Source organism: Macadamia integrifolia, chromosome 13, assembly GCF_013358625.1.
Source record: "Macadamia integrifolia cultivar HAES 741 chromosome 13, SCU_Mint_v3, whole genome shotgun sequence".
Taxonomy (NCBI): domain Eukaryota; kingdom Viridiplantae; phylum Streptophyta; class Magnoliopsida; order Proteales; family Proteaceae; genus Macadamia; species Macadamia integrifolia.
Window position 1 is genome coordinate 17,813,318 of NC_056569.1, and position 72,089 is coordinate 17,885,406.

General features: G+C 40.5%; 1 non-coding gene across 1 annotated transcript; it reads left to right on the plus strand.

Moving 5' to 3' along the window:
• The first annotated feature begins 21,815 nt into the window (after positions 1-21,815).
• On the plus strand, positions 21,816-21,922 carry LOC122060282. The gene has a single exon (XR_006134310.1). It is a non-coding gene; the product is annotated as a small nucleolar RNA R71 (small nucleolar RNA).
• Positions 21,923-72,089: the final 50,167 nt, after the last annotated feature.

Sequence of the window (72,089 nt, forward strand, 5' to 3'; positions counted from 1 at the left end):
TGGAGTATTCCTTGTACCTCTGGGACAATTGCAAACGGGCTGGTTCTGCATCTCGGTTCAGTTCTGATCCATTATTCTTTTTCTGACCCGAAAAAGAATAATCATTTGTACGGGTGACCAAACGAATGTGTACTTTTAATTGAACACGTCCATCTTGCTCAGAATTTCGTCCTCTTCGTAACCATGGAAAGAAATAGGACCTCTTTACGTGTACAATTGAAGATATGGCTCCCGATAGTCCTTAAGGCCTTGAAAATATAAAACCTGCAAAAAGAGAGTAAAACCCAAGGTAGCTCCATTCTAAATATGTAAAATGTATGTTTTACTACCCTAGATTTCACACATAAATGTGCTCATCACTAGGATATAATCACCTGGTAGTAGACAACCTCAAAGATATGAAGGAAGTGATTCTGGATTTAGGACAGTTAACTGATTACCCTAACGCATCCAAAGGGATTGCGACAAATACTTGAGGTGTGAAATTGTGCATGAACCAAAAGTGGTTTATTTTAGGATTCTTGAATTCCCAACCCCTTCTGTATACATTGACTAAATTAACAAACATTAATTCATCCAAGGTCAGCCTGCTAAACGGTAGGGGTGGATAGGGTTTGATGCCCTTGGTCCACCCAATGCCATAAGCCATAAGTTTATACAACTAGCCTGTTGAGAATATTCCCATAAGACATTCCATGTAATAAAGTCATGCTTTCCATGCTCTTTTCCCACTAGGTGTCCTTCCTCCTGATTTTCTCGGGACTTCTCGGGAATTGACCTGACTCTGACGGGATTTCCCTTGAGTCACGTATCTAGACTTTTTCCTTAAGCAGGAGCGACACCTTTTATCCAAAACTCACTTTAGGAAAGTAATTATTTACGATGGGAATATAGTGTAGGAACATTCCATTTTAAGACCGTAAACAAGTTCTACAATTAGCTTGTGGCGCTCCTAGCTTCCTCATCTATTTTCTGCATGATACGAGCATGCAGTGGATGCAATAAGACCAGTTAGGCTTCCTTAACAGGATCAATATACGCAAGGTATGTGATCCTTTTGATATACCCATAGGTACGAGATCAAGGGGGTGACTCCTTGCCCATTACTCATAACTACACACGAGGTTAAGCAGTTGGCCACGATGCTGTGGTGCCGTGAGTGATTGTGTGCAAAATTGTAATGTAGGGTAACCATCATTCGATCTCGGAATGCCATAAAGTGCTCAGAACTCCCTGTGGGTGCTGGCACAAATACAGACATCCTCACCGTTTGATAACTCATTCAATCTCAGAATACTATAAAGTGTACGGACCTCCCTAAGGGTGCTGGCACAAATGCAACACCTCATTATTTGGCGATACCTTCCACTCTTGTATAGGAAGTGGGTATCATTTTCTCTTAGAGTACTCTCCATGACATGCACTGACCTCCCCGAGGGTGCGGGCATGACAGGGAGCCCCTTACCAAATGATTTCACTTCAAGCACAATGTATGATGCGGTTAGCGAATACAATTACAAACATGGGGTTAGCCAAACACGTTTTCAAACAAATGTGGTGGAAAATGTTCTTGCATTTAAAGGTAGCATCTAGTATTGGAAGCTTGACATTTATCCCCAGTGGAGTCGCCACTGTGAGGGTAGTGGCCGGAGGAGAATGGACTATGCATTCTCGTCCTCTCTCCTCTCTCTCTCTCTTCATCTTCATGTGAGGGGGAGGGGTTCGAGTCATGTGTGCTTCTCTTACGGGCCCTGCACCACCATATCGCCACTTGGAAATACGTGGAGGCCTATTTGGTAAGAGTGTAAATTCGTCATTTGAGACAGGGTTTTGATGATGGTCCAATTCAGGGATCGGGATTATACAAATGGGGTTTGGAGTCGCCACCTAGAGTTATGGACCTAGGACCCATGGGTGGGCCTAATTCCTGAGAAGAGGGCCTGAAATTTGGTCTAGTCTAGAGATTTAAGGTAAATGTCAGGCTACAGAGTTAGGAAGGTGTTAAGCACCTAATCTTCCCAGTTCAACCGGTCTTCTTGTTAGATGCTTGAGAATGAACATTTTCCACAATTATTACTATTTCACATGTATGGATAACTCATCACACATATATACATTAATTGAATTCAAACTATTATATATACTAAAACAAGGCTTATTAGATATCTACATTATGCTTAAATAAGGAGATAGATTATACCTGAATTTGACCCCTGTTTCGGGTCAAGAGGGGTGGGCCCCTGATTCTCAGACTATCTTTCATGTTCTCTCGGCTCAGGGGAAGATGGTCTTGACCTCCAACTTCCTTTCTTTAGATATGTGATTGTGATGGTATCCGGACAGAGTTCCAGCTAGGAACGGTCACTTTCGGATTTGGATTCGGACAGAGCTTCGGCTAGGGAAGGCTATTTTCGGGCTTGGGATGAGGTGGCACTCCGACCAAGCTTCTGCTGGGAATAGGCTAATGGAGGGCTAGGCTGAGGTGGCACTTCGGCAGAGCTTCCTCTGGGAATGGCTATTTCCAGAAATATTCTAGGGACACTCGGACAGGCGTTCGGCTAGGAAAGGCTATTTCTAAAAAGAAACGGGTTGACCTAAAAATAGATTGAAGAACTCCAAAGTCCCGAAGAACACTTCCAAACAGAGTTTTAGATCTTAACAAAGATCTCTTCGTAGACCCAAAAAACCTCAAAAGGGGGGGTTTGTATCTCAAAAATGCTCAAGAATGCTCAAGAACACTCAAGAACACTCAAGAACACTCAAGGGAGGTGGCTCAAGAACATAATATTTTTTGCTAAAAACTGGATCTAACTAAAAATTTGGATTGAAGATCTTCAAGATCCCAAAGAACACTACGAAGATCCGAATGAGTTTTTGGATCTTGACAAAGATCGCTTTGAAGATCAGAAGAAAACCAACAGGGGGGAGGGGAGGAAAATGTCACTCTGAAAGGGGATTCTGGTGTGTTGGTGTCTTTTTTTTTCTAAGGGAGGGGGTCTTTATAGTTTTTGTCGGCCCAATAGGAGAGGGGAAATCCTTTATCCAGTGGACGGAAGGGGGTTCTTCCTAGAGTGAAGAGATAGGATTTTTGTCCAGTGGGTTAAAGGGGTTTTCAAAAAAAATATGAGGAGGGAGACAAGTTCCAGCTAAAAAAATGGATTTTCAAAAAGGTAGGAGGAGAGAGAAATTCCAGCTTAAAAAAAAAGGGTTTTCAAAAAAAGCGGGAGGAGAGAGAAATTCCACCTAAAAAAAAGGGTTTTTGGAAAAGCAGGAGGAGAGAGAGAAGTTCCAATTGAAAAAAGGGGGTTTTCTAAAAGCGAGAGCAGAGAGAAATTCCAGCTGAAAAAAGGGATTTTAAAAAAGCGGGAGGAGAGAGAGAAGTTCTAACTAAAAAGGGGTTTTTCAAAAAATCCGGAGGAGAGAGAAATTCCAACTAAAAAAAGGGATTTTTAGAAAAGTAGGAGGAGAGAGAAATTCCAACAAAAAAAAGGGTTTTCAAAAAGCGTGAGGAGAGAGAAATTTTAGCTAAAAAAAGAGGGTTTTTGGAAAAGCGGGAGGAGAGAAGTTTTAGCTGAAAAAAGGGGCTTTTAGAAAAGTGGGCGGAGAGAGAAATTCTAGTTGAAAAAAGGGCAATTTCTAAAAAAAGGGGGGAAAGAGAAGCTTTTGCTGGAAAAAGGTGATTTTTAGAAAAACGAGAGGAAAGAGAAACTTTTTCCAGAAAAAGGTTATTTTTGGAAAAATGGGAGGAGAGAGAAGCTTTAGTCAGAAAAAGGCAGGTGACATCACGAGTGCGCAATGGATGACACATGGGTAATAGCCGAGGTGGTGCGGGCTTGAGCAGTGGGTGTGTACAGGCACGAGTGTGCGGGCAATGTGCAGGCACGGGTGTGCGGGCCACCTGCACATGGTGCAAGCAAGGTGTGCACGGCCACGTAGGCAAGGTGTGCATGGCATGCAACAGGGGCATCCACAGCGTGCGGCGGGGGCATGCACACTGTGTGGTGGGGGCACACACGCATGTGGTGGGGGTGAGCACACTGTGCGGCTGGGGCGCACATGAGTGTGGTAGGGTTGTGCAGGGGTGTGTAGGGTTGTGTGCATGGCTGTGGGGCTGTGTGAATTACTGTGTATGGCTGTGTGCATGGATGTGGGGCTATACGCATGGTTGTGGGGCTGTGTGCAATGAGCAAGTGTCGGGCTGGCCTGTTGGCCAGAGCGCGTAACGTGCATGAGAATATGGGTTTTCTGGTGATGATTACGAGAGATCTGTCGGTCCGATTTTGGTGTATCATATATCATTGGAATCATATTTTCAAGCACTATTCATCTATACGGTCATCTCGATCAGATTCCTTCATATATGAAAAGTAAAAATTGGACCCCTTCTCTCCCACGTGGGGATTTCCAGAGTTTTGGGTAGGGGAATGTTTCCATCAGCACCTCTGTCATTTGGAAGTTTAAAGTCGCATCCAAGATCCAAATTTCATCATAGCCAGAGGAGGGTGACAAAATTAGGTGTCTACAGCTGGGACCACCCCTCTTCTCTTGGAACCCAAGCTTCTAAAAGCCAAATTCCCCAGCTTGCCCAACAACCGCCCCTGGGGATGCAAGCCCTTGTGTTGTGACCATCCGCGCATCCCCAACACCCCCTCCTTAGACTGCATCCCCTCTAACATATCCCCCAACATTCTCTATGGTATCCTCCCCCAAAACGTTCTCCTTCTCCTGCTTGTCCAAAACGTCCAACAAAAGGCTCGATCAATCAATACTATGCAAAGGAAACTAGGAAGACAAACAATGTTAAAAGACAAGGGCAATATTCTAGGAATAATAAAAAATGGAGCAGAGATGCTAACAAAGTTCACCATGACTCAGGCCATACATTTCAAAAACCTTGTCGTCTAAAGTCTTAGAACTAACCACCACATGGACAGAAACCTTGAGCAACCTATGGGTTTCAACATCTTCATCCCCCATTTCAAGAGCCACATTACCCCTATGGATATTCACTACCGACCAGGAGGTTAGGAATCTGAATGATCTGAGTCCTTAGCAAAGAGCAACCTATCTTTCCACATATCAATCGAAGTAGGCATGTGATCTAGGACCAGATCTTTCCTATCCCTACGTTTGAAGTGAAACCAACTAGGAAAGCTACGGTTGGTGATTAAGACAGACATCCACCAACACACCCAGAGTGGGAGTCCTATCTAACAGGCCACACCTAATAATGAAGGCAAAGACAACCTTTTAGGCATTAGGCACGAGCTATGCAAGGAAAACCCTATAATGCTGAAGCACCTATAACAAGAAGTCATGAATGGGGACCCAAAAGGCTACTCTTGAGGGCATGTTCATAAAAGCAAGCCTCATACACGAAATCTAGGATGTGATAAATCTCCCTAAACCTCTCTAACTCTCTTGCCGTTACTCGTGAGGAATTTTGACCAACAAGCAGCCCAAATGTCAGATCTGACTTGGCAAAATACCCTAGGGTAATCTTGCCCCTGCCCTTCGGACAAGGTGATCTCTTAACGTCCTTTTACCATGATATGGAATAGTGTCAGAAGTTTAAGAAGTCCAATGACTAACCATGGTTGGATTAGCTGTTACAACTCTGGTTACTTAACTAGAGGGTAACCACGGGTTAACCGTTAGGATCTTGGAGTGCTCATAATGAAATCGACCACCTCAACCTAGGTAAGGACAGAATCCACCATGCTTTGGCAATTCCAGTTCATTTGGGAAAGGGACCCTCAGAACAATGAGGAGAAGGGCCGATCACAATATAAGAAAACCCCAAGCAAGAGAAGAAGGTAAGCAACTTTGAATCCTCAGAGCTCCGTAGAAGTTTTCCTTTCTCACCCTATATCTTAACTAGAGCTTCAGAGCCTTTTTTGAGATTGGCTCCGGAAGTAGTTCTTCATCTATAATTTGCAGGTATCAGGAAGGCTTAAATTTGTAGCAACAGAGAGATATGACTTAGGCATCGGAGAGTCCCTCACCGGTATAGCTCGGTGCTCACTCTCTTCTATTTGCTCTTCTGGGCAGGATGTACAAGAAGCTTAGGGTGATTTTTTTCCGTCACAAGGTGCAACTACAATGGTAAAGACTTCAGGTTTGATGACCATAGTCACTTTATATTTTATAAAGGGTCTATCTTTCTTGTGCTTCAATTATTGTGGGTGGTTTGTTCACCACTTTCATACCCCATGAGGCTACTGCTGCATACATGCGTATTTTTTTTTATTTGTTACAACCGATGTGCATTAGTTTTTTTTTTTTTTTTTAGGACATTACACTCCCCTGCCCTAGTCTATGCCATAATAGCACTTTCCCTTACATACTTTCATAAATATCAATCCCCTCCCCTCTAGTTTGAAGATTCTTTAAATCGTCCCATTCTGTTAGAGAACCATATTAAGTCATGACATCAGCCCAACAATATTATCTATATTCCCCAAATTACCCTTATTTGGTGTAAAATAATTGTTGTGGCTAGGTCACTGAGAGCCCTTCAGAGAAGAAACTCTCGAACCCTATAAGGGAGATCAAGATGCAAAAGCTCATGCTCAACATCTCCATTAGAGAAAGTTAATATCATCTCACCAGAGCCTCTAAGGTGTTGGAACATCTGAGTTGCCAAACCCCTGTGTTCTCTAATGCTAGGACATCGTGCGATTTTTTGGGATCAGAAGTAACAAAAATATTGCCTACTACGTTATCATCAGGGGTGACAAAGTGATGCAAATTCTGGAAAGCGGATTGAAGGTTTTTGAATCAATTATGGCCAACCCGAATTTGAATGGGCCCTCGCCTTTGCTTATCCTCTTCAATTTCCTTTGTTTTAGTTGGACCAGTTTAGTTCTTCATTCCGTCTGTTCCTCTGATTTTTCTAGTGTTCATGGGTTTTCATGGCTATTTTTGTTTGGGGAAGGAATGAATTGGCAAGGTCTATATATAAGGAAAAGAAGTGCAAGCCAGACCATAGCATCGGGCTTTGTTCTTAGAGCCGATCTCACCCAGTTTTACTGATTAACAAATTCTTCAATTTTGAAGAAACCCAGATTTAATATGGAACAAAACAAACATTGTTTGTGAAATTCATGTAATCAAAACCAGTGCAACTTTGTGATTGGGAGTGACATTAAACTAATCAAAGCCCTTGTGCCTTCCTTCTTCATATACTTACAGTAAGTGGCACCAGGTGTTGCTGTGCGTGCAACTTCAAACATGGCGAGTTGAGTGCCCTATGCCATCAAAATTTAAAACCCATTCTGCCCCAACTTCTACTATTTCAATTCCAATGTCCTCTGCCTTTGTGAGCTGCAGTAATTATCATTTTAGTTTTGAGAAGACGATCAACAGTGATCCAGATCGATCGATCGGTAGAAGGTAAAATGTTTGAACCAGTCTCTGGTTTTAGGGCTCGATGAGCAACATAAAGAGTATGACATTGCCTTTAATATTCCCTCATAATTCTTCCTATACTATTTCAAAATTCTCCAAATTTCTTGGGCTTCTCAATAATCAAATATCGAAATTGAAGGACAAGGATTGGTTTGGTGGAAGCTGATCTGGTGCATGGGTTTTGTTGCGCCACTGTACACCCTTAATTGGAGAGGAGGGAGAGAAGGAGGAGGAAGGTGATGAAGGGAGAGATGGGAAGAAGGTGGAGGTGGAGGACAAAATGTCACCCTAAGAGTCTGAGTCATCGTCCTCTGGCATAGGATAATTCAGATTCAAATACCAACAAAGGGAAACAACAAAGGGGAGTAGCGCCTCCCCACAGTGAAACCCCTATATTAACCCAAAAACTAAGAAAATAGGTAGAAGAGGGATGGAAAACCTGAATCGAAGAAGGATGAGGAGACCTACTTGTGTAACACCCTAAATTTGGAACCCCTTAGTTCTTGAGATTGAATTCAGTTGAGAAGGGTAAGATGTGAAACTTGAATTTAAGGTTCTATGTAAACAACAATATAGTTATGTACAACTATGTAGATAAGGAAACAGGCAAGGCAGAAGGTTAGGTAATAGGTGTGAGTGGTCTACAGGTGTGGGTAAGAGTCCCACATATGATGGACTACCGTGGAAAGAAGATAGAACAACAGGGAAGCCAACAGAGGATAACCGGTGGGATGGCCTCTAGTCAATAGGCCAGCCGGTTGCAATGGCAGAATGCCCAAAAAACTGCATTTTTCCCTATGGGTGCCACTGTTTTGCAGGGTTATTCTACCCATTCCTACCATAATTAGGGGCATGTCCAAGGGTTCTAATGCACTTAGTCTCATATCAAATCTTAAATCCTATAATGAATTATTTGAGTTTAAGTATTTAAGAAAATTAAATTTTTATAAAAATGCTTTTACCAAAGGTTTCTTTGGCGAAAGGTCGGCCAACCTTCCTCTTCTTTTGTTGTGGTGAGCCGAAGGAAGATAGAGAAGAGAGACAAGGAAAAAGGGAAGAGAAGGAAGGAAGAAGAAAAGAAGGAAAAGGGAAGAAGGGTTGTTGCCAGGAGGCTGCGGCCCTTCCCCGAAGCTGCTAGTGGTGCTACTACTACTGCTGCCTTGCACCTTCCAAGTGCTGCTAAGGTGCTACCACAGCTGGTAGATGGATCTGAAGCTACACAGCTACTAGTAGAGATGCTTGCACACCTCAGGAACTTCAGGAAGGTAAAATACCCTAACCCAACTCAGTGAATTGAACTAGGGTAAGAATTGGTTAGGGGTAGGGTCAGTCCAAAAATGAAACTAAGTGTGGGAAATTGCTTGTGAAAACTCATTATAGCCTTCCACAGCAAAAGCCCCAAATTATGGATCCCAATTGGAACCCATTTACTACAAGGTTGTCCCAGAAATCCTAAATTATAGGGCTTTTCTAATTGAGTGAAATTAAACATAATTGGAGGGGGGCTTGACTACCACATGATCCCAATTTTACCCAGGGACAGGCAGAAAATTTAGCTGATGGGTAAACAGAGACCCAATTGACCCAATAAGACATCCCAAACACCCAAATTGAATAGGGAAAATTAATTCACAAGTTGTAGAAAATTAAAATGAAATGGGTACGATGCAATTCATGTGCTAGAACTGCCTAGCACAACTGTGCCAAAAGAACCAATGTCATGCCCCATTCCCATAGAATCGGACCGGTGACCGGGTTACCTTCGGGTAACCTAAGACTCACCAGCATCATCTGATGCATTAAACCACAACACAGCATGCAATGTACGACATGGAAATATAATTAAACAATTTAGCGGAAGACTCATCATATATATACTTGTAAATTCCCCACTACTTTTGATACCCAAATTGTTATACATATTATATATACATATGGGCCCGCAAGTATGATAATTATACAAGAAATAAAAATTTAAATATCTACAGCACAAAAAGGGGGATACATCAAAAGAATCAAAAAGAAAATTTATGTTGGGAATTCGCTACTGTTGTCCCGCAATGCAGCCTTCCCATGGGCACCTAGCACCGTGCCCAAATCCCTCCGAAACTCACCAATCTCCCACTAGAAATTAGTCAATGGGCCCCTAGCTTTTGCTCTTCTACAGGGAAACTTGCAAAATCATCTAAAAAGGTGTGTACACGAGGGGTGAGCTCACAAGGTCAGTAAATGGAAAGAAGTACTCAAACAAGCGATTTCAATTCAAATGATCCTATATGCATGAAGTTCATATTTTAGGCTTATTCACCAAGGCAACAATGCTAAGTCATAGGTTATGTGCTACTCACAACCACAGTACGTGTATGCCCCAGGTACGAGACGAGTTCTCCATCCCATGATACACCCATAGGGTTGTTGGAGAGGGCCGGCCGTGAGTACTTGAATAAATAAATCGTGGCCAAACCACAGTAGAAAAGTAAATCGTGGTCGAACCACAGCAGAAAATAAATGCGGTACACTTGGCTCTCTGAATATATCACCAAGGTTACCGACTGTCCTGATAGGCGTACTTCTAACCACCACGGCGGTCTGTGACCGGTGCTTGTGACCGGTGCTTCCCCCTAGTGATAACCCAACACCTAAACCACAAATTGAGAAGGGTCGTAGCACAAAGGAATGTCAATCCTAAACCACATGCTCCTACATAAGATAATACGACTACATAGTGCTTTCGTGTCCCATTCCACGGTGCACCAATGTATTCATTTCCAAGCTGACTACAACATCTAATCTAGTAATTCATCACCTATCCAACTCATCATCATCATCAGTCAACAATTGAATAATCCATGCTCATAATTCAAAGCAAGAAACAATTGGAAATTTAAAGATACAACATAACAATTCAAAAATGCATCCAGCAGTAGACAAAACATATGCATGAAAATGGTATTCATAAATGGTAAGATGATGTATCAAATGATGATGATGCAATAAACACTCCAAAATAAAATCAATGCCCTCTCCCCATTTACCTATTCACGTATGAGAATATGCACACATGGTATGAGTAAGATCTGATGTGCAAAGACGAGAGTCTCGAAACCTAACATAGAAAGGAAGCTTAGAATACGTCCATTCTGGGACCATAAAACAATGATAGACTTGGTCATGATGCATTTAATAACGCAAAGGAGGCTATTGATGAATTCAAGCACGAACGGAGCTCATTGGACCATATGTGGGTCATAAAGGTGGGTAGGAGGACCCACCTGTGCAAGTTGCCCAGGCAGACAGCACTCAGACCCACCTGTGCAAGTTACCTTGGCCACCAGCACATGCCAGTCTTACCCTCCAGTAGGACCCCAGGGTTCACCCAAGACTGGTGGTTGCTACCGACAAGTAAAGGTACCCACCGGTCATACCCATCAGTAGGACCCCGGAGCCCAGCCAAGGCCGATGGGTCTAGGTACCAGCCAGTAGGCTCTGAAGCCCAGCTAAGACTGGGGGGTCACATTGGTGGGTTTGGTTATCCGTCAGTGCTACCCACCAGTGCCCAGTGGGTTCTTCTATCCTACTTCTCTTCTTCTTCCCCACCTGTTGGGAATCCAAGGGGGTTTTTTCCATCACATTTCCCACACATTTAAGGCTTCATTTACATGAACACATCATAGATCTAGGTTTAAATTAAGATTTGGGAACAAAATCATACCTTTAGCTCAAGAAACCTCAAAAACTTAGGATACTTTCCCCAACTCAAAATGTCACCAAAATGCTTTCAAATCTTGTAATCTCCTCCTTTAAAACCTTCAAGAAATCACATAGAGTCCCTATTAACTCTTTGATTTGACAACATAAGAGGGTTTCATCATATTCAAGGGATATGTCACTTACCTACCTCAAATCATAGATCTCAAGGTGCCAATCACTTCTCCGGCGTGGAAATGGTGAGGTATGGCTTTGGCAACAAAGGGGAAGCACTTCCCCCACTCTTCCTTCCCTTCTCTTCCTTCTTTTCTCCCTCTTCTTTACTCATCTCCACCAACCCTTGCTGAAATAATAAAAGGGGAGAGGAGTAAATGCTATTTATGGTATAGGTTATAAATATCTACTAAGGTGCATTTGGTTTTGTCATTCTCTGGCCTGAAACGCATTAAACCGCGATACCACGAAGTAGCCAGCAATACCAAACACACATGACTTCACTATGACAGGGACCCCGAAACACGCATGCTCACCCAAGTTAGACTTGCTGGGGCCCACGTTTTCCTATAGGTGGGTCACATGCACTAGTGACCACCCACCTGTTAGCCAGAACATGGCCAACCTTGCTAGACTTCAATGGGAAATGGGTTCTTGATGCGTATTTCACTTCTGCCACTAGTCGCGAACCGAATTCTCATCATGTAATATGACAACATACCTTTCCTACTCATACATTGCCTTATGGTACTTGCAAAGGCATGGCTTAGGCATGCAAACCACATTAGGCACTGGTTTGAATTTGTCCGACCACCCTACATTCGAAGTCACCCTTGCTGTCATATACCATAGAGCACCCACATCAACCCTTACCGGTTCGGACCCTACATAACCAAACCGAACCAACCGGTTAGTAAATCGGGTTTAGGGAGTAGTGCTCTACATTTACCCCCCCTTTTTAAAAATTTCATCCTCAAAATTGAAGTTACCTGGTAGCTCGAATAGATTAGGGTATTTAGCCTAGATTTCACCTTCCTTCTCCCAGGATGCCTCCTCATATGAGTGGTTAGCCGATCACACCTTTACAAAAGCAATGGAGTGATTGCGAAGGGTTTTCATCTTCCGATCCAGGTTTTTAGTAGGCTGGTCTTCATAAGTCATATTGGTCTCTAAGTATTTTGGTTCCACGGCTAGCACATGCAATGGATCATGGATGTACTGCTTCAACATTGAAACATGGAATACATTGTGAACATTTCTGAAGGCAAAAGGGCCAGCATGTATGCTATAGAGCCAACCCATTTCAAAATCTCAAACGGGCCAACATATCTCGGACTTAACTTGTCCTTCCTAGAAAACCTACATAAACCCTTAGTAGGAGAGATTTTAAGAAACACCTTCTCCCCCGTTTAAAACTCAATGTCTTTTCTATGGTTGTCTATATATCTTTTGATGTGATTGGGCCGCCTTAATCTTCTCTTGAATGACATCAATCTTATCACACATCATTTGTATCATCTCGGTCCAAGCATTCAGTGTTCGCCTAGATCATCCCAATATAAGGGTGTCCTGCATCTCCTGCCATACAATGCCTTATATGGAGTCACTCCAATTGTGGCCTGATAGCTATTATTATATGAAAACTCCATAAGAGGTATGTTTTCCTCCCAACTACCATTCATTTCCATTGCATAGGCCCTAAACATATCTTCTTGTATTTGTATGGTTCGTTTGGATTGCTCGTCATTCTGTGGATGGAAGGCGGTACTTAGGTTCACCTGTGTTCCCATGGCATACTGGAGGCTCTTCCAGAATTTAGATGTGAACCTTGGGTCTATATCTAATACAATCCTCATCGGCACCCCAAGCAAGCGAACTACATTATCCATGTAAAGTTGTGCCAATTTGTCTATGGAATAGGTAGTCTTGACTGGAATGAAATGAGCAGTCCTGGTAAGCCTGTCAACTATCACCCAGATTGTATCCATCCACTTGGGTGTACGAGGTAGTCCAGTGACAAAATCCATAATAATCATATCCCACTTCCACTCCAGTACTGGGAGGGGATAAAGAGTGCCATATGGCCGATACCGCTCCGCCTTGACCTTTTGACACGTAAGACGCCGCACCACATATAGGACCACAGTAACCTTCATCCCTGGCCACCAGCAACTTTGTTTAAGATCCTTGTACATCTTGGTGCTTCCGGGGTGAAGTGTGTACTCTGAGTTGTGTGCTTCCTTTACTATCTTGTCTTATACCTTCAAGTCATTGGGCACACACAACCTGCCCTAAAACAATAGTGTTCCATCATTGGCTATTTTGAAATCAAGATCATCCACCATTTGCTCTTGAATCTTAATTTTGATCTTCTGTAACTCAGAATCAAAGGGTTGTTTCATGATCACCTCTTGCCCAATAGATGTTTGTACCTGTAGGGCCGCCAAGGATAGAGTTAGCTGCTTAATACTATCCGGTTGATGATCGAGCTCCAAGGTCTCTCCCTCATATAAAAGGACTTCATCCATCAATGTTGCTTCTTTCTTAAGTTATAGATTGGTGGCCAAGTGCACAAGTGATACTGTCTGAGATTTACGACACAGTGCATCTGCCACCACCACATTAGCTTTGTCCAAATGGTACTGGATGTCATAGTCATATTTATAGTCATAATCTTTCATAAGTTCCAGCCATCTCCTCTGCCTCATGTTCATATCTCTTTGGGTGAAGAAGTACTTGAGACTTTTATGATCGTTGAATATCTCGCACTTCTCTCCATACAAAATCCTCAATTTCGGGGCATTTGGCCCCAAAATCCCATACCAATGGTTAATACCGGTGGGTGGGCAAGATTCAGGACCCGCTGGTCACAGACGCAGTTCCATTATGAGGGCTTTCTTGCCCTCGTTTCACTCACTCTTCATTCCTTCCATTTCCTTCTCTTCTCAAATTCGTTCAAGGCAATAAGGAAAAGCTTGAGAAACTCCTACCAAGCACTCTACACATCTCCATTTCAGATTAAAGCATCCACATCAACCTCAAATCTTCAAGTAAGTGTTCTCCTCTTCATTCTCTCTTTTGAACTATGAAATTTCGTTTGCTCTTGCTCTATCTCCTTTAAAATTTTATTTTTTTTCTTTTAATTATTCCCAAGTAGAACAAATGTAGGATGAGAGTATGTTATTTGTCCATAATTCTCTTCCTTAATCATCACATTTTTCAATTTCATTAGTTGTTTAACCCTATTCTCCCAATTTTTCTATTTTAGGGTTTTCCTGTTCGTTCTCTCTTTCCTTGCCCAATGTATGGCCTAAATAGGTTTATTTAATCACATTTGGTTGTCTTATAGTGATGAGAATGACCCATTGCATGCACACTTCACCCATCACTCCTTGGAAAGAAATTTCACTATTCCTAGGTTAGGGTTCATGAGGAAATTGGGGGTTTTTCATTGTTTTAACTTCAATAGGACTAAGATATGTAGAATTGTATGCATTTGAACCTTCTTTTACATACTACTTTCTAATTCCCCTCAATTCTATGGATGTTTATGTGTTATGGTTTTCCCTATGAAATTTCCCCTTTTTCTTCTCTTGGAAATCTATCTAATACCTTTGGCTGATACTAGCTTGAGCATTTACATGAATCTATATTTTAAGTAAAATGCTTTCAATTCCTTGGCCTTTATTTGTATAATGTGCACCAAAAGAATCATGACACCTTGATGTTTACTTAGTCACTACATTGCACTTGTCAATTCTTTTCTCTATCAACATATCATTTATATATATGAGCACGTTATGGCAATGGCATTAGCACCTTAGTGGTTTTCTCTCCTTGCTAATCATTCAATACACATTGCTCCATGTTTGAGATTTAAAATGTAACCGCAAGAATACGGATCAGTGTAGCTACGGGTCGAACACAGGGAGAGCAGCCACTTTATTTTTGGCTTCTTTTAATAATGCAAAAATTAACCAATTAATGGTTGTGATCCAATTATAACTACCGTCCTAAACATATGTATCTAAAATAACATCCTAATCATTCGTCATCTACGAATTTAAATATGCAAGCCATGCAATTAAAATTAAATAAATAAATAAATGAAAATAAACAACCCACGCAATTAAAAAGCAATGAAGGAAAAAAAATGTTGAAATAAAAATAAGTAAATGAAAGGGAATAAAGCTAGAAAGAGGCTCACAAATAGGTTTCTCTACGCTAGGTAGTTGTTGTTACTAAAAATGAATCTTCAATCACTTAAGGGTGTGGTCCATCGATCCTTGTTGGCATTTAGAATATTTCTTGTACCCCTGGGACAACTACAGACAGGATGATTTTGCATCTTGGTTGAGTTCTGATCCATTATTATTTTTCTGGCCCGAAAAGAATAATCACTTGTACGGTTGACCAAAGGAATGTGTACTTTTAATTGAACACATCCATCTTGCTCAGAATTTCATCCTCTTCACAAACATAAAAAGAAACAGGACCTCTTTATGTGTAAAATTGGAGATATAGCACCTAATAATCCTTAAGGCCTTGAAAATATAAAATCAGAGAAAAGAGAGTAAAACCCAAGGTACCTCTATTCTAAATATGTAAAATGCATGTTTTACTACCCTAGATTTCACACATAAATGTACTCCTCAGAATTCCCCCACACTTAGACTTTGCTAGTCCTCGAGCAAAACAAACAGAAAGAGAATAAAAACAAAAAACCTAACTCACTTTCGTAGGAATCACAGTTGCACTTAGCATGTGCAACAAGTCTTTAAACCCCTAGGTCACCCCTAGTGGGCGAGTTATGTCACGCGGGTGTTTGCAGTGAATATATACCTAAAATTCAGAATAAATAAATCCCAACCTTGGCTAAAGGTAAGGGCCATACCGATCCCGAGCAAAGATAATTTCTCTTACAAGGGACCCCCACACTTGAACTTTTATTACCCCATATCAATTCCAGGCACTAGCATATTTCTTAATTTGGAACTCACCTCGTCTCTTCCAAAACATCCTTATCTTAAGGCAAAACCATTTGTGAAGAAATAGGGAAGCAATGACTAAGGCATTGGAGTGTTTTTTATCAAACATGTTCCCAAGCATTAATGACAATTACACATTTTTTTCGTCTTTTTTCGCTTAATAAACTCTATTCTACTCCACTACTTTTGGCCTGAATGACATGGTGGAGCAAACACCAGACACCCAAGTTACTATGTAGCTTTACTTTTTGTAGATGCCCACAAAGACAGTGATGCTAGAGTTCTTTCAGAAGTTTCCTCCCTAGGAATTTCGATCAACACACCATGCTTCCTGAGGTGCAATGCTCTATCTAGTTCCAAGGGAATCAACTCTTACTCTTCTTTATACCACATTTCACACTTTATTTAAAATTGTGCATTTGTCAACTCATGCTAAATTAAAAAGAAGGTCTCAACTCCAAATCAAAAGTACAAGGAACCTATAGATTTACATATGGTCCAACACCATAAAACAGGGATCTCTTATTTTTCGAAAGAAAGTCCCATCTCAAGACATAGGCTTGTTTCTTTCTTCTCAATAGGGTTTTTATACGTTTAAAATGGGGACCTTAATCAAAACTTTTATTTTCATACATCAAGCAACCGAATGGTATGATCATTAGCCAAAAGCCAAAGTAGAACTTCATCCTTAGTAAGCTCAAAAGCAAAAAGAAAAATAAACAAAACAAAGTGGAAAAAGCAAAAACTGGTTTTCCTCCCCCACACTTCAGTCATGCAATGTCCTCAATGCATGGAAAGAATTAAAAGCGAAGACAATAGAAGCGGGTCATACTTTATTAAAAGTTAGTCGTCAGTGTAAAGAGGTTCATGGAGATCCATGACCTCTTCCCTACCAATAGTAGGAAACTTCCCTACCAATAGTAGGAAACTCGAGGAACGATTTCAAACGCTGACCATCAACCTTCGAAATTACCCCTATTTCTGGATTCAAAATCTCCACAGCCCCATGGGGATATATATTATGGACGATAAACTGGCCATCCCATCGGGACTAAGCTTACCAGGGAAAAGATGCAATCGAGAGTTGTACAATAAGACCTTATCACCAATTGTAAACAATTTGCGCAAAATGTGCTTATCATGGAAAGCTTTGGTCTTTTCCTTGTAAATCCTAGAACTTTCTTAGGCATCATTCCTAAGTTCCTCCAACTCAGATGGTTGGAGCCTACGATGAATTCCCGCATCAGATAAATTAAAGTTGAGCTTTTTAATGGCCCATAAGGCCTTATACCCCAACTCAACTAGTAATTGACAGGCTTTCCCATACACCAAAGGGTAGGAAGACTAACCAAGGTCGGTCTTGAATGCAACCTGATGGGTCCATAAGGCATCAATGAGCCTAAGGGACCAATCCTTACAGTTGGGATTAATAGTTTTTCCTAAGATTTGTTTAATCTGCCTATTAGACAACTCCACTTGGCCACTAGTTTGGGGGTGATAAGGGATAGATAATTTATGGGTGATCCCATACTTTTTTATTAAGGCCTCAAAAGGCCGATTACAAAAATGAGTACCCCTATCACTAATTATTGTACATGGTACACCAAAGCGGAAAAAAATGTTTTCTTTGAGAAACTGGGCCACCACTTTGTGGTCATTAGATTTGCAAGGTATGGCCTCTATCCATTTAGAAATATAATCAATGGCCAAAAATATGTACAAATTTCTAAAGGAATTAGGGAATGGTCCCATGAAATCGATGCCCCATACATCAAAGATCTCAGCTACCAAAATAGGGTTGAGGGGCATCACGTTCCTCTTATTGATACAACCAAAAGACTGATAGGTGGGATAAGCCTTACAAAAATTAAAAGCATCTCTAAAAAGAGTGGGCCAATAAAATCCATATTAGAGAACCTTTACGGCAATCTTCTTAGATCCAAAGTGTCCACCACATGCATGATCATGGCAAAAAGAGAGAAAGGAATACTGCTCATGATCAAGAACACATCGTCAAATAATTTGATCCAGACATATCTTAAACAAATAAGGATCATCCCAGAAAAAAATACTTACCTATACTTATCTTGGGTGGACCAGTGATTCGGAGTCACACCTGAAACTAAGAAGTTGACAATGTCAGCTAACCATGGTTCACTGGACAATGCAAATAACTATTCGTCTGGAAAGTTCTCGTTGACTGGAAAATCGACAGTCAAGGGATTGGGAAGCTGGGATAAATGGTCTGCAACTAGGTTTTCAACTCCTTTCTTATCCCTAATTTCCAAATCAAACTCTTGCAAATGTAAAACCCACCTAATGAGACAGGCTTTGGCATCCATCTTATGAACTAGGTATCTAAGAGTAGAATGATCAGTATACACTACCACATGTGAACCAACTAAGTAAGATCGAAACTTTTCTAATGAAAATACAACAGGTAAAAATTCTTTCTCAGTGGTTGTATAATTGAGTTGTGCATCATTTAAGGTTCTACTAGCATAATAAATGATAGTGGGTAACTTATTAATCCTTTGACCCAAAACAGCTCCTATGGCAAAATCTGAAGCATCACACATCAGTTCAAAAGGTTCAGTCCAAACAAGTGGTTGACCAATGGGTGCATTGGTCAACTCCTTCTTAAGTTGCTTGAAGAATTCTAGGCACTCTTTAGAAAACTCAAAAGTTTGATCTTTGGCAAGTAATGAAGTGAGAGGTCGGGCTAACTGACTAAAGTTCTTAATAAACCTTCTATAGAAGCCTGCATGCCCTAGAAAAGACTAGACGTCCTTAACAGATTAAGGAGGTGGTAAATTATCAATTAAATCCACTTTGGCTCTATCTAACTTAATTCCCTCCTTGGATATTACATGTCCTAAAACAATACCAGATTTATCCATAAAAAGGCATTTCTCCCAATTCAAAACTAAATTCTTAGATATGCACCTTTTTATTACTTGGGAAAGATGATGAAGACATTCAAAATAGGAATTGCCATGAATTGAAAAGTCATCCATAAATACTTCTAAGAATTTTTCGACCATATCCAAAAAGATGCACATCATGTATCATTGGAACGTAGCAAGGGTATTACAAAGCCCAAAGGGCATACGCTTGTAAGCAAATGTTCCATATAGGCATGTAAAAGTGGTCTTATATTGGTCCTCTAAAGCAATTGGGATATTGTTATAGCCAGAATATCCATCAAGAAAATAATAATATTCATGTCCCGCTAACCTCTCTAACATCTGGTCAATGAATGGCAATGGGAAGTGGTCCTTCTAGGTTGCCACATTAAGTTTTCTATAGTCTATGCACACTCTCCACCCTGATTGGACACAAGTTAGAATTAGTTCGTTATTGGCATTGGGAACTACAGTAACACCAGACTTCTTTGGCACTATATGAACTGGGCTTACCCATTGGCTGTTAGAAATAGGATAAATTATTTCATGATCCAAGTACTTTAAGATCTCCTTCTTAATAGCTTCCATCATCACTGGGTTAGATTTTCTTTGAGGTTCCATGGATGGTTTGGAATCCTCTATAAGATGTATATGATGTTGCACAATAGAAGGGCTTATACCCTTGATATCAGCCATGGTCCAACCTAGGGCTTCCTTATTGTCTTTTAATACTTTAAGTAACTCCTCTTCCGGGCTAGAAGTCAAATTTGAAGAAATTATTACAGAAGAATTTGGTCAGGCCCTAGGAAAGCATACCTCAAATTAGATGGCAACTCCTTAAGATCTAGCTTAGGGGGCTCAACTATGGAAGGTTTAGGAATGGAATTGGAAAGGGGTCCTAAGGGCTCCACAAGTGTGTGATGGCTTAGGACTTCAGAAAATAAAGTTTCACTATCATCATCCAACTTATCCATACACTCTTAGAATTCTGAATCAAAAGTAATATCAAAATTAGTAATTAAATCATCAGGAAAATCTAAAAAATCCTCAAGCATATTGATCTCTTCTTCCATATGTGGTTGTTTTCCTATCTTAAACATGTTAAACACAACAGTTTGGTTTCCAAAAGATAACCTTAGGAAACCATTCCGGCAATTGATTAATGCATTACTAGTAGCCAAGAATGGTCTTCCTAGAATTATTGGGATCTCATCCTTGGTTGAGAAGGGCTTGGTATCTAACACAATGAAATCAACAGGGAAAATAAATTCCCCCATCTTTAGTAAGACATCCTCAACCATCCCTTCAAAAATCTTAATAGACCTATCTGCCAACTGAAGAGTAGTTACAGTGGCTTTCAATTCTCCCAACCCTAGTTGCTTGTACCTATGGTAAGGTAAAAGATTCACACTTGCGCTAAGGTCAAGTAAGGCATGCTCAATGTAGGTATTGCCTATGACACAAGCTATGTTAGGGCTTCCTAGATCCTTATACTTGGTTGTTGTAGGCTGAGTAATTATGGAACTAATGTTACCTGCCAAGAATGCCTTTTTAGGCACAATAGTGATACGTTTGTGAGTACACAAATCTTTCAAGACCTTTGCATAGGTGGGGATCTGGGATATAGCATCCAAAAGAAAGATGCTCACTTCTACCTTTTTAAAGACTTGTAAAATTTTATCCATAGAAGTAGTCTTCTTTTTGTTTACCAACCGATTAGGAAATGGAACTTGAGGAACATAAGGACTGTTAGGGATTTGCCCTTTTTTAGAAGAATCATTAGGTTCATTAGACGAACCTAGAACAAGAGGCACACTTGTATCCTCAACAGAAGGAGAGTTAACAGGAGTAATGGATGAGGAAGATTTAGGAACACTCTGTTGGTACTCTCTACCACTCCTAAGGGCAAAAACAACATTACATTGGTTAGAGGGCCCTTGTTGGGTCTGAACTTGTACTATATTCAGTGGTGCATTAGTTGGTGCTTGTGAGCTAACAGGCTGATGATGCCTAGGGTTAGGCTCTGGTTGACTGGGTAAAGTTTCCTTCTCCCTCTCACGTAAAATTGAGACAACTTTGGAGAGTTCTCTTGTAAGATTTTGATGGCTTGTCATAAGGAGGGCCATATTCTTTTTCAAATCACTTACCCTACTTGCCTCTCCAGTGTTGGTAAATCCAGGGGGTTGCTGATAAGATGATAGGAGATAGGCCCTAGGAAAACTAGCTTGAGATCCTACATTTGGCCTAGGAAAAGTATTTTAAGAAAAAGAGTGTTGTGCAAAAGGAGGCCTTTGGGGTCCAGGTTGACCTTGATTATGGAAATTGGAAGGCCCTACTTGGTTACTCTAGTTCAGGAGAACTTTCGGTGATTTCTCCATCCTGGATTGTAAGTGTTACTATATAGATTATTCTGATATAAGGCATTCACACTTTCATGGGAAGTGCTCCCAGAGGTGTTGGGGCATTCTTCTATGACTTTTCTAGGGGACTAGCACCAAGCACAAATCTTAACCAAATTGACTGATGATGGCTCTCTAGGAACAATAGCCTTAATCCTCTTGATTAGGCTATCCAAATGGGCTTCCTTGGCTACTATCCCATCCACAAAATATCCTTTCCCTTCTATGGTTCTTTCACTCTCTTGGGTTGATTCCCACTGACAGGTTTTGTCAGCTAAGTCAAGTAAGAATTCTCATGTCTTTCCTTCATCTGTAAAGGATGTGAATCTCTCAGGGCACATAGACTTTATCATTTGTTTAGTTGAGTAATCAATACCCTCATAATTATTTGACATAAATACCATAAGTCTATGCCATGGTGTGGGCTTTCTTGGAGTAGATCCTTGAATTTCTCCATAAGTTTGGAAAATGACTCCCTAGGCTTTTGCCTAAACTGAAGGATATCACTTCTAAGCTTATTGGTCTTGTGAGTTGGGAAAAACTTCTTAATGAAGACAATTGTGAACTGTTCCCATGAGGTTATGGAATTTGTGGGTAACCCATACAACCACTTCTTAGCTTGGTCTTTTAATGCAAACGTGATGAACTTAAGCTTAATAGCATCATCAGAAAGTTGTTGGATCTTAATTAGAACACATATCTCTTCAAATTCTCTTAAAAATATGTATGCATCCTCAGAGGTTAGCCCCATGAAAGTGGGGCAACATAGTGATGTACTGAGATTTGAGCTAAAAATTATTGCCTTGGGCTTGTGGTAGAACTGTGCAGGAAGGTTGGGCTTCTCTAGCAGGGTAGAACCTATCTTTCAGAGATTTAGGTGGAGGGTTTTGTTGTTGGTCTCCCATATTGAAGGGTTTTAAAAAGAGCAAACATATAATGTCACTACTTGTTGGATCTCTTCTTTCTAGCCGATTCTTAGTATTATGTACCCACCTGACACTCTTGTAATAGAAAACTACCCACAACTAGAGTAAGACAAGCACAAAAGAATGGAAAGAAAAATTATTTTTTATTATTATTTTTTTTTTTTGGTTTTTTGGGAGTATATCGACAGGGATCCAGGGTTGTTCAGGTCAACTCCTGAGGTACGGCTACAGGGCGAAACCTATTTTTATCATACTGTGAGGCTTGGAGACCTCGACTGATACAACTATTATTGTAAGTTGCTCTTCTCAAGAATTCAATAAAAGAAAATGAAAAACAAAACAAAGCACTCCAATTTGCCAAAAGAAAGTAAAAAATAACATGAAACTGTCTCCCCAGCAACGGCGTCAAAAACATTTTTGAGATTTAAAATATAACCGCAAGCGCACGGATCAGTGTAGCTACGAGTTGAACACAAGGAGAGCAGCCACTTTATTTTTGGCTTCTTTTAATAATGCGAAAGTGAACCAATTAATGGTTGTAATCTAATTCTAACTACCGGCCTAAACATATGTATCTAAAATAACGTCCTAGCCATTCGTCATCTAAGAATTTAATTACGTAAGCCATGCAATTAAAATTAAATAAATAATAACTAAAAATAAACAACCCATACAATTAAAAAGCAATGAAGGAAAAAAATACTGAAATAAAAATACAGTAAAAGAAAGGAGATAAAGCTAGAGAGAGGCTCACAAGTAGGTTTCTTTACTTAGCCTGAGGGATGCATCATAATTTGAGCTTCTCTACTTGACCAGAGAGTCACTCATACAAGGGTTACTCTACTTGGCTTTAGGGAAAGGGAGACAATTAAAATAAAAACAATAAAATGATGGTTTTATGGCTAGGAGGGGTAAATCCAACACATACACTAGCCATAAACCTTGGGGGAAAGGGAAACCAATAATGTAACGACTGAAATTAAAATCCTAAATTAAGAAAGAAACGGTAGTCAGAAGAGGGAATGAGAGGGTGGAGAGAAGACTATTGAAGATGTCTACCTACCTGAATCAATTCTTGAACTTGAAAGCTTTGGTGATTTGAGATACTGTCAACCCTAAAACAAGATTTGGAATGAACCAAATCTGAAATTTCTAGGCCTAGAGAAAACAAATCTTGAAAAAAAAACTGAACTTGGAAAAAGAGATGCTCCACGGCTTGTGATCTTGTCACCTAGATCTAAACCTAGAACTATAACATAAAAATTACAACTCAATTGCATAAATCATAAACATAAAAGGCTAAATAAAAATAAAAGAGTGCTTGCATTAATTGAAATAAAAAGCTATTACAAAAATGATTAAAGCAAAAACAAAGAAGAACTAAAACTAAAGAGAGTGAGAGAGAGAGCAACTAAAAAAAAATCCTAGAAGAAGAATGAAGTGTCTTCCCCTTGTGTTGATTCTATTATATAGAGAATGGGAGAGGGAATCTAATGATTTTAGCTTCTAAAAAAAAATGATTTTTTTTTTTTTATCTTGTTGATGCGGTGGAGGACAGAGGAGAGAGGAGAGAGAAGAGAGAAAGAGAGAAAACGTGTGGAGAGAGAATCTCCCATAATTTTTCTTACCTTTTTTTTTATATTTTTTCTCCCTTTTCTATTTTTCTCTCTCTTCTTATGCAAGAAACCCCCTTTGGCCAATTTTTCTTGCTTGGATTTGGACAATATTCTATTTTAATGGAAAATTCCATCCATGCCCTTACCTTTTCCTTTTCTTTTTCTTTCCTATTTTTCTCATAAACTTGCGCACAACCCTCTTAGCCGACCTCCTTGCTTTAAGTGATGAGTAGGAGAGAGAAAATCTCCAAAAAAGGGTAGCCAAGAGGTTCGAACTTGAGACCTCCTAATAAGAAAGGGATTTTGCACACCACAACTCACCAACTACGCTACGTAGTTGTTGTTACCAAAAATGAATCTTCAATCACTTAAGGATGTGGTCCATTGATCCTTTTTGGTATTTAGAATATTCCTTTTACCCCTGGGACAACTGCAGATGGGCTGATTTTGTATCTCGGTTAAGTTCTGATCCATTATTCTTTTTCTGACTCGAAAAGAATAATCACTTATACGGTTGACCAAACGAATGTGTTCTTTTAATTGAACATGTCCATCTTGCTCAGAATTTCATCCTCTTCATAACCATGGAAAGAAGCAAGACCTCTTTATGTGTAAAATTGGAGATAGAACACTCAATATTCCTTAAGGCCTTGAAAATATAAAATCTGCAAAAAGAGAGTAAAACCCAAGTTACCTCCATTCTAAATATGTAAAATGCGTGTTTTACTACCCTAGATTTCACACATAAATGTGCTCATCACTGCCTACAATGTACTTAATATGAGTGTCATGTTGGATTGTTGCCATTCACACTACTTTTCCTTCTCTTATGGTCCTATTTGCATCGATTCTTCCTTTATCCCTTGCTTAATTTAATTCCTCTTGAAATATTTGTTGGGTACTTATGTCTTTCATGTGGACTTTGTAGAATGTTATCTCACAAGGGTAAGGAAGCTACTGCCCCCTCACAAAGTAAAAATGCTCCAAGTCAAAAGAGGAAGCGTACAGCTTTGAGCTCTTTGGCCACGAGGGCTCGTCCGAGGAGGAATGCATCGGTAGACCCAGAAGACTATGACAAGCATATTTTTCGGAGTCCAAAGGCAGCGGTGTCTTGGTCCACATTCTTCTCAAAGCCCTTACTTATGGAGAAATTTGTGGTAGTGGAGGACTTCTCTAGGGTGCAACTGTTAGAGAAGTTTACAGCCTTGGGTTGGCACTCTATGCGTTCTATCAACTCACCTTGCTACCCCGAGCTTGTCTGGATGTTCTACTGCAACCTTAGGGTCTCCTATGACATCAGAGTATACTCCCTCACTAGTGGAGTGATGAGATAAGACATTCGACTTCCCATTGAGCTATTAGCGGAGATTTTGGGCATCTCCATGGAGGGTAACTGGTATTACTGTCCTCCTAGGGGTAAGGCTTTGGGTCCCTTCATGGACATGGGGTTACAGAGCCACATATACCAGAACATCTGTGGTAGCACAGTACACCCTAGTCCGAGACTGCATATATTCTAGATGTACGGGTTTTCAGCCGCCTGGTCCAATTTAACTTGATCCCTAAATCTGGTCATAGGAACCAGGTAAACATTATGGGGCCATTCATGGCTTATTGCATCTATATAGCCCCTGACGATGCTTCCCGCCTATGTCTTCCCTTCATCATGATGAAGACCATGGAGTATCACAACACACAGCCTTCTGATGGTAACTTCCCTTATGCCCGGTCTCTCACAAAAGTATTTCAGTATTTCCATGTGGATCTAAGGGGTGAGGAGGGAAAGTTCCCCTTGGATAAGTTTACCCAAAGGAACTTACATAAGATGGATCTGCATGGTGTAATGGAAGTCAATGAGGAGGAAGGGGCTCTAGAGGAAGATGATGAGGAAGACGAGGAATATGTTCCAAAAGGGGATGAGGAAGAAGCAATGGAGGCTGAGGATCCCACTACTGTAGCACCACCACCTCCAGGTGGAGCTTTTGATTTCTAGGGTATGATGGACCAATTAGAGGTACTCTAGGTAGGATAAGAGTGGATCTTGAAGAACCAAGAGGAGGGCTCCATACATGAGGAGACACTGCAAAAGACCTAAGAACATATGGAGACGAATCTTATATATCCGAGACCCTAGACTCAATCTCCACGAAGGTAGCGGTGAACCTTAGGCAGCTACAAAAGGAGGTGGAACCGGTGAACCATCACTTCAATTATTATAATCGTCACCTCCACATCAACTCTAGGTCCCGGGAGGGTGAAGTCATAGATTTAGATGATGATTGATAGTACAGTGAGTCAAGATGATTGTATGTGAACTTGTTTGGGAACATTTCTTTTCTTTTGTTGTTGTTCTTCTTCTTTTCTTTACCTTTCATACTCTTCTTTTCAATTCATGCAACATGATGCAGATTTTAATTTTTATATCATTACAACTTTTATGTAGAAATATTTTATAGTTACCCAACCACAAATCCTATTATAGACACTACAAGGTTCGAACTTGCAAGTTGTGAGTGTATAGAGCATCGCGCCTCTGATACCACTGTTGTCACACTCCGTTGCTATAGTACCAGACTGGTGACCAGGTTACCTCCGGGTAACCCAAGACTCACTAGTATGATCTGATGCAGTAACCCACAATACAACATGCAATATACGACATCGAAATATAATTAAATAATTCATAAAAGACTCATCATATATATACCTGTAAATTCCCCACATACCTTTGATACCCAAATTATTATACATAGTATATATACATATGGGCCCACATGTATGATAATTGTACAAAAAAATAACAATTTAAATATTTAGAGCACAAAAAGGGGAATACATCAAAAGAATAAAAAAGAAAAGTTATATTTGGAATTCGCTATTGTTGCCCTACAATGCAGCCTTCGCATGGGCACATGGCACCGTGCCCAAATCCCTCCAAAACCCACCAATCTCCCACTAGAGATTCGTTAATGGGCCTCGACTCTTGTTCTTCTACAGGGAAACCTGCATAATCATCTAAAAATGTGTGTACACGAGGGGTAAGCTCTGTAGCTCAGTAAATGGAAAGAAAGACTCAAACAAGTAATTTCAATTCAAATGATCATATATGCATGAAGTTCATTTTAGACCTATTCACCTAGGAAAAAATGCAAAGTCATCGGTTACGTGCTACACAAAACCACAGTATGTGTATGCCCCTGAATACGAGACCCTTTCTCCATAGATCTTCTAACGTGATTGGGTAGCCTTAAATCTTCGCTCCAATGACGTCAACCTTATCACACGTCATCTATATCATCTTCAGTCCAAGCATTCGGCGTTCACCCACATCATGCCAATATAAGGGTGTCCTGCATCTCCTGCCATACAATGCCTCATATGGAGCCACTCCAATTGTGGCCTGATAGCTATTATTATATGTAAACTCTATAAGGGGTATGTTTTCCTCCCAATTACCATTCATTTCCATCGCATAGGCCCCGAGCATATCTTCTAGTATTTGTATGATTTGTTCGGATTGCCCGTTAATCTGTGGATGGAAGGTGGTACTTAGGTTCACCTATGTTCCCATGGCATACTAGAGGCTCTTTTAGAATTTAGATGTGAACGTTGGGTCTCTATCTGATACAATACTCACCGGCACCCCATGTGATACCCTACTTTTAAAACCTGGTTTACTTACATGGTTGACCCGGTTTAACCATGAAGGACCCGAACCAGAGAGGGTTAAGGTGGGTTCCCTATGGACCATGATGGCAAGGGTGACTTTGAACACAGGTTGGCCAAACAAGTCTAAGTCAGTGCCAAAGGAGACGGGTGTACCCAAGCCGTGTACATGCACGTATCATAAGGCCATGTACGGGTAATGCTGGTATGTAGCCATATCCTAAAGTATATATGTATTATATATCTTGTTCCGAGAGTAAGATACATGCCGAGAGTCGAATTCCATCGAAATCTCAATTGTTTGGCTGAGTTTTAACCAACAGGTGGGCGGTCACAGGCGGCCGAACCTGCCCACCAGTGTGACCCACCCATGTGGTTACTAGATGTTCTCTAGTATAAATAGTACTTATTGTGTTTTTCCTTTTTCTCATTTAATGCATTAGAGAGTGGGTGAGAAAAGTAAAGAAGAGAGAAAAGAAAGGAAGAAAAAGAGAACGAAGAAGAAGAAAGGAAAAGAAAAGGAGGAAGAAATGATCTTAAGGGACGCCGATGCTCGGTCTTCTCATTCCGGCACTAGAAAAGTGATCCCCAACACGAGACCTATGATTTGAGGTGAGTGAAGGCTATACTTCTTAAACTTTCGCAAAACCCCAAGTGAAACCCTTGATTTGGGTAGAGTTCCTTGAGATCTTGTTAATCCCACTTAAGATGATGAATCTAAGGTTTAATAGATGGTCTATGTATTGATTTTGAAGGTTTAAAGAAGTGTTTACAAGATTTGAGAAGCATTGGTGATTTCTTGAGTTAAGAGATGATTTTGGGGTTTTGGAAGAGTTCTTGAGCAAAGAAGGTAAGATTGTTTTTCAATCCTTAAATCTAACTTAGATTTAGGTTAGAATCATCTTATAAGACCTTAGATATGTGGAAAATGTGATTGGAACAGTCCCATTTGATTTTTCCAAGGTTGAGGAGCATTTCAAAGGAGGAAACTAATTTTTGCCCCCACAGGTGGGCAAAGACCGACGGGCGAAGCCGCCCGCCTGTAGGAGCCCACCTGTTGGGGCAAAACCTAAATTCCAAAAAGCGGGTGAAGATCTACGGGCAAACTCGCTCGCCTAAGGGGGCCCTTCGATTGAACCAGTGGGCTATCTGGCCCGCCTGTTGGACCGGCGGGCGAAGACAGGTGGGCTGTCTGGCCCACCTGTTGGCCCACCAGTTGGATTTTTGAGCCCGAATGGGCCCAAAATGGGCGGGAAACCTTCTTTTATGATTTTAAACATGATTTAAACATCAAACCTCATTAGTTTTGACCCCAAGGTGGTGAAATTCTAACCTCATTCGCTTATGATAGGTTTCACTAGAATTTACATTTCTCACGCCGGATCTCACCCGTACCGACCATTGAGCCCATCGAAGAAGTTGATCATTTGGAAGAGTGCGTTGCCAGAACTCAAGCATGCGAGGGAAACTTGACATGTCCAGTTTAATGAGAAATCTATGTCCAATGAGATGAAACTGGAACTTTTCAATTCCACGTCTGACTGCAAGAATTTCCTTAAACGTAGAATGATAGTGAGCTTCAGAAGGTTTGAACGAGCCACTCTTATAGCCAACAAATGCATTCCCAACAAGTAAGTGGGGAGAGGACATTTGACTTTATTTTAACCTTTTTTTTGCATCATTAAATTGTATCTAGACTAACCATGTCATCATACAAATTATGTGTTGATTAGTCATCCTCGTATGCCATTCGCACGCATTGCTTGTTCATTCTAAACAAATGATTTATGATATGTGTGTTGTGCTTTACATTCTCAATGCTAAATAATTGATGTGCTTATGTGATGAATGGTTGGATTACTGTCCATGATGCATTATTAGACTGGACGCCATAGTCGATTTGGAAATGAGTACATTGGTGGCCCGTGGTATGGGACGCGGTGGCACTATGCAATCATACTTTGTCATATAGGAGCATGCGGTTTAGGATTATCATTCCCTGTGCTACGACCCTTCCCAATAGGGGTTGAGGTGTTGGGTTATCACTTGGGGGGAAGCAGTGGTCACAGTTGTCAGGTCACTGTGGCGGTTAGACATACGTCCGGAGGGTTATTAGGACAGTCGGCAACCTCAGTGGTATATTCAAGAAGGCCAATCGTACTGCTTTTAAATTATCGGGGTCAGCACCTTTACATTTCTGTCATTTACTTTTATGTTGAGAGTCGGTAGTCGGCATGCTTTACTTTTCTGAGTACTCACGGTGGGCCTTCTCCCATAACCCTATGGGCGTATCGTGGGATGGAGTTTGCGACTCGTACCTAGAGCATACGCGCACTATGGCTGTGAGTAGCACATAACCTAAGACTTAGTAATGTTGTTTAGGTGGATAAAATGAATTGCATAGCATATAGTGCATATGGATGTGAATGTTTGTGTGGTCTTTCTTTTCAATTTCTGAGCTAGTGAGCTCATCCCACGTGCACACCTCTTTTAGATGATTTTGCAGGTCACCCGAAGATCAAGAGTCGGGCCCCACAGTCGAGTTTTCTATTGAGGATTGGTGGGTCCCTAAGGAATATGAGCACGGTGCTGATTGCATGTGCGAGGGCTGTACTGCGGGACCGTAGTAATGATACCGTATAGGATTTTGCTTTTTGATTTTTGTTGATGACCTCCCCTTTTGTGTACTTGATACATAAATTGTTATTCTTTTTGTGTAAATATTATGCCTGCGGGTCCACATGTACTTAGCCATATACTACAATTTGGGTATCAAGTATATTGGAGATAGTTACAGGTAATTTAAGTCTTCCGCTGAACTTTTGAACACTTATCTTAGATGTGGGTATGCTATGGTGGAGTACTGTATCAAATGATCCTGGCAGGTTTGGGTTACCCGGAGTTAACTCGATCACCGATCCGGTTCTGTGTGAACGGGGTGTGACACCCCCATGTAAGCAAACTATATTATCTATGTAAAGTTGTTCCATTTGTCCATAGAATAGGTAGTTTTGATTGGAATGAAATGAGCAATCTTGGTAAGCCAGTCACCTATCAGCCAAATTGCATCCATCCCCATAGGTGTACAAGGTAGTCCAGTGACAAAATCCATAGTAATCATATCCCACTTCCACTCTAGTACTAGGAGAGGCTGAAGAGTGCCATATGGCCGATGCCGCTCCACCTTGATCTTCTAACATGTGAGACACTGCACCACATATAGGGCCACAGTAACCTTCATCCCTGGCTACTAGTAACTTTGTTTAAGATCCTTATACATCTTGGTGCTTCTGGGGTGAAGTGTGTATTCTGAATTGTGTGCTTTCTTTACTATCTTATCCTATACCTCCAAGTCATTGGGCACACACAGCCTGCCCTGAAACAATGGTGTTCCTTCACTTGCTATTGTGAAATCAGGATCATCCACCATTTGCTCTTGAATCTTAATTCTAATCTTCTGCAACTCAGGATCCAAGGGTTGTTTCCTTATCAACTCCTATCGAATAGATGTTTGTACCTGTAGGGCTGCCAAGGATAGAGTTAGCTGCTTAATACTATCTGGCTGATGATCGAGTTCCATGGTCGCTCCGTCATATAAAAGGACTTCATCCATCAATGTTGCTTCCTGCTTAAGTTATAGGCTGGTGGCCAACTGCGCAAGTGATACTGTCTGAGCTTTACGACTCAGTGCATATGCCAGCTCGTTAGCTTTACCCAGATGGTACTTGATGTCATAGTCATAATCTTTCATAAGTTCCAGCCACCTCCTCTGCCTCATGTTCAGATCCCTTTGGGTAAAGAAGTACTTGAGACTTTTGTGATCGCTGAATATCTCGCACTTCTCCCTATAAAAAATCCTCAATTTCGGGGCATTCTAGCCCCAAAATACCGTACTGGTTGGTGTGCTAGATTCAAGAGCCACCAATCGTGACCCACCGGTCATGGCCGCAGTTCTATTATGAGGGCTTTCTTGCCCTCACTTCACTCACTCTGCACTCTTTCCATTTCCTACTCTTCTTAAATTCTTTCAAGGCAACAAGGAAAAGGTTGAGAAGCTCCTACCAAGCATTCTACACATTTCCATTTTGGATTAAAGCATCCGCCATCAACCTCAAATCTTAAAGTAAGTGTTCTCCTCTTCATTCTCTATTTTGAACTATGAAATTTTGTTTGCTCTTGCTCTATCTCCTTTAAAATTTGTTTTTTTTTTTTTTTTTTTTTTATTCTTCCTAACTAGAACGAATGTAGCATGAGAGCATGTCATTTGTCCATGATTCTCTTCCTCAATCATCACATTTATCAATTTCATGAGTTGCTTAACCCTAATCTCCCCAATTTTGCTGTTTTAGGATTTTCCTGTTCTCTCTCTCTTTCCTTGCCCAATGTATGACCTAAATAGGTTTATTTACTTACATTTGATTGTCTAATAGTGATGAGAATGACACATTGCATGTATGCTTCACAAATCACTCCTTGGAAAGAAATTTTACTATTCCTAGGTTAAGGTTTATGAGGAAATCGGGGGTTTTTTATTGTTTTAACTTCAATAGGACTAAGATATGTAGAATTGTATGCATTTGAACCTTCTTTTACATACTACTTTCAAATTCCCCTCAATGCTATGGATGTTCATGTGTTATGCTCTTCCCTATGAAATTTCCCCTTTTTCTTCTCTTGGAAATCTCTCTAATACCTTGGGTTGGTATTAGCTTGAGCATTTACATGAATCTATGTTTTAAGTAAAATGCTCTCATATCCTCAGCCTTTATTTGTATAATGTGCATCAAAATTATCGTGACACCTTGATGTTCACTTGGTCATTACATTGCACTTGTCAATTCTTTTCTCTGTCAGCATATCGTTTATATATATGGGCACGTTATGGCAATGGCTTTAGCACCTTAGTGGTTTTCTCTCCTTGCTCATCATTCAATACACATTGCTCCCTATAATGTACTTAATATGAGTGTCACATTGGATTGTTTCCATTCACACTACTTTTCTTTCTCTTATGGTCCTATTAGCATCGATTCTTCCTTTATCCCTTGCTTAATTTAATTCCTCTTGAAATCTTTGTTGGGTTCGTATGCCTTTCATGTGGACTTTGCAGAATTTCATCTTGTAAGGGTAAGGAAGCTATTGCCCCCTCCTGGAGCAAAAATGCTTCGAGTCAAAAGAGGAAGCGTACAGATTCGAGCTCTTCTTCCATGAGGGCTCGTCCAAGGAGGAATGCACCGGTAGACCCAGAAGACTATGATAAGCATATTTTCCGGAGTCTAGAGGCAGTGGTGTCTTGGTCCACATTCTCCTCAAAGCCCTTACTTATGGAGAAATTTGTGGTAGTGGAGGACTTCTCTAGGGTGCGACTGTTAGAGAAGTTTACAAACTTGGGTTGGCAATCTATGCTTTCTATCGACGCACCTTGCTACCCCAAGCTTGTCTGGATGTTCTATTGCAACCTCAGGGTCACCTATAACATCAGAGTATAAGCCCTCACCAGTCGAGTGAAGGGATGAGACATTCAACTTCCCATCGAGCTATTAACGGAGATTCTGGGCATCTCTATGGAGGATAACTGGTATTACTGTCCTCCTAGGGGCAAGGCTTTGGGTCCCTTTATAGACCAGGGATTACAGAGACACATCTACCAGACCATCTATGGTAGTGCAGTACACCCTGAGTCAAAGACTGCGTATATTCTAGATGTACGGGTTTTTAGCCGCCTTGTCCAGTTTAACTTGCTTACTAGAGCCAATCACAGGAACCAGGTAAACTTCATGGGTGCATACATGGCTTACTACATCGACATAGCCCTTAAGCATGCTTGCCACCTGTGTCTTCCCTTCATCATGATGAAGACCAAGGAGTATCACACCGCACATCCTTCTGATGGTAACTTCCCTTATGTTCGGTCTCTCACAAAAGTATTTCAGTATTTCTATGTGGATCTAAGAGGTGAGGAGGGAAAGTTCCCCTTGGATAAGTTTACCTAAGGGAACTTACAAGAGATGGATTTGCATTGTGTAATGGAAGTCAATGAGGAGATAGGGCCTCTAGAGGAAGATGATGAGGAAGAAGAGGAATATGTTCCCGAAGGGATGAGGAAGAAGCAATGGAGGCTGAGGATCCCACTACTGTAGCACCACCACCTCCAAGTGGAGCTTTTGATTTCTAGGGTATGATGGACCGATTAGAGGTACTCTAGGTAGGACAAGAGCGGATCTTGAAGAACCAAGAGGAGGGCCCCATACGTGAGGAGACACTCCGGAAGACCTAAAAACATATGGAGACGAATCTTACATACCTATCCAAGACCCTGGACTCAGTCTCCGCGGAGGTAGCGGTGAACCTTAGGCAGCTTCAAAAGGAGGTGGAACTGGTGAACCGTCGCTTCGATTGTTACAATCATTGCCTCCACATCAACTCTAGGTCCTGGGAGGGTGAAGTTCTAGATTTGGATGATGATTGATAGTACAATGAGTCAAGATGATTGTATGTGAACTTATTTGGGAACATTTCTTTTCTTTTGTTCTTCTTCTTCTTCTTTTCCTTACCTTTTGTACTCTTCTTTTCCGTTCATGCAACATGATGCATATTTTAATTTTCATATCATTACAAATTTTATATGAAAATCTTTTATATTTACCCAACCGCAAATCCTATTATAGACACCAAAAGGTTCGAACTTACAAGCTGTGAGCGTATAGAGCATCGCACCTTTGATACCACCGTTGTCACACTCCATTCTCATAGAACCAGACCGGTGACCGGGTTACCTCCAGGTAACCCAAGACTCACCAGGATGATCTGATGCAGTAAATCATAATACAACATGTAGTATACGACATGGAAATATAATTAAATAATTCAGCGGAAGACTCGTCATACATATACCTGTAAATTCCCCATTTACTCTTGATACCTAAATTATTATACATAGTATATATACATATGGGCCCCCAGGTATGATAATTACATAATAAAATAATAATTTAAATGTCTGGAGCACAGAGAGGGGAATACATCAAAAGAATAAAAAAGGTAAGTTATGTTTTGAATGCGTTATTGTTGCCCCGCAACACAGCCTTGGCACGGGCATGCAGCACCATGCCCAAATCCCTCCGAAACCCACCAATCTCCCACTGGAGATTTGTTATTGGCCCTCGGATCTTGCTTTTCTACAATGAAACTGCAAAACCATCTAAAAAGGTGTGTACATGAGGGGTGAGCTCACTAGCTCAGTAAATGGAAAGAAAGACTCAAACAAGCAATTTTGATTCAAATGATCTTATATGTATGAAGTTCATTTTAGGCCTATTCACCTAGGCAACAATGTTAAGTCATAGGTTACATGCTACTCAAAACCACAGTACGTGTATGCTCTGAGTACAAGACGCATTCTCCATCCCGTGATACACCCATGTAGGAGTGGGCCGGTGATGAGCACAATAATGTGTGAAATCTTAGGGATATAAATGTATATTTTTCCCCACTTTGGATAGTACTACTTTTATTTTTCTTTTTTTTTTTTTTAGTTTCCAAGTCTACAAGAGAAAGTGCTTAAAGTGAATCAAGAACCAGTCCAAAGGTGGGATCCACTCAATAGTACCACATCCTCTCTCCTACAAAATCTTGAAGATTATTCTCTCTCCTTGCCACCTCACAAGATCTTAAAGATGCTATGTAGAGATTCCTTTCTGATTTAATCAAGATTGCAAGATATTGGTGAATATTGCAAGGAAGGAATAGAATTTGTTAATTTTGGAAACAGATTCTCTCCTTCCTCACACAATATCTCAGAGAATGAGGATTTTTACCAAGATTTAATTTTCTTTTATTTTCTTTCTTTTCTTAAAGAAGACTTGTAGAAGGAAGGAGGCAAGACAAAAACCCTATAAAAGCCCCTTCCTCCCCCCTCTTAATTATTATTCTCCTTAGTTTACTTTCTAGTTTATGCTTAGCTTTTTTTCTTTCTCTCCCTCTCTCACTCTCTTAGTTTTAGTTCTTCTTTATTTTTGCTTTAATCACTTTTGTAATAGTTTTTTATGTCAGTTAATGCAAGCACTCTTTTATTCTTATTCAGCCTTTTAAGTTTATGATATATACAATTGAGTTGTAATTTTTAAAGTTATAGTTGTAGGCGTAGATCTAGTTGATAAGATCACAAGCCGTGGAGCATCTTTTTTTTTTCAAGTTCAGTTTTTTTTGTTTCAAGATTTGTTTTCTCTAGTACTAGAAATTTCAGATTTGGTTTATTCCAGATCTGGTTTTAAGTACTGGTAGTATCTCAAATCACCAAAGCTTTCAAGTTCAAGGGTTAAAGTTCAAGTAAGTAGGCTCCCTCAATAGTCTTCTCTCCCCCCCTCTCATTCCCTCTTCTAACTTCCCTTTCTTTCTTAATTTAGGATTTTAATTTCAGTTGTTACATTATTGTTATCCCTTTTCCCCAAGGTTCATGGCTAGTGTATGTGTTGGCTTTGCCCCTCCTAGCCATAGAACCATCAATTTATTGCTTTTATTTTAATTGTCTCCCTTTCCCTAAAGCCAAGTAGAGTAACCCTTGTAAAAGTGACTCTCTAGTCAAGTAGGGAAGCTCATATTATGATGCATCCCTCGAGCTAAGTAGAGAAACCTACTTGTGAGTCTCTCTCTAGCTTTCTCCCATTTCTTTTACTTTATTTTTATAGCAGCATTTTTTTTTCTTTATTTATTTATTTTTTTAATTACGTGGGTTGTTTATTTTCACTTATTTATTTATTTAATTTTAATTGCATGGCTTGCGTCTTTAAATTCTTAGATGACGAATGGTTAGGATGTTATTTTAGATACATATGTTTAGGGCGGTAGTTAGAATTAGATCACAACCATTAATAGGTTCACTTTCGTATTATTAAAAGAAAAAAAAAATAAAGTAGCTGCTCTCCCTGAGTTTGACCCGTACCTACACTGATCCATATGCTTGCGGTTACATTTTAAATCTCAAACAAGTTTTTGGCGCCGTTGCTGGGGAGACAGTTCCATCTTATTTTTCGCTTTCTTTTGGTAAATCAGAGTGCTTTATTTGCTTTGCTTTGTTTATTTATTTATTTTTTCTTTTATTGAATTCCTGAGAAGATCAACTTGCAATAATAGTTGTATCAGTGGTGGTCGTCATGCCTCACAATATGATAAAGACAGGTTTCTCCCTATAACAATACCTCGGGAATTGACCTGAGCAACCCCGAATCCCTGCCAGTAAATTTCCAAAAAGCCAAAAAAAAAAAATCAAAAAAAATCAAAACAAAATAAAAAAAATCAAAAAAAAAATAAAAAATCAAATAAGAAAATAAAAAGGAGTTTTTCTTTCCATTCTTTTATGATTGTCTTACTCTAGCTGCAGGTAGTTTTCTGTGGCATGAGTGTGCGGTCCCGTGATTCTACCAATCGTTCAGTATGAGTACATATTTTTAGAATGGTAGAACAACCAAAGCCTACTTTAAAGGATAGATTCTACCCAGCCAGGGTAGCCCAACCATCTTGCATTAGATTACCAACTACCATAGGGAACAATTATGAGCTTAAAACTCAATTCATCACTATGTTACCCCACTTCCATGGGCTATCTTCCGAAGATGCTTATTTGTTCCTGAGAGAATTTGAGGAGGTTTGTGTCCTCATTAAGATACAATAGCTCAGTGATGATGCTGTTAAACTTAGATGCATTACCTTTGCGCTCAAGGATGGAGCAAAAAGATGGTTATATGGGCTGCCAACTAATTCCATTACCACATGGGATCAGTTTACGGTAGTGTTCTTAAGAAATTTTTTTCCCTTGTATAAAACAAACAAACTTAAGAGCGAGATCATGTAGTTCCGACAAAAACCTCAAGAGTTATTTTCTAGACTCATGGAAAGGTTCTAAGACCTTCTCCAAGAGTGTCCCCATCATGGGATTGACAAATGGTATCTTTGCCAAATAATTTATGAAGGGATAGACTACCATACCAAGTAGATGTTAGAGTCTATGTGTCCTACAGGCTTCACAGCTTATGCAGACAAAAATGAAGCTTGGAACTTTTTGGTTGACCTAGCTGAAAAGACAAGAGAATGGGAGTTTACTAAGGAAAGTGAGAGAACTATAGGAGGTAAAGAGTACTATGTCAATGGGATAGTAGCCAAAGAGGCCCATTTAGATAGCCTCATTAAAAGAATAGAATCCCTTGTCCCTGAAGCACATGCCTCAGTCCACCAAGTCCAAAATCAGGTCTCTATTTGCAATTGATGTCACTCCCCTGAACATGTAATGGAAGAATGCCCCAACAGTTCTGGGGATAGTTAAAGTGTTAATGCTCTTTACCCGAACAACCCGTTTAGCAACACTTACAATCATGGGTGGAGAAATCACCCTAATTTTTCATGGAGCCAAGGGAATCAAGGAGATCCATCCAACTTTCACAACCATGGGTAGCCTAGTCTCCAGAGGCCCAATTTTGCACACTACCTAATTCTTTCCCTCGGCCGAATCTAGGTCTTCAGTAAAATTTTGCTACGCCCCCTCTCCAAGCACCTTATCAACAACCCCTGGGGTTTACATCCACTGGAGAGGCGATAAGAATTAGTGAGGTAGAGAAAAACATGTCCCTTCTCATGACAAGCCACAATAATGTGGAGAGGCAACTCACCCAACTTGTCATAATCATGCATGAGAAGGAGAAAGAAAAATTACCTAATCAGCCAGAGACGAATCCTAGACATCAAGTGCTGACTCCACAAGGGCTACCTGCTCCTCAGCTCAATGTTGTACAGAGTCAACAACACCAAGGGCCCTCCAACCAGTATATGCCCTACGGAATGGCCGAGAGTATCTACGGAATGGTACCACGTATTCTTCACCATCTGACCTTTCCGTTGACACTCCGACTATCGAGGTTACTACTGTGCCTCCCATTCCAGGTTCGTCAGATGGACCTGAAGAGATTAAGGATGATTTGGTGGAAGCCATAAAAAATGATTCTATTAATTAGAGAACTTCTGACAGTGTTTATGTTCCTCCTGTCCCCTATCCTAACCGCTTGATGAATAAGAAGAAGATAGCTTCAATGGAAAAAATCTTAGAAGTCTTCAAGAAGGTAAAGGTAAACATCCCTCTTTTGGATATCATAACTCAAATCCCAGCCTATGCCAAAGTTCTCAAAGACTTATGAACTCACAAGCGTACCACAAGTGTGCCCAAAAATGCGTTTTTGGCAGTTAATATCAGTTCAATGATCACACAACCTATAGCAACCAAGTATAAGGATCCCGGGTGTCCCACCATCTGTTGTGTCATTAGCAACACTCGTATTGATCATGCCTTACTTTACCTTGGTGCAAGTGTGAACCTTCTACCTTGCAATGTGGTTTGCCTTAGGATTGGTCGTGCTTTAGAAGATACAAGGGTCATCCCTATTTGAGATTTGTGATTGTTTCTAAATCTAGATGGAGTATTAAAGTTCAAGTGTGGGGATTCCTCGGTTGATGTGCTCTAATTGAAAGAGGGCATGTGTTTTGTAGTTATTGGAAACTTTAAATGGTAATTTTTCAAGTTAATTTGAATTTTGGGTGTATATTCACTGCAAACACCCACGAGACACAATTCGTCCACTAGGGGTGACCTAGGGGTTTAAAGGCCTGTTAAATATGCTAAGTGCAACTGTGATTTCTACGAAAGTGAGTTAGGATTTTTATTGTTTTTTCTTTTTGTTTTGCTAGAGGACTAGCAAAGTCTAAGTGTGGGGGAATTTGATGAGCACAATAATGTGTGAAATCTTAGGGATATAAGTGTACATTTTTCCCCACTTTGGATAGTACTACTTTTATTTTTCTTATTTTTTTTTTAGTTTCTAAGTCTACAAGAAAAAGTGCTTAAAGTGAATCAAGAACCAGTCCAAAGGTGGGACCCACTCAATGGTACCACATCCTCTCTCCTACAAAATCCTGAAGATTATTCTCTCTCCTTGCCACCTCACAAGATCTTGAAGATGCTATACAGAGATTCCTTTCTTATTTAATCAAGATTGCAAGATATTGGTGAATATTGCAAGGAAGGAATAGAATTTTTTAATTTTGGAAACAGATTCTCTCCTTCCTCACACAATATCTCGGAGGATGAGGATTTTTACCAACATTTAATTTTATTTTATTTCCTTTCTTTTTTAAAAAAAGACTTGTAGAAGGAAGTAGGCAAGACAAAAACCCTATAAAAGCCCCTTCCTCCCCCCTCCTAATTATTATTCTCCTTAGTTTACTTTCTAGTTTATGCTTAGCTTTTTTCCTTTCTCTTCCTCTCTCACTCTCTTTAGTTTTAGTTCTTCTTTATTTTTTCTTTAATCACTTTTGTAATAGTTTTTTATGTCAATTAATGCAAGCACTCTTTTATTCTTATTTAGCCTTTTATATTTATGATCTATGCAATTGAGTTGTAAATTTTAAAGTTATAGTTCTAGGCTTAGATCTAGGCGACAAGATCACAAGCCGTGGAGCATCTTTTTTTTTTCAAGTTCAGTTTTTTTTGTTTCAAGATTTATTTTCTCTAGTACTAGAAATTTCAGATTTGGTTTATTCCAAATCTGGTTTTTAGCACTGGTAGTATCTCAAATCACCCAAGCTTTCAAGTTCAAAGGTTGAAGTTCAAGTAAGAAGGCTCTCTCAATAGTCTTCTCTCCCCCTCTCATTCCCTCTTCTGACTTCCCTTTCTTTCTTAATTTAGGATTTTAATTTCAGTCGTTACATTATTGTTATCCCTTTCCCCCAAGGTTCATGGCTAGTGTATTTGTTGGCTTTGCCCCTCCTAGCCATAGAACCATCAATTTATTTTTTTTATTTTAATTGTCTCCCTTTCCCTAAAGCCAAGTAAAGTAACCCTTGTAAGAGTGACTCTCTGGTCAAGTAGGGAAGTTTATATTATGATGCATCCCTCGGGCTAAGTAGAAAGACCTACTTGTGAGTCTCTCTCTAGCTTTCTCCCATTTCTTTTACTTTATTTTTATTTCAGTATTTTTTTCTTTACTTTTTTATTTTTTTTAATTGCGTTGGTTGTTTATTTTCACTTATTTATTTATTTAATTTTAATTACGTGGCTTGCATCTTTAAATTCTTAGATGACGAATGGTTAGGACGTTATTTTAGATACATATGTTTAGGACGGTAGTTAGAATTAGATCACAGCCATTAATAGGTTCACTTTTGCATTATTAAAAGAAAAAGAAATAAAGTTGCTACTCTCCCTAAGTTCGACCAGCAGCTACACTGATCTGTAAGGTTGCGGTTACATTTTAAATCTCAAACAAGTTTTTGGCGCCATTGCCGGGGAGATAGTTCCATATTATTTTTCGCTTTCTTTTGGTGAATCGGAGTGCTTTATTTGCTTTGTTTTGTTTAATTTTTTTTTTTTTTTGTTGAATTTCTGAGAAGATCAACTTGCAATAATAGTTGTATCAGTGGTGGTCGTCATGCCTCACAGTATGATAAAAATAGGTTTCGCCCTATAGCAGTACCTCGGGAATTGACCTGAGCAACCCCGGATTCCCGCCGGTAAGCTCCCAAAAAGCCAAGAAAAAATCAAAAAAAAAATCAAAAATCAAATAAGAAAAAAAAAGGAGTTTTTCTTTCCATTCTTTTGTGCTTGTCTTACTCTAGCTGCGGGTAGTTTTCTGTTCCATGAGTGTGTGGTCCTGTGATTCTTCCAATCGTTTAGTAAGAGTACCTATTTTTAGAATGGCAGAACAACCTAAGCCTACTTTAAAGGATAGATTCTACCCAGCCAGGGCAACCCGACCTTCTTGCATTAGATTACCAGCTACCACAGGGAACAATTATGAGCTTAAAACTCAATTCATCACTATGTTACACCACTTCCATGGGCTATCTTCCGAAGATGCTTATTTGTTCCTGAGAGAATTTGAGGAGGTTTGTGTTCTTATTAAGATACAATAGCTCAGTGATGATGCTGTTAAACTTAGATGCATTACCTTTACGCTCAAGGATGGAGCAAAAAGATGGTTATATGGGCTGCCAACTAATTCCATTACCACATGGGATCAGTTTACGGTAGTGTTCTTAAGAAATTTTTTTCCCTTGTATAAAACAAACAAACTTAAGAGCGAGATCATGCAGTTCCGACAAAAACCTCAAGACTTATTTTCTAGACTCATGGAAACGTTCAAAGACCTTCTCCAAGAGTGTCCCCATCATGGGATTGACAAATGGCATCTTTACCAAATAATTTATGAAGGGATAGACTACCATACTAAGCAGTTGTTAGAGTCTATGTGTCCTACAGGCTTCACAACTTATGCGGACGAAAACGAAGCTTGGAACTTTTTGGTTGACCTAACTGAAAAGACAAGAGAATGGGAGTTTATTAAGGAGAGTGAGAGAACTACAGGAGGTAAAGGGTACTATGTCGATGGGATAGTAGCCAAGGAGGCCCATTTAGATAGTCTTATTAAAAGAATAGAAGCCCTTGTCCCTAAAGCACATGCCCCAGTCCACCAAGTCCAAAATCAGGTCTCTATGTGCAATTGGTGTCACTCCCCTGGACATGTAATGGAAGAATGCCCCAACAGTTTTGGGGGTAATGAAAGTATTAATGCTCTTTACCCGAACAACCCATTTAGCAACACTTACAATCCAGGGTGGAGAAATCACCCTAATTTTTCATGGAGCCAAGGGAATCAAGGAGGTCCATCCAACTTTCACAACCAAGGGTAGCCTAGTCCCCAGAAGCCAAATTTTGCACCACTACCTAATTCTTTCCCTCGGCCTAATCTAGGTCTTCAGTCAAATTTTGCTAGGCCCCCTCTCCAAGCACCTTATCAACAACCCCTGGGGTTTATATCCACTAGAGAGGCGAAAAGAATTAGTGAGCTAGAGAAAAGCATGGCCCTTCTCATGACAAGCCACAATAATGTGGAGAGGCAACTCACCCAACTTGTCATAATCATGTATAGGAAGGAGAAAGGAAAATTACCTAGTCAGCCAGAGCCAAATCCTAGACATCAAGTGCTGACTCCACAAGGGCTACCTGCTCCTCATCTCAATGTTATACAGAGTCAACAACACCAAGGACCCTCCAACCAGTGTAATGCGGTATATGCCATACGGAATGGCTGAGAGTATCTATGGAATGGTACCACTCATTCTTCACCATCTGACCTTTCTATTGACACTCCAACTATCGAGGTTACTACTGTGCCTCCCATTCCAGGTTCGTCAGATGGACCTGAAGAGATTAAGGATGATTTGTTAGAAGCCATAAAAAATGATTCTATTAATTAGAGAACCTCTGACAGTGTTTATGTTCCTCCAATCCCCTATCCTAATCGCTTGATGAATAAGAAGAAGACAGCTTCAATGGAAAAAATTTTAGAAGTCTTCAAGAAGGTAGAGGTAAACACCCCTCTTTTGGATGTCATAACTCAAATCCCAGCCTATGCCAAAGTTCTCAAAGACTTATACACTCACAAGCGTACCACAAGTGTGCCCAAAAAGGTGTTTTTGGCAGCTAGTATCAGTTCAATGACCACAGAACCTATAACAGCCAAGTATAAGGATCCTGGGTGTCCCACCATCTCTTGTGTCATTGGAAACACTCGTATTGATCATGCCTTACTTGACCTTGGTGCAAGTGTGAACCTTCTACCTTATCATGTTTATCAACAACTTAGATTAGGAGATTTGAAAGCTACAGGGACAACTCTCCAGTTGGCCGACTATTCTATCAAGATTCCGAAAGGGATGGTCGAAGATGTCCTACTTAAGGTAGGAGAATTTATTTTTCTAGTCAATTTTATTGTTTTGGACACCAAACCCTTCACCACTACGGATAAGATCCCTATTATTCTTGGAAGACCATTTTTGGCTACCGGCAATGCATTAATCAATTGCCGGAATGGTCTACTAAGGATATCTTTTGGCAACCACACTATGGAGTTCAACATGTATAGGTTGGGCAAGCAACCCATAATTTCTTCTAATGATATTGCTAAAGAGGTCAATCTGCTTGAAAATTTTTCTGATGATATTGTTAAAACTTTTGACATTGAATTTGATTCAAAATTCCAAGAGTGTATTGTAGAATTAGAGGATGATACTGAAAATTTCTTCTCTGATGTTTGGAGCCTTCATACACCCATGGAGCCCATTGGTCCTCTATCAAATTCTCTTCCTAAACCCTCAATTGTTGAGCCCCCTAAGCTTGATTTGAAAGAGTTGCCCTCTAACTTAAGGTATGCCTTCTTAGGAGAAGGTCAAACTCTACCAGTTATTATCGCTCCATATTTAACTTCAAGTCAAGAGGAAGAGTTGATCAAAGTTTTAAAAGAAAACAATGAAGCCTTAGGTTGGACCATGGCAGACATTATAGGAATTAACCCTTCAATCGTTCAACATCATATTCACCTCATAGAGGATTCAAAACCTTCTAGGGAACCACAAAGAAGGGATAATCCTATGATACAAGAAGCTATCAAGAAAGAGATCCTAAAGTGCTTGGATCATGGTATCATCTACCCTATTTTTGATAGCGAATGGGTAAGTCCAGTGCACGTGGTGTCAAAGAAGTCAGGGGTCACAGTAGTCCAAAATACTGAAAATGAGTTGATCCCTACCCGTGTCCAAACAAGATGGCGTGTGTGCATTGACTACAGGAAGTTAAACGCAGAAACTTGGAAAGACCACTTTCCTTTACCTTTCATTGATCAAATGTTAGAGTGGTTAGCCAGACATGAGTATTATCCTTTTCTTGATGGTTATTCCGGATATAACCAGATTCCCATTGCCTTAGATGACCAACACAAGACCACCTTTACATGCACCTATGGAACCTTTGCTTATCAGTGTATGCCTTTTGGGCTTTGTAATGCCCCTGCCACATTCCAAAGATGCATGATGAGCATTTTCTCCGATATGGTGAAACATTTTTTAGAAGTATTTATGGATGATTTTTCTATTCATGGCTCCTCATTTTCTAATTGTTTGCTTTATATTTCTTTAGTACTCAAATGATGCAAAGCGACTAATTTAGTCCTCAATTGGAAGAAATGTCATTTTATGGTCACACAGGGCATAGTGTTGGGTCATGTCATTTCCAAAGAAGGGATCAAGGTCGATAGAGCTAAGGTGGACTTAATTTCTAATTTACCACCTCTCATGTCAGTTAAGGACGTTCGTTCCTTTTTAGGTCATGCAGGGTTCTATCGTCGGTTCATCAAGAACTTCAGTCACATGGTTAGACCTCTCACCAATCTTTTGGCTAAAGAGCAACCTTTCAAATTTTCTAGTGAATGCCTCATGTGCTTTGTGCAATTAAAGAAGGTGTTGACTACAACCCCCATTATTCAAGCTTTCTTATGGACTGAGCCCTTTGAATTAATGTGTGATGCATCTAATTTTGCTATAGAGGTAGTCTTAGGGCAGAGAGTTAATAAACTTCCTCGTATTATTTATTATGCCAGTAGAACTCTCAATGATGCACAGCTGAACTACACCACAACTGAAAAAGAATTTTTAGTTGTTGTATTTGCATTAGAAAAGTTTCGTGCATATCTGATAGGTTCTCATGTAATTATTTACACTGACCATGCTGCTATCAGATACCTTATTCAGAAAAAGGATGCCAAAGCACGTCTTATCAGATGGATTTTGCTTTTGCAGGAATTTGATTTAGAAATTAAGGATAAGAAAGGCAGTGAAAATTTGGTTGCAAACCATTTATTTCGGTTACCCAATTCTTTGATTGTGAATACTCCAATTAACGAGTATTTTCCTGATGAGTAACTCTTTGCAGCATCTAGTGAACCTTGGTTTGCAGATATTGTAAATTTTTTGGTTACAAACAAGACTCCGGATCATTGGTCTTCCCAAGAGAAGTACCTTTTTCACTCGCAGGTTAAGTATTTCTTTTGGGATGATCCTTGTACCGTTTTCACTGGTTAAGTATTTCTGTTGGGATGATCCTTACCTTTTTAAATCATGCCCTGATCAAATTATCCGGAGATGTATCCCTGACCATGAGCACCATTCTATTCTTTCCTTTTGCCATGATCAGGCTTGTGGCGGCCATTTTGGGCCTACTAAGACTGCAGCCAATGAATTGCAATGTGGATTTTATTAGTCCAGTCTCTTCAAAGATGCCTTTGCTTATTGTAAGGCTTATCCTTCTTGTCAGTCTTTAAGAAAAATTTATAGAAGGAATATGATGCCTCTCAACCCAATCCTCGTGGTTGAGGTTTTTGATGTTTGGAGAATAGATTTTATGGGCCCTTTCCCTAAGTCATATGGAGATGAATATATTTTGTTGGTTGTAGACTATGTGTCCAAATGGATTGAGGCTCGTGCTTGTAAGACCTATCACCATAAGGTGGTCATTCAATTCTTAAGGGAAAACATATTTTTCCGATTTGGTACCCCTAGAGCTATCATTAGTGATGAGGGAAAGCACTTTTGTAATAAGCCTTTTGAGGCCTTAGTGAAGAAGTATGGGATTACCCACAAGTTGGCTATCCCATACCACACCCAAACCAATGGGCAAGTAAAAGTGTCTAATAGACAGATCAAGCAAATTCTAGAGAAGACAGTTAACCCAAATCGAAAGGATTGGTCTAACCGTCTATTGGATGCTTTGTGGGCATATAGGACTGTTTACAAGACCATACTTGGTCAATCCCTATACCGTTTGGTATACAAGAAAGCCTGCCACCTTCCTTTTGAGTTAGAACATTGTGCCTTTTGGGCGATTAAGAAATTTAATTTTAATTTGTCTACTGCAGGTGCTCATAAAGATCTCCAACTATCTGAGTTGGAGGAATTACGAAATGATGCCTATGATAGTGAAAAATTTCTCATGGAAAAGACTAAAGCTTTTTATGATAGGCACCTTGTTAGGAAATTTTTTATGCTTAGTGATAAAGTTTTGTTGTACAATTCTAGATTACATATCTTTCCAGAAAAATTTCATTCTCGGTGGGAAGGTCCTTGCCTTGTGCAAACAGTATTCCCCCATGGTGCTGTAGAGGTTATGAATCCATCCACTCGGGAAATTTTTAAAGTTAATGGGCATCGTTTGAAGCCATTTCTTGAGTTGCCTTCAATGCATGATGCAGAGGTCATGATTCTCCATAAGCCTCTTTATGATGATATTTGATTCTATTTGATAATTTCCTCTCCTTTGTCCTTCGTGTTCTATTGTCTTATCATTTTTTTTTCTTTTCTCTGCATTGAAGACATTGCACAATTTAAGTATGGGGGAGGGTTTGACTGTTTAGAACTTGAGGTTACTTTTAAGAGTTTTTCGGTGCTTTATACACACCCTACAAAAAAAAAAAAAATTGAGATCTAGGACCCATCTTGGTGCTATAATCCCTATTGGGAGGATGGTAATGAATATATGTCTTGAAGTGAGACTTCACTTAAATGATTTAGAGATACTTGTCTTAAGGTGTAGGACCATTTGTTAGTTGGTGTCCTTGTTCTTAGGTTAGGAGTTGACACCATATTCTTGGCATGGTATAAAAATATATGATATGGATATGCAAAGAAAGTGAAAATTAGTCAAAAAGTAGAAAATAAGTATAGAATTTCTAGGAGCTAGACAGAATACTGCACCTCATGAAGTGGGGTGTTTTGATCGAACCTCTTAGGAAGGAACTCTTCCGAAAAGAACTTAGCATCACTGTCTTTGTTAGCATATACATAAAGCGAAGCTACTTAGTAATTTGGGTTTCTAGTGTTTGCTCCACCATATTATTCAGGCCAAATGTAGTGGAGTAGAATAAGTTCTCTAATTAAAAAAAAAAAAAAAAAAAGATACTATTATACTTTGTTGTTTATGATTGATTAACGCTCCAAAACCCTAGTTCATGGTCCCTACCTTGCAATGTGGTTTGCCTTAGAATTGGTCATGCTTTAGAAGATACAAGGGTCATCCCTATTTGAGATGTGTAATAGTTCCTACATCTTGATAGAGTATTAAAGTTCAAGTGTGGGGGTTCCTCGGTTGATGTTCTCTAATTGAAAGAGGGTGTGTGTTTTGTAGTTATTGAAAACTTTAAATGGTAATTTTTCAAGTTAATTTGAATTTTGGGTGTATATTCACTGCAAACACCCACGAGACACAACTCGTCTAATAGGGGTGACCTAGGGGTTTAAAGGCTTGTTGGACATGCTAAGTGCAACCGTGATTCCTACGAAAGTGAGTTAGGATTTTTATTTTTTTTTCTTTTTGTTTTGCTCGAGGACTAGCAAAGTCTAAGTGTGGGGGAATTTGATGAGCACAATAATGTGTGAAATCTTAGGGATATAAGTGTATATTTTGCCCCACTTTGGATAGTACTATTTTTGTTTTTCTTGTTTTTTTTTAGTTTCCAAGTCTACAAGAGAAATTGCTTAAAGTGAATCAAGAACCAGTCTAAAGGTGGGACCCACTCAATGGTACCACATCCTCTCTCCTACAAAATCCTGAAGATTATTCTCTCTTATTGTCACCTCACAAGATCTTGAAGTTGTTATGCAGAGATTCCTTTCTGATTTAATCAAGATTGCAAGATATTGGTGAATATTGCAAGGAATGAATAGAATTTTTTAATTTTGGAAACAGATTCTCTCTTTCCTCACACAATATCTCAGAGAATGAGGATTTTTACTAAGATTTAATTTTCTTTTATTTTCTTTCTTTTCTTTTCTTAAAGAAGGCTTGTAGGAGGAAAGAGGCAAGACAAAAACCCTATAAAAGCCCCTTCCTCCCCCCTACAAATTATTATTCTCCTTAGTTTACTTTCTAGTTTATGCTTAGCTTTTTTTCTTTCTCTCCCTCTCTCACTCTCTTTAGTTTTAGTTCTTCTTTATTTTTTCTTTAATGACTTTTGTAATAGTTTTTTATGTCAATTAATGCAAGCACTCTTTTATTCTTATTCAGCATTTTATGTTTATGATCTATGCAATTGAGTTGTAATTTTTTAAGTTATAGTTCTAGGCTTAGATCTAGGTGATAAGATCACAAGCCGTGGAGCATCCTTTTTTTTTTCAAGTTCAGTTTTTTTTGTTTCAAGATTTGTTTTCTCTAGTACTAGAAATTTCAGATTTGGTTTGTTCTAGATCTTGTTTTTAGTACTGGTAGTATCTCAAATCACCCAAGCTTTCAAGTTCAAGGGTTGAAGTTCAAGTAAGTAGGTTTCCTCAATAGTCTTCCCTCCCCCCTCTCATTCCCTCTTATAACTTCTCTTTCTTTCTTAATTTAGGATTTTAATTTTAGTCGTTACATTATTGCTATCCCTTTCCCCTATGGTTAATGGCTAGTGTATGTGTTGGCTTTGCCCCTCCTAGCCATAGAACCATCAATTTATTGCTTTTATTTTAGTTGTCTCCCTTTCCCTAAAGCCAAGTAGAGTAACCCTTGTAAGAGTGATTTTTTGGTCAAGTAGGGAAGCTCATATTATAATGCATCCCTCGGGCTAAGTAGAGAAACCTACTTGTGAATCTCTCTCTAGCTTTCTCCCATTTCTTACTTTATTTTTTTTCAGCATTTTTTTCTTTATTTTTTTATTTTTTTTTTAATTGCATGGGTTGTTTATTTTCACTTATTTATTTATTTAATTTTAATTGCGTGGCTTGCGTCTTTAAATTCTTAGATGACGAATGATTAGGACGTTATTTTAGATATATATGTTTAGGACGGTAGTTAGAATTAGATCACAACCTTTAATAGGTTCACTTTCGCATTATTAAAAGAAAAAGAAATAAAGTGGCTGCTCTCCCTGAGTTCGACCCGTAGCTACACTAATCCGTACGCTTACGGTTACATTTTAAATCTCAAACAGCCGGCATTGAGTACTCAGAAAAGTTAATCGTGGCAAAATCACAACAGAAAATAAATGCAGTATGCTCGACCCTCTGAATGTATCACCAAGGTTTCCGATCAGCCAGGCATACTTCTAATCACCACGGCGGTCCGTGATCGGCGCTTCCCCTAGTGATAACCCAATACCTAAACCCCTGTTGGGAAGGGTCGTAGTACTAGGGAATGTCAATTCTAAACCACATGCTCCTATATGAGATAGTATAACTACATAGTGCTTCTGTGTCTCATTCCACGGTGCACCAATGTATTCATTTCTAAGCTGACTACGGCATCTAATTTAACAATTCATCACCTATTCAACTCATCCTCATCAGCCAACAATTGAATAATACATGCTCATAATTCAAAGCAAGAAACAAGTATTTGAAAATTTAAAGATACAACATAACAGTTCATAAATGCATCCGGCAGTAGAAAAAACATATGCATGAAAATGGCATTCATAAATGGCAAGGTGACGCAATAAACATTCCAAAACAAAATCATCACCCTCTCCCTACTTACCCATCCATGAAGTGGAGATTCTGAAATAAATTTCTCAATCACCACGGATTTTGTGATAAGTTCGCTTGACAGGAGGCACCTCCTTCTTCGGTTCACTATTGAGGAAGACTTCATTAAGGTATGGCTGAAAGAATTCCGTTTTATTAAAGGTTTCCATTTTTTAAGTGTAGTTGAAATTTTGTTGTCAGCCAAGAACTTACAGTTGTGCCTGTGTGGATTTCATTACTATCTCTCCCTGTTAACTTTTTTAATAAAGATTTCTTAAAATCTATTGTTAAACCGGTTGGGAAGTATTTGATTGCTGATATTAATACTTTACGATGTACAAGGACTGATGTTGCAAGAGTTTGTGTGGAGTTTGATTTAACCTCTACCCCTTCGGAACGTGTCTCGATCGGATCATCTCCTCGTGATGTTTTTTTTCAGAAGTTGATCATAGACAAGTGACCTGCTTATTGTTCTAACTGTAGGAAGGTTGGTCATGGTGATGAAACCTGCAAGAAGGCAAGAATTCTTGTTAAGGAAACTACTGATATCATGACGGATTCTATGGGTGCTCAAAATCAACCAGTAGTAGGTATTAGTGGCAATCAGTTATGGAAACCTACAGGAAGAATCTTTAATGGTTCAAACAGTGAGAACTTGGCTGGTATTGCTACTAATAATGGCAAGGATGAAACTAATGGGAATATGGTTATTAACATGGAAAGTCCAACTGCTATTGTTGATGGCACGGATTCGAGGAATGTAGTGAGTTCCCTAGATGAACATCAATCTTATATGTTAAATCGGGAGGGGGTTGAAAACTCTCATGAAGGTGTGGGCCCTGATGGAAATTATGAAGTTTCCAACGTGATTGAATCAAGCCCAAGTGTGGGTGAATTGATTTCTTGTGCAATCCAAAAGCAAAATTCTAATAAAGACAAAACGGTATCGGTTGACTATGCTACTTATACAAACAAGGATCATGGTGTTAATGTTACAAGAAGGAATCGATCCTGGGGAGAAGAATATGATGGTCCACAACGTGATTCTGAAAATCTTGCTTTAGTGGCTGCTATGCTTAAGGATTATGAACCAGAGCTTCAACAGAAATTCTTAAAAATTATGAGAAGGGCTACAAAGGAAAATTTATTCCCTTTGGGTAAGTAGGATGATAAAATTTTGAATATGTTGGCCACAAAATCTAAAGAAAATTTTGATGACCATGTGGAGAACGAAGTCCAGATGATGGAATTGGCTCTGCAACCTCTGTCTCTTGCTAATTTAGATAGTGATGCCAACAATTCAAGGAGAATGGTTACTAGGTCTAAGACCTCGGGTTGGTTACTAGGTCTATGACCTCAGGTTCATTCCATTAATTTGTCTATCTATGCATTATATAATTTGGAACATTCATGGAGTTGGAAATTCTAAGTCCATTCGCAGACTCAAGAACATGATAAAAATGTATAAGCTATCCATGGTTATTTTGTTGGAACCTATGCTTAATGAGAAAGACACTGCAAGTATTTCTAAAAAAATTAGCATGCCTGGATTTTCCTGCTCTACTCAAAATTCAAAATTTTGGATTTTTGGTCAACTGCAGTCGAGGTCACAGTTATCCATGCAACTAGTTAGTTGGTTCACACTCTAGTTGCAGACCTTGAGAATCAAAAAAATTTCCTTGCCACATTTGTGTATGCTAAGTTCACTGCGTCTAAGAGAAGGAAATTATGGTTTGATGTTGTGAATTTCTCACAATCAGTTAAGATTCCTTGGTTAGCGGGTGATGATTTTAATGTTGTTTTGTGTAGTGATGAAAGGGCTAGGTGTCGTACCAATAATCAACAGTCCATGAATGACTTTCAAGATGCTATTCATGCCATAGGCTTAATTGATCTTGGATACATAGGCAGCAGGTTCACCTAGTGCAATAATAAGGAACCTCCAAACACTTGCTGGGGAAGATTAGATAGACTTCTTGGGAATCAGCAATGGGTGAATTTGTTCTCAAACTCTACAATTACTCATTTGAATAGGACTTGTTCTGATCATGCTCCTCTTTTATTATTGTTTTCTGATAACAATATAGAGGGTCCCAAACCTTTTAAGTTAGAGGGAATGTGGGTCAGACATAGTAATTTCTTGGATGTTGTAAGGGTTGAGTGGGATTGACAGGTCCCAGCTACTGGTTTGTATAAGATGGCTTTGAAGTTGAAAAATCTTAAAGGTTGTCTTAAACTTTGGAATAAGGAGATTTTTTTGAGATGTGCATCAAAATGTAAAGGTGGCAAAGGTCAATATTAAGGTGGTTGAAGCTAATTTCGATATGGATGGCTCTACTGCTAATAAGGTAGCTTTGCAAAATGCTCGGGATTGATTACGTGAGGTTTTGATCCAAGAGGAAATTTTTTGGCCCCAAAATCTAGAATTAAATGGTTGCAAGAGGGTGATAAAAATACAGTTTTCTTCCATTCTGTTGTCAAAAATAAAAGAAGACACACTGGTATAAATAAAATTATGTCCACTGAGGCGGTTTGGTTATCTGAATCAAATCAAATTCAAGCGGAGGTTGTTACTCATTTCTCATCTATTCTCTCTTCAGAAGGGAGAATGGCAAATATGGATAATATTGATCACATCTCTTTGTTGATAACGGAGGAGGATAACTCTATGCTTATTGCAATTCCATCAATGGAAGAGCTTCATCAGGCTACTTTCTCAATGTCTAAGGACGGTGCGCCGAGTCCAGATGCCTTTTCAGGTGTTTTCTTCCATTATGCCAAGCAAATTATTAAGGAAGATCTCTATGAAGCAGTGCGTGACTTTTTCAATGGGAATAAGCTTCCTCAAGGTTATACATCTACTTTTATTATCTTGATTCCCAAGTCTGAATCCCCTACTTCATTTGGTGAATTGAGACCTATTAGTTTATACAATTTTCTTTGCAAAATCCTTTCAAAAATTTTATGTCACACCCCACTTCCAGTAGACCCAACAAACCATGTTGGAATACCGATGTGTGAGTAAGACGCTTACCCGTCTTACAAACCTACCACAATCTTTGATCGCAGTACCTTAACAATTCAAAATCTCACATCACAAACCAACCAATAGCAGCGGAATCAGAGTAATATAGTAGAGTCATAAATAAATGGGGAACATCTAATGATAAAGTAATTATCCATAACCAAGAGTATCTGTTTACAATCATCCATAACTTATAAATAATAAGTTCAAAAGTGTACCATCCACAAGTTCGTATCAAAATAACAAAAAAATATGCCCAACACCTCATGGTGCCGTATATGCATAGACATCACAGGCACAATCTTAGTCATGCTCCCAGCTTTCGGCATCTACCAGTCACTCACTCCGTACTCGGGTCCAGAGGAAATAGAATCAAAAACCATCGGCATAGTCGTACCTGCATCATCATCTAAAAGGAGGCATATACGTGGGGTGAGCTTTCCAACTTGTTCAGTGAAGGGTGGGGTTCATGCATAACCAAGCAAAGGCAATCACATATATAATTCATGATGCATGAATGCAGAAATTAAACACATAGTCCATGATGCTCGTGATGCAATTCATTTATTTTATTATCCACCTAACAATTCAACTAAGTCTGGTAAATGCTACTACGGTACATTAGGTTGTCTCCCTAGTCTTGGAACTAGTATCGACTACATAACGATACAAACCCTAGCTGTGATTAGAAGCCTGTCAGTCCCCGTATGCGACCATGGGTCACCCAGCAAACCCCTAATAACCCCCTCCTGGAAGATATGGCACTGGTAACACATTGGCCATGCCAGACAAGTTCCTGCCTCCAGTAACAATCACATCGTACCACGGGTCTGGCATTCTGGAAAGGCACATCGAATATACCACAAATGGGTTATCTAACACCTTACCCCTGTTGGCAAAGGTTTGTAGCATAGGGAGTGATATCTAACCATAATATTCTACATGCCTTCATAGTGATACAGTTAGTATGGATTACACGATACCAGGAACACATCGGCCACAAAGTGTAATCCATCTCCAAGTACAATCCTAGGGTACACGATACTGGTAACACCTCAGGCATAAAGTGTAACCCACAATCGTTTACCTAATCTAGCATACATAATAATAGTTGAGTATGGCTATGCAACACCAGTATCTCCATCGGCAACGAAGCATATTCATTTCCAAATGAAGTCCTGGAGTACATGATACTGGTAACACATAAGCCACAAAGTGTAGTACACGACTAAAACTAACTCTAATGCACATAATCAATGCATTAATGCAAAAAAACATATGGTAATCACAGTACCGATAACACCTCGGCCACACCAGATTCTATCTCACATATACAACAAACACACGATGATCATGGTACCGGTACCACCTCTGCCACATCGGTTCCTGCCATACATATCCATAAGCATTTCATATCATATTCATAAAATGTAACATATGATAAAACATTGTCATCATGCGAACAATATAATTAAACATGTAAAATCTACACATGTGAGCAATTCTAAATAAATAAACATTCCTAAAATAAAAGCAACCATTCCTCACCTTGATTAGGCTCATGCAGACTAAGGTTCAAGATGGCCACCGGTCATTCGATTCAATTCTGGCCTTGGGGTACATACGCGTCACTGTCTTAGACACAAAGGTAATCAAACATCAATACGTGTCTGGAACATCAGGAGGGGCCCACATGGGTCACCCCCGAAGGGTACATGCAAAGTCCCACAGTGACAGTACGTCCACCGAAAATATCAGTGTTGTTTTCGGTGGACATCACAGAGAGCACCTAAGGCTCGGGTGGTCACTGGAAACAGCCCACTGGAAGTAGACCCAGTGTTTTAGGTGGCTTATTTCTGGTGGCAGTACAGAACTGCCTGAGTGAATTGGGGCTTTCTAGCTTGGGCCCGATTGTCGGGATTCGTTCTGTGGAGTTTATGAGAGATGCTCCTAGCATCATTGTAATCTAATAAAATCTCGATTCTACTGAGACATTTGGGAGATATGTCAATTGAACGATTGAAACCCCAGGTGGTCATTCCATCAATCTTGTTGGAGCTCCCTGGAATCAGTTTGAGCTCGCCAATGGCACCGGGGAGGTGAAACACACAATCCCCGAGCTCAACATGGTTTGTGGCCCAAGATTACTCCTATACCTAGCTTTCCCTAGGTCAAAATGAAGAGAGAGAGAGAGAGAGAGTAGTAGAAGAGGTTGCACTTACCTCCGGCAGGGATTCTGGCAACTAGGCAGGTAGCATGCACCAAGGTAAGCTCCCTTCCTTCTTCTTCCTCTTCTTCCTCTTCTTCCTCTTCTTCCTATTCTTCTTCTTCTTTGTTTTCTTCTCCTTTCCTCTCCCATGATTTGTATAAGTGGGAAATGAGGAAATGAATCCTCATTTCCACTTATATGGTAAAATAGGCCTTAGGGTCTGCTTGGTTTGGCACTAGTCGGGTCCGAATGGGGTAATCTTACTTTCGAGAAACATGGGCCCGACCACCTTGGTCCATAAAGCCTTCATGTTAAGAGGAAGGTGTGGGGGAGAATTTGGGATCATCCGGGGCTGTCCACAATGTAGGTGGGGGGCCACGGGCATTAGAACCCAACCAGTAGCCTGATTGGTTACCGAAAATAGTCACTGGATTCAGGCCTAGCTTGTTTCCGGTGGTATATTTCTAGTGGTCAAGATAGCAGAACTGCTTACAATCCACCAGCTAGTCTCACACGGGTAGTTACCCTCAGCCATGCTCATGGTCTTCTGTCAATTTTGGTGCTTTCCAGGATTCAAGTGTGGGGTGTCGAGTCACTTACCGTTTGGAATCGGAAGGTACGAATCCCCTCCACTTGGACTGGTAAGCAATGGATGAACATATGGGGTCATCCCTTCCCCTTCAACAATGGGCGGCCATGATCCAAAATCTGGCTGTACTTCCCACTTCTGGTCCAAGACCTATCACAGCAGTTCAAATTAGACGGGGTCAGGGCACGGGTGTAATATTCCCCCCACCTTACAAAAATTTCATCCACGAAATTGAACATACCTAGTAAATCAAACAATCCAAGACTGTGCTTCATCATCTCATCTTCCTGCTCCCAGAATGCTTCCTGTTCGGGGTGGTTCACCCACTTCACTTTGATGAAGGACATGGTGTGATTGCTGAGAACATGGTCCTTCCGATCAATAATCTTCTCTGGATATTCTATATAGGCAAGTTTCCTGTTCAACTCACGGGGAATGTAAGTCAAGATGTGAGTGGGGTTGAGAATGTACTTCCTCAACATGGATACATGAAAGACATCATGTGTACCCTCCAACTCTAGTGGTAGGGCTACCCTATAAGCAACTAGTCCGATCCTCTCTAGTATATTGTAAGGTCCCATAAACCTCCTGCAGTATCCGGCCAATCTTAGAAAACTACGTATGTCTGCCACATTCTTGGGAGTCTTCCATTCTAGAACTGCCTTCACCTTGCCTGGGTCAACCTTTATACCCTTATCTGAAACAATGTGGCTTAGGAATGCCACCTGTGATAACCAGAACTTGCATCTGCTGAACTTGGTATAGAGTTGTTTCTCCCTCAGAAGCTGCAGTACTAACCTCAAGTGAACAACATGTTCCTCTGCACTCTAGGAGTAAACCAAGATGCCATCAATGAATATGATCACAAACTTGTCTAAGACATCCTGGAATACCTGGTTCATCAAATCCATAAATGCAGTTGGTATGTTGGTCAACCCAAATGACACCACCAAGAACTCATAATGTCCATACCTTGATCTGAAGGCCATCTTGCTGACATCACTATCTTTGATCCTGAGCTGGTGGTAGCCTGATCTAAGGTTAATATTAGAGAATACCTTGGCACCCTACAACTGATCAAACAAATCATCTATCCTTGGCTAAGGATACCGTTTCTTGATGGTTAGCTTGTTAAGCTCCCGGTAATCAATGCACAACCTCATACTTCTGTCCTTCTTCTTGACGAACAATACCGGTGCTCCCCATGGAGACACACTATGTAATATCCCGCTTCTTAAACCCGGTCTGATTTCGTGGTTGAACCGGTTTAACTATGCAGGAACCGAGCCAGAGGATATTAGAGCGGGTTCCTTATGGGCTATGATGGCACGGGTGACCTTAAACACCGGCTGGCCCGACAAGTCCGAGCCAGTGCCAGAAGAAACGGGAATGCCCAAACCGTGTACGTGCACCTACCATAAGGCTATGTACGGATAGAACAGGTATTATATCCGTATTTTAAGGTATATACGTATGCTACATCGTATGCTTGGGGTAGGGTCCGAACCCGGTCAAAATCCCATGTCTTGACTCTCAGGTGGGTATAACAGGTGGGTACACCCACCCACCTGAGTGACCCATCTGACACTATTCACTTAATTAGGAATAGTATATAAGACTTTATGATTTCTTTTCTTTCCATTTATTACCCTCGTACGTTTGGTGAGAAAAGTAAAGAGGAGAGAGAAAAGAAAGGGAAGAAGGAAGGAAGAGGAAGAAAGGAAGGATTTCAGTGGCGCCGAAGCTCGATCTTGCCATTCCGGTGCCGGGAGAGTAATCTTCAACTCGAGATCTACAGTTGGAGGTAAGAAAAGTTGGATTTTATGAACATTAACCATACCCACGCTTTAAACCCTTGATTCGAGTATGGTTTCTTAAGATCTTGTAAACACCCTTGGAAATGATGAATCTAAGGTTTAATAAATGATTTATGTGTTGATCCTGAAGGATTTGAAGAGATATTGACAAGGTAGAAGGAGCATTGTGAGTTGGAAGTGATTTGGAGGGTTTGAAGTCATTCTTGAGCAAAGAAGGTAAGATGGTTCCCCCTCACTTGAATCTAACTTAGATCTAAGCTAGAACCATCCTATAGGACTTTAAAGGTGTGAAGAATGGGTTGAGAAAAGCCCTATTTGGGTCCCCAAGGAATGGAGGAAGTTGAGAAGAAACTGGGGTTTTCCCGCCAAAACCGGCGGGTACAACCGGCGGGTCCCTACCCGCCTGAGAGCACCCACCTGAGAGGGCAGGGGGTCCCTGGCCAAATCGGCGGGTAGGACCGGCGGGTCCTACCGGCGGGTCCATACCCGCCGGTCCAAACCGGCGGGTAGGACCGGTGGGGAGACAGCCCACCTGTCCGACCCACTTGAGTGGCCCCGAAGGTGATCCGTAGGTCCGATCGAGCCCAAATCGGGCGTGTGACCTTCTTTCGACGTTCTAAACACGATTTTGACATCGGATTTCATTAATTTTGATTCTAAAATGGTGAATTACTAACCCCGCTCAATTTTATTAGGTTCACCAAAGCTTACCCGATTCGCACCAGATTTCACCCGTACCGAGCGGGAATCCTTGTACACTACAAGTAAGTGGGGAGAGGATGTTGGCCTTGTTTCAAGGCATTGTTTGGCATTCATTTAATTGTATCTAGTCTAGTCATGCCATCATGAATATGCTATGTAGATTAGTCATCCTCACATTGTTATGCATGTGTGCTATGTTTACTTTCTAACTGCCAAGTGATGAGATGCTTATGTGATGAATGTTGACATCATTGTGCATAATGCATTAATAGACTAGATGCCGTAGTCAGCTTGGACACGAGTGCATTGGTGGCCCGTGGTATGGGATGCGGTGGCACTATGTAATCATACTATTGTATTGGTTAGTAATGTTGCTAGGTGGATGTGATTTAAAATGTATTGCATAGCATATAGTGTATATGATTGTGTTTTGTTGTGTGGACTGCTGTGTGGTCCAATCCTTCCACTTACTGAGCTAGTGAGCTCATCCCATGTGTGCACCCCTTTTTAGATGATTTTGCAGGTCATCAATCTGAAGAGCACAGGTCGGGTCCCACAGTTGAGTTCCCTAAAGAGGACTGGTGGGCCCCTGAGGAGTTAGAGCACGGCACTGATTGCCCGTGCGAGAGTTATGCTGCGAGACCGCAGTTCTGATGCCAAGCTGAGCTCCACTTTGAGGCCGAGCTAAGCTCTAGGCCTTTGATACCAAGCCGATCTGTGTACTCTGATTTTTGATGGTTTCCTTTTTGTACTTGATATGTGAATTGTACTTTTATTGTGTAATTATCTTGCCTTCGGGCCCACATGTATATAACTATTGTATCACAATTCGGGTATCAAGTATTAGGAGAATATTCATAGGTAAACCAAGTCTTTCGCTGATCTGATAAGATTTTATTAGTTGTGTGTATGCTGTGGTAGAATACAGTATCAGATGATCCTGGCAGGTTTGGGTTAACCGGTGTTAACCCGGTCACTGGCCCGGTTCTGTGTGAACGGGGTGTGACAGTTTATTCTATAGGTCAATATTTTTTTTTTAATCATCAATAGAATTTTATTAAGAATGAATGAAAGAACACACAAGGATAATGCAACCCAATACCAAAAACAGCTACCTATCTATACACCTTCGGCATGGCCATCAATCAGTAGGAAGACCCCAACATCAAATTGACCGAGGTTGACCTTATACCATCTAATAGAGAAATAAGGAGGGACTTCCAATAAAGTAGTAGCTTTTGATGCCACAGCATGCTTTTCTAAAGTATATGTAAACAAATTGACCTCATGATAGCAGTGGATTATCTTCCAAGAGATCCTATTTAGGTAACTCTTAGAGAAGAACCATCATTGCCGAAAGCACCACTGGATAGATCTCTCTTAATACACCATCTTACCGATTGAAAAACATTCCACCCAGATCCATGCCAAATCTAACGTCATAGAAAGTTTAATCGCTTTAAAAAAGCTGTGAAATCCACCCAAAAATTTGATGCAAGACCTTCATATGAAGCAAAACATCTTAGAGGAGCATCCCGATGATCTCTTAAAATACCGCTAGCTCTTAAATGACCAAGATTCCCTAGAGAGCATTCATATATTTTGATTTTTATACAACCATCTGGAGGATAGTTCTAAAAAAGCTCTATGATTATGTGGTTGAAGGAACCTGGCCTTACCATACGTAATGTACTGGAATGCTACAAATCCTTCATTGTTTTTGCTTGAACTGGAACCAGCAAAGAAAGCTCATGAAGATAATTAGCAATTTTTTTCACATATAATCTTGCCTTACCAATGTTTACTGCATAAATCATTTATTCGCCTTCTTATTAGTTGGAAGCTTCTCATAAACCAATCTCCAACCAAACATTGAAACACGAAGCAACATCCTCTTTAACCGAGCAATATTGGGAGCGGGACTGCGAGTAGTCACCAAGAAGAATGAATTCCCGAAGGGGTCCAATAAGACTTCCTTTCGAGTAATAAAATGATAGACTGAGACTCCTAACTCCTGACGTAGGAGCAGGGTGGTCTACGATAAGGGAGGAGGGTTTCGAAACGCATCGAACCTCCCAATCAAATGAACCGTAACATTTGTAATGATCAACTTTAAATCATCTTGCTTATTCTGCAGTACAGTTAGTAGGGGTTGGGGTGAAGATGGCATAGAACTCATGTCTAGTACAACCTTTACTTGCCCAGATCTCAATTATGGAAATAATCAATCAATAGAATCAGTGGAGGGGATAGAACTAATCGGACAGAGACAAGTCCAAGATGGAAGGCTCTAATCAAGAGTTTAGCAGTGGTCTGCTGGCAAGTTTGTTCTGATCTTGGACGCAGTACATTGAAATCCTGAAGCACCACCACGAACGTTGTCGCGCATCCAACTGCGGTGCGATAAGGCACTAGTCCATCCCACAATAGGATTTTTTTAGGCGCGGATCCTTTCCCAGGCTAATAGAATAGAAAATTACCTAATTGAGTGAGAGACTATGCCCTCTTATCTGCCTATGGCACTGAAGGAACTGGGAGTGCTCTCATTTGATCACATATCTCCTTCATTTGCCAAGATTGAATATCAGGTAGCACACATTCACTGTCCACCAGGAAATCAGCCACTTTAGTAGTTAGACGACAATTCAAGACAGTAAAAACCAAGATGGTCTCTTTAATCTCAAAACCAGATAACCATCTATCTGTCCAAATATTTATCGTAGTGCCATCTCTAGCCACCCACCTCTCTTTCAAGTTCACAAAACCCCAAACTTTTTTAAGGGTTGCATTTCTTCCATCACTTGGAAGATAACCCACTGCTATAGGGAAGTAAATTCAGCAGTTGATATGTTAGAAAAAAAAGGGGCTAATCATCATGTTACATACACTATTGCCCAGTATTGATCAACGCTTTAGCTCACAGATACTTGGGTGATAAGATTTTCACATCAGCATCACAATCTCACATGTGATATCAAGCTCCACAATATCTTAGATTTCTTATTATCCTATCTTCTGTAGGTGAAAACATAGAAATTGTGTATTGTTACTCTTGGAAGAATCAGATTGTAATCTGATCTTCCATAGGTAACTAAATCAATCTATTATCTCATGTCCTCATGTATATATACTATTATTTAGTAAATGAAACACAAGAAATATTCTCACAATCAATATGGTATCAAGAGCCTAATAGGCCATCGCCCCTCCCGCTCTCTTTTTTTTTTTTTTTTCTCTCCTCTCTTCCTCTATCTCATCACCATGTCATAGGAACTTCCCACCATTGAAGCTTCTTCCCCTTCTTCTACTCCCAAGTCCTCCCAACCTACAATCATAGGTGCACATCACTTTGTCTCAATAAAACTCACGTCCAAGAATTTTCTATTTTGGTGTGCTCAAATACGGCCCTTTCTCAAGGGACAAAAATTGTTTGGCCATCTCGATGGCACTAAACCCAGACCCACAGATCTCCCTACTGCCTCTGAATGGGATGACCAAGACTCTTTGATAATGAGTATTCTTATCTCTTCTTCATCCGATGAAGCTCTCCCTCTCATCACCGAAAAAGATACAAGCAAAGAAATCTGGGACTCTCTCTGCACTGCCTATGGCTCTGCGTCGAATACCAGGATCATGTCACTCAATCTTGCACTCCAGGATCTCTCTCAGAAGTCTGACGAATCTGTCTCCAGTCTTATGCAACGAGCCAAATCTCTCTCTGACGAGCTCACTACTGTTGGCTCCCCTCTGAAACTGACTGACCTCTATCTCTATATTTTTCGTGCTCTCCGCAAAGATCTTCGTGACATAGTTCCAACCCTGCTCGCGTGTTCTAAACCACTAGACTATTCTGATCTTCTTGGCGTGCTTCTCAGCCATGAGTTCATGAATCAGGCCTCTGCTCGCAACATCTGGCATTGATCCTCCACCATCCATGGATTCTCCTTTAACAAACACCACTCAGTGTGATACCTCTTCCACCTCTCCCTCCTCTCAATCTGGGAAAGGTGGACGTGGTGGTCGCAGTGGACGTGGTGGCCATTTTCACTAGCAAGGTACACGTATGTGGTGCTCCATTTGTAACAGAACCAATCACAACACCAATACCTGTTACTATCGTCCTCCCTCTTACCCTGGTTATCCCTCACCTCAACCCTACCATACCTTTAATCCCACCCCTCGGCCAGTTGCTCACTTCACCTCCAACCCACCCCTACTACCCACGCCCTCCTACCCACCATACTATCAACCATCCACTGCCCTCACCTGGTACCCCGACACCGGCGCAACCCATCACATGACTCTTGACATCCATTCTCTATCCTCTTATGATGGCTACAATGGCAATGATCAACTACAAGTTGGTAATGGTAAGGGCCTCACCATATCTAGTATTGGTTCTTCTTCCTTACCCTCTCTCTCTTCTTCTCGTTCCTTTAATTTATGTGATGTACTGCATGTTCCCTCCATTATTAAACCCCTCCTTTCTGTTCAGCGCTTTGCTCATGACAATAATGTCTTTTTTAAGTTTCACCTCTCTCACTTCTTTATGAAGGATCAGGTAACCAAGAGGATTCTTCTTTCAGGACCGAGTAGTGGCGGCCCTTACACTCTCTCTTCTCTGCCTTCTTCCCCTGTTGCTCACGTCGCTACACACACTTCTCTCCATGGTTGGCATCAAATATTTGGTCACCCTCATTCTGATCTTCTCAGATTCATGATTGGCGCTAATGACTTGCGGTGTCTCTCCACCAAGCTTCCCTCTATGTGTCCCTCTTGCCAATTAGGCAAAGCTAGTAGATTATCTTTAAAGCAAACTTTCTCTCGTAGTTTATTTCCTTTAGATCTGGTTCATAGTGATGTATGGGGACCATCTTCCACTTTATCTGTTGATGGTCACTAGTATTTTGTTATTTTTATTGATGATAACACTAGATTCATTTGGTTTTATCCTCTTACCTTAAAATCTGAAGTTTTCTTGATTTTTCAACAATTTCAAGTAATGATTGAAAGGAAATTTTCTAGAAAAATAAAGGCTATTCAAACTGATTGGGGTGGGGGATACCGCTCTCTTCCCCAATTTTTTTAATCCCTTGGCATTGCCCATCGCTTGTCTTGCCTTCACACGCATGAGCAGCAAGGTTTTGTTGAACGCCGACATAGACATGTTGAGACCGGCCTTACTATGCTTGCTTAAGCCTCCATTCCTCAATGCTTTTGGCATTTTGCCTTTGAATCTGCAGTATATCTCATTAATAGAATGCCAACCCGGGTTTCAAATAATGTTTCCCCCTTTTAATTGGTACATCACAGGACACCTGACTACTCTTTTCTTCGTGTTTTCGGTTGTTTATGCTTCCCGTATCTTCGTCCTTATAATCACCATAAAATGGATTTTTGCTCTATTCCATGTGTTTTTCTTGGTTACTCTCCTTCTCATGTAGGGTATAGGTGTCTCGATCTCTCTACCAATAGGACATACATCGATCGTCACGTTCGTTTTGACGAGAGTGTATTTCCCTTTGCTTCTCGGCCTCCTGTGGTTCCCTCTCCCCTAATCCCACCATCTTCTCCCTGGGCTTCTGCCCTCAATGAGGTTCCATTTCATGGTAATCCCTTACCAACACTGCCCCGCTCTCTCCATTGCCTCTATCGCCTGTCATCCCCCCATCTCCCCAAACCCCTCCATCTCACACTTCCTCCTCATCGCCCTCCCCTACCTCCACAACCCGCACTCGACCACTAAGGGAACTCTATAATGCCCCAACACTAAATCCTTCCCTACCACCCTCTACCTCCACCGTCCCTAATCCTAACCCGGCCCCACCTTCCCTACCACCTGCTCCCCCAGCACGCCTCCACCCTATGCACCTGCGCTCTCACAAATAACCCCCTACCCCACATGCTTTGACCACTACCGCTCCTGCCATACCTGAACCAACTTGTTTCTCTGAAGCAAATAAGCACCCTCAATGGCTCCTTGCCATAGCTAAGGAGTTTAATGCACTCATAAAAAATGGCACCTGGTCCCTCATCCCACGCCTGCCCCACATGAACCTTGTAGATGCAAATGGGTATACCACATTAAGCGCAAAGCAGATGGGTCATTGGAATGGTATAAGTCTCGGTTAGTCGCAAAAAGGTTTCACCAACAGCACGGGATTGATTATACCAATACATTTAGCCCAGTGGTTAAGGCTACCACTGTTCGTTCCATACTTGCAATAGTTGTCTCTCAAGGCTGGTCGCTCCGTCAACTTGATGTCCATAATGCATTCCTGCATGGTCGGCTCACAGAAGATGTGTTTATGACTCAGCCCTAGGGTTTTTCAGACCCCAATTGGCCCAATCATGTGTGCCGCCTACATAGGTCCTTGTATGGCCTCAAACAGTCCCCTCGAGTGTGGTTTCATAGGCTCTCCACGTTCCTTCTTCATTTGGGTTTTGTTGCATCACAGAATGATCCATCTTTATTCATTTATAAGTCTAATGGCCATCTCCTGTATCTTTTGGTTTATGTTGATGTCATACTTGTCACAGGCAATTCGTCAGCACAGGTCACTGCTCTAATTACCAAACTTGCAGTTGAATTTTCTATCAAAGATCTTGGCCCCTTGGGTTTCTTTTTGGGCATTGAGGCAGTACCATAACCCAATGGTATTCTTCTCTGTCAATCTAGGTATATCCATGACTTACTAGCACGCTCAGGCATGACTGATTGCAAACCGATTCACACTCCTATGGCTGTCACAGAACCGACATCGCCTTCAGGTGGTGCTCCCTTTGATGATCCAACTCGCTATCCCTCCATTGTGGGTGCCTTACAGTATGTGACCCTTACCCGTCCAGATGTGGCTTTCGCTATGAATAGGGCGTGCCAACATATGCATGCCCTAAATATAGATCACTGGAGTTATGTCAAGCGCATTCTTTGATATCTCAAGCAAAGTTGCTCCCATGGTCTCTTGGTTGAGCACTCCTCTAAGGCCACGCTCTAGGCCTTCTCAGATGCCAATTGGGCTGGTAGCAGTTCTAATCCTCAGTCCACTGGTGCTTACGCCATCTACCTTGGGCCAAACCTAATCTCCTGGTCCTCTCACAAACAGAAAACTGTGGCTCATTCCTCAACTGAAGCTGAGTACAAAGCATTAGCAGATGTCTCTGCCAAACTCATATGGTTGGAATCTCTATTTCAGGAATTGAGCTTTCCTATTCAAGGCCCCCCAATCCTATGGTGTGATAATATAGGTGCCATATATTTATCGGCCAATCCGGTGCTCCATACTCGCACCAAACATGTAAAGATTGATTTCCACTTCATTCATGAGCGTGTGGCCAATCGTCAGTTGACTGTGCAATTTATCTCCACAACTGATCAGCTCGCTGGTGCTCCCACTAAACCTCTTGCCACTGTCTGATTCCAATTCCTAAGGGATAAGTTGAAGGTTCGGTCTCCTCCACCTTCAACTTGAGGGGGTGTATTGCCCAGTATTGATCAATGCTCCAGCTCACAAATACTTGGGTGATAAGATTTCCACATCAGCATCACAATCTCACATGTGATATCAAGCTCCACAAGATCTCAGATTTCTTATTATCCTATCTTCTATAGTTGGAAACTTAGAAATTGTGTATTGTTACTCTTGGAAGAATCAGATTGTAATCCGATCTTCCATAGGTAACTAAATCAATCTATTATCTCATGTACTCATGTATATATACTATTACCTAGTAAATGAAACACAAGAAATATTCTCACAATCAATATACACTATTGACTGTTGCATCCTTCATTTATTGCCCATGAATTAAGCCAAGAATCATAGAACATACTAAGATATAGATTTAAAGATTGAGTGAGGTGATGGAGAGAGGAGAAAATAGTAGGGGCTGCGATGAGGAGGAGACTGCAGAGGATGGTGATAGGAATGACAAAGATCAAGGACCCTTCTAGAGGGAGCCGATGTTTGTTTTTCCAAAGGCAGAAGGGACAGTTGCCCCACCAAAAAAAATCTTATGGAATGCAGTAGGAGGTGTTGCTTACCCCATATTTGGTGCCCTCCCTAAGCCAATTTAGGCAAGTAACATCATGAGGGTTATAATTCCACAGAAAGATTATAAAAGTGTAAGGCAAAAGTTCAGATTTTCCTTGATAGGTCGTCTTAACTTTCGCGTAAACTCCTTGGACAACCTTAGGAGTGAAGCCAGGAAGAATTGGAATCTAAAGCAACATCTTATCATGCATCCGTTGGGCAATGGCAATATGATCTTCTAATTTGCAACGAAGGAAGACATGGCGACAATCTAGAAGCGTAGTCTAGTGAAGTTTGGGAATCAACCAATCCAATTTCAGCAATGGTGTGATTGCAGTAGTTGAACATCACATTGACTATACCGCTATACACGACAAGGAGAGTAGGGTTACTGTGGAAGGGGCTCATCAGGGTGCAATTGCAGCTATAATGTCTAGACGTTCACAGAATGAGCTTTCAATTCAGGAGGCTGATTCGCTTATTGACATGATTCGACCTACTACTTTCCATGAAGGAAGGGTAGTAGTGCATTCTGAAATTGGCATTATAGATGTAGCAATGAATCTAAAGGAGAGATAAGTGATGGTCTCAGATCTAAAAACAAATAAAAAGAAGCAAGGGCAGAGGGGTCAGGATTGTAAGTCTGACAAGAACCAAGCTTGAGTTCCAGTTTCCTCATGAAGGTGCTATTCTGGAACATTAAAGGTGTGCGGAAGAGTGCAACCAAAGAGCATTTTGTTGTTTAATTAAAGAGCATTCTCCTAATGTTCTTTGTTGGTGTACGAAGTCTTGTATTCCGTCATAGTTTAACCCAGAGAGTACTGGTGCAGCACCTCGATAGGCAAGACGGTGGTCCCGCTAGCCGGTTAGTGGGCCGTGGGGGTTGTAAGGGGGGCAGGAGGCCCCCTGCATAGCAGAGGGTGTAGATACCACTCGAATTTTTTATTTGAGGGCAGTTGTGTGCTTTTCAGATTAGGATTTTTTGCTATATATTTGTAGCGAGTGTTTTTTTCTCTGTAATGCAAGCAATACTGAGAGGTGTGAGGACGAGCGTTGTAACCCTATTCTCCATTGATAGTGAAGCAGGATATCATCTCACCGGGGACATAGGCAACTTTGTCGAATCTCGTAAAATCCGTGTGCATTGTTTGTTCTGTTTTTCATTATCTTCTGCATCATTTTAAGGTTAAGTTTCTATAGTTCTTTGCCTAGCAGAGCCAATAGTAGACGTTTCCCAATTCCCATCTTTGTTTTTTAATAAACTGGGTTTTGAGCCTGATGTCTTGAGTAATAGTAGGGGTGATCGGAAATCAAATCTCTAGATATTTTGGAAGCTTTATTTGCCTTGCCTAGTTGTCTTATCTGTGTCGAAAAGCAGATTACTTTCTCAGTGAGCTGGATAGGTAGAAGGGTGTATATCTTGGCTCCATGCTAATTTCTTTAGAAAAAATCATAAGGCATTGTGTTTAGACCTGATGAATATGTCGAATGGCGTAGATACATGGATAGTAGTGGGGGACTTTGATGTTGTTCTTGTATTGCATGAAAAGAGAGGCCCTGGTCGATTCAATGTGCGTTCGGTGGCGGAGTTTGGTGCAATAGTAGATGCCAACTCCCTCCTTCAATTGCCTTCCCAAGGCCTCAAATGCACATGGACCAATAATAGAAGCCATGGTCATGTCATGATAAGGCTGGATAGATCCTTTATAAACAACATCTGGTTGACTCACTTTGGTGATTGTGCTCTGAGGGTTCTCTATCGATTGGGTTCTGATCATACTCTCATTTTAGTGATTTTGGAGGCTATTCAAAAGCTAAGTTAACTTCCCTTTTGCCTTCATAAGTTTTGGATGAATCATGTTGATTTTCTCCAAGTCGTTAAGGAAGTGTGGGATCAAGAAGTGGGAGAACATCCAATTTACAGGGGATGTAGAAGTTGAAGTGTCATAAGTCTATTCTCAAGCATTGGGCAAAAGAGAAGTTTCAAAATTTTGAATTGGCTATGCAGTAGGCCAAATGAAATTTGGAAATTGTGCAAGAAGAAATTGATGTCTCAAGTATGGATGATGACCTATTTGCTCGTGAGGCAAATGCAAAGACTATTCTTGTTAGGGCAGTGAAGGACTTTTAGATGTTACGGGCTGAAAAAGCTAAGAATAGATAGCTGAAAGAACGTGATAGAAATTTAAAAAAAAAATCACCTCTCTTTCTAGATGCATTGGGCACAAAACATGATTAGGATGCTCAAGAAGGAAGATGGGACGGTAGTCTTTGGTCAAGCTCTCCTGTCAGTATGTGGTAGGTTATTATGAAAATTTTCATATAAGGTAGTACCATTATAGTCTTTCCCAGATCTTTTAGATTATATTCCTATTGTTCACCTTGTAAGTAGACCTATTCCCTCTACTGAGATAATTAAATGAGCGGTGTGGGATCTAGACCCAGATAGCTCTCTAGGTCCTGATGAGTTTTGTGGAGCTTTTTCTAAGGAAAATCAGGGACATTACAAAAGGAGAATTCTACTTAGCGGACCACTCCTTTATTTTATATGAATACTTCCCAAAATGTGTGCTTGGAGAAACAAGAGCAAAAGGGAAATCACAAGAGAAGGGAAGCAAACCATTGGCAAATTGGAAGAGCTCTGTGACCTCAAAAGTAGAGAAAACAAAGCTCTACATGTCCAATTTATAGCAAAAAACTCTCTCAAACTCGTCCATCACTTTGAAATGGAAGGTTTTGAAATAAGCAAGTTTCAAAAAAGGAAGCAAATCTGGGCAAATCCGACGTCTGATACAATAAATCCGACATTGTTGTCATACAACCAATGATGGCCATTGAACAATTGGCGTCAGGTACATAGCCCATCGTCGGATTACAACATTCTACAGGTAATGAGCCAAATTTGACACTATTTGGCCCCGGATTAACACAATTTGATCCACAACCTATGTCGGGCCCACATCTCACTGTCGGACTGTTGAAATTATAGGTTCAAAGCTAAATCTGACATTATTTGGCTCTGGCTTAATGTAATTTACTCATACCTGACGTAGGCCAAACTACAAATGACATTGGATTGGCTCAACGAGCGTCGAATTGGGCCTATACACTGGTAGGTTTGTTGAACTTAGGTTCGGGGATTTTGGGAGTCTACATACCCCAAGCACTGTCCTTTACCGCACTCATATGTATTCACACCTACTCTAAGCACATGAAGGGTCATACACGATCATTCATGCGGGAAATTGAAATTCCTACCCTCTATAGAACAATGGAAGAAAAAAACAAAGAGCACAAGCAATTGCTAATTTCAAATTCCATTACATGAGGAATTAAAAACCCCGCAAGCTACAAAAGTGACCAAACGATCGTACTTTCATACAATTTTTAAAAAGAGGTCGTGCACATCATCAACAGAAAAAAAATAAACTAGATTAATCAAAGTCCTCTGAGGCCTTAAACCGTCGCTCTATCCTGGCGGCTACCTCAGCCATCCTCCTCCTCATTCTCCAAATGAGATGGCCTCGTCACCCTTATCCTTCTCTATAGTGGCGGCTGATGTGCTGTACCAATCTGCTCTTAAAGCTTCACAATCGTGGCCTAAACGCCCCAAATGTCCATCCTCATAGCATCCAACTCAACTTTCTGCTTGCATACATTCTTTATGTTAGTACAATAGGACGCTAACCTTATAGGTACATATACAAGAGAAAGGGGACTTACCGTGGCAGGTGGGCTGCCATCCCCTTCTCCAGCAACTGCTCACGCCTATCAATGATCGATCTAAGATCATCATACTTGATGCCTGGGTCAGAAAAATATAAGAAATATAATTGAAGAAAATCATATTATACTTACATAAGCATATGGGGTGGGCACCCCAATCAAAGGCAACCTAGAAAGAGGGATGTTGACGCGAACTTCCCCCATCCCAGAAAACCCAACCAGGGAACCCTGGGAGGACTACCCCAGGTGGTGGAAAAACACTCCCGGAAGCGGTTTGAGCACCCATTCCACCAATAGGCCCCACAACAGGTGCAGTGGAAGAGGCCTAAGACGACTCGACAACAGTTGATGTAGGAGGAATCTTCTCATGGTATTACTAACAACTCAAACAAGTCAATTACAATACACAATAGCAAAAGAAAATTCAAGAGTCAAGAGTAGGTATACTTAGCTTCCAGCCCTCTGGGGTGATGTGGAGACATATGCCTTCCATGATTATGAACTCCCAGTATTGGCTCCAATAGTCCAACATAAAGAAATCGGAGGCTGCATAGCCTATCCTCCCATCAGTGAGGCGATCAAAGTCAGCATCTCGGGGTGTAGCATGTGTCATAGAGGAAGATGCAACACCAAAGACTGACCACCCGCCTCTTACTGGTGAGCCACTCACTCACCGAAATACCAAGTGTAACTTGATGGCCCATGGAATAGCACCCTCATAATATTGAGACAAGGGGTTTTTCCTAGATCATGGTCCACCAATAATGAAGCCCATGGTGACCAACTCACTTGTACAAGTTAAGCAAAGCATAAAAATTCAATACAAGTGCAAGTACAAGTTCTGCACAAGCAAACATAAGAAAGAAACTTATCTCAAATCTAGGGAGGTAGTTCATCAACTCCCTAAGCTAAAAAATCTAGCACACAGACTTACATCACTCACAATTGGTCACTATCCATCTCATGGGGCGAAGGAAGAACTCAAAGATGTAATCCCTGAGCTTGGGCTCATGGAAATGATACTCAAAGCACTAACACTACAAGGCAAAGTACAACTAAATCAGTCCAAAACATAAAGACATATTCAATACAAGTGAATAATAATAAAATAACAGATACGAGAACATAACTCGAGGAAGTACCAAGCCCTAGTGATACAGTGCCTCTTGCCCATAGCTAGGGCATCCATACTCTTAAAAATGTAGGCGTATCTGGCCGCTACTTAGTTGTACTTCTTCACCGCCTCAATCTTCTCCAAGTAGCCTAGTAGATCTAGGCTAATGTTATTACTACTGTTGTTGAAGAGAGAATTCCCCTAGTATGTACATAGCAAAATACGCACCAATTTATCTCATGTGGAGGCGGGAGAAGCGTCAATCACCTTGTTCTCAGGCTTCTCCCAGTGCTTCCTGAACTAACTCAACAACAGGGTGGTAGTGCAGGGCCACTCTTTGATGAGCGACACCACCTAGGTTATGTTCTCCAAAGGATCCCACCCTCTCGGACACCTGGTAATTATCTGATCTCTGAATCTCAGTCACGTACATAGGCCAAAGTTTGATGGGGTGATTGTCATCTCCCCACAAGTGAAATGAAAAGTGTGGTCAATGACCACCACTTCTCTATCAGGATCTGATACAGATCGAGGTCATAGTTGCATGCCTGCAACTACAAAAAATCCTCGAAGCCTATGTCCTTCATGCGCCTTTGAATGGCCAAACATAGCTTGTTGTACCACTGAATCATGTGGTCCAGACCCATACTTCTTTATGTGATCAACCTTTTGCAAATCATAGTTAAGAAACATAGTCCAATAACATTTTAGTACAAAGCAGTTCAATACAAGGCAAGGCAATATGGATTAATATAAGGCATTACAAAGAAATGCAATATGGTCAAGAGACCTGCAATACAAGGCAGCTTAAAGCCATACAAGGACATGGTTAGGTTATATGAGCAAAACAAAGCAATGTAAAGGATAGTTGGAATAACCCTAAGCTATGCATTAAC